General features: G+C 46.4%; 1 protein-coding gene and 1 long non-coding RNA gene across 7 annotated transcripts; both read right to left on the reverse strand.

The window, feature by feature from the left end:
* Nucleotides 1-31,986: 31,986 nt before the first annotated feature.
* On the reverse strand, nt 31,987-57,112 carry LOC120651305 (lysine--tRNA ligase, chloroplastic/mitochondrial-like). 6 transcript variants are annotated; one of them, XM_039928769.1, is made up of 15 exons: nt 56,804-56,841; nt 55,336-55,651; nt 54,999-55,211; nt 50,720-50,831; nt 50,099-50,207; nt 49,794-49,851; nt 49,121-49,189; nt 46,482-46,606; nt 45,902-45,953; nt 45,634-45,738; nt 39,754-39,960; nt 38,674-38,768; nt 33,450-33,540; nt 32,522-32,692; nt 31,987-32,414 (listed from the first exon to the last, which is right to left on the reverse strand). In XM_039928769.1, exons 2-15 carry the CDS (start codon nt 55,561-55,563, stop codon nt 32,322-32,324), a joined length of 1,728 nt encoding a protein of 575 aa, XP_039784703.1. In that variant the 5' UTR covers nt 55,564-55,651; nt 56,804-56,841; the 3' UTR covers nt 31,987-32,321. The 6 variants fall into 6 exon arrangements, 5 of the variants coding, with proteins under 5 accessions (XP_039784703.1, XP_039784702.1, XP_039784704.1 ...); XM_039928768.1 differs by having other exon boundaries at nt 45,861-45,953; nt 46,499-46,606; nt 56,804-56,838; XR_005666107.1 differs by lacking the exon at nt 31,987-32,414 and adding an exon at nt 34,528-34,703 and having other exon boundaries at nt 32,537-32,692; nt 45,861-45,953; nt 46,499-46,606; nt 56,804-56,851.
* A 9,144-nt stretch (nt 57,113-66,256) lies between these two features.
* Nucleotides 66,257-68,295, reverse strand: LOC120651306. Its single transcript, XR_005666108.1, has 2 exons — nt 67,931-68,295; nt 66,257-66,622 (listed from the first exon to the last, which is right to left on the reverse strand). It is a non-coding gene; the product is annotated as an uncharacterized LOC120651306 (long non-coding RNA).
* Between the last annotated feature and the right edge of the window lie 3,794 nt (nt 68,296-72,089).

A 72,089-nucleotide genomic window follows, 5' to 3' on the forward strand; every position in this document is an offset into this window, starting at 1 on the left:
AAATGGGCCACGGGGTTTGGGTAAGATTTGTGTTTTGGGTTTTTGGGCTGGGTCCTAGGGGTTTGGGTTTCCTTTTCCTAATTCCTTCTAATCTATTTCTACAACAAACAAACAAAGTTTGAATTCAAATACAAATTTAAATTCAAACCACACTCAAATAATTAAAACTATACACCAGCATGAATGCAACAACAAGATTTAGACCTAGATAAAGTTTTAAATACTTGAGGAACAAAAATTAGATTAAATGACATTCTAAACACAACAAACCTTGGAAAATTAAACAAAGCCAATTAAATTTATTATAAAATGCTGGAATTTAAATTAGGGTGTTACAGACCCTACCCCCTTAAAGAAATCTCGTCCCCGAGATTTAGCTGGGCTGGCTAGCAAAGAGATCTGGATAGGTGTTCCTCAGCTCATCTTCTCGCTCCCATGTAGCCTCAGCTTCACTGTGGTGTCTCCACTGAACCCTGCACATCTTGATGCGCTTGTTCCGAGTAACCCTCTCTGATATCTCTAGAATCTTCACCGGATGCTCAGTATAAGTCAGATCTTCCTGCACATCTACTCCATCCAGTGGTGCCTGCTCCTTGGGTACTCGCAGACATTTCTTCAGCTGAGATATATGGAAGACATCATGAACTCCGGAGACGTTGGTAGGCAACTCCAGGCGATAAGAAACTTCGCCTTTCCTCTCTAGCACCTTGAATGGGCCCACATACCGAGGTGCTAACTTTCCCTTGACATTAAACCTGCAAATTCCTCTCATCGGAGACACCTTCAGGTATACATGATCACCAACACTGAAAGTCAGGTCTCTCCATTTGCCATCTGCATAGCTCTTCTGCCTACTCTGTGCAATCCTCAGATTTTCCCGCACAGCTTGTACCATCTGCTCTGCATCTTCTATAATATCAGGGCCAAAGAGCTGCTTCTCTCCAATCTGATCCCAATAGAGAGGAGTCCAGCACTTCCTGCCATACAATGCCTCAAAGGGGGACTTCTTCAAACTGGCCTGGTAGCTGTTGTTGTAGGAGAACTCAGCATACGACAGGCACTTATCCCAACTAGTACCATACTGAATAGCACAAGCTCTCAGCATATCCTCCAACACTTGGTTGGTTCTCTCTGTCTGCCCATCTGTCTGAGGATGGTAGGCGGTGCTGAATCGCAGCTTCGTATCCAAAGAATCATGAAGCTGCTCCCAGAACCGTGAAGTGAACTGAGATCCTCTGTCAGATATAATCTTCTTGGGCACACCATGCAAGCAGACAATCCGAGAGATGTACAACTCAGCAAGTCTAGCACCGGAGTAAGCAGTGTTCACTGGAATGAAGTGAGCAACCTTCGTCAGACGATCCACTACTACCCATATAGAGTTGTACCCTTTCTGAGTACGAGGCAATCCAACAATGAAGTCCATAGTGATTTCCTCCCATTTCCACTCTGGAATCTTCAAGGGCTGTAACAGACCTACTGGCCTCTGATGCTCAGCCTTGACACGCTGACAGGTGTCACAAATAGCCATGTACTCTGCCACTGAACGCTTCATCCCATGCCACCAGAAACGTTCCTTCAGATCATAGTACTCTTCGTGCTGCCCGGATGAATAGAGTAAGCTGTATCATGGGCCTCACTCAGAATCAACTTCCGGAGATCATTTACATCAGGCACGCAGATCCGGTTCTTGTACCACAAGGTACCCTGATCATCCTCTCTGAAGTGTGGAGCCTTGCCCTTCTTGAGCAACTCACGGATCTCCTGCAGCTTCTCATCTTCCTTCTGATGCTGCTGGATCTCTGCCTCTAGAGTGGGTACTGCCTCGAATGTTGTACTCGAAGTATGATGCAAAAAACCCAAACTCAACTGCTCAAACTCCTCGCATAACTCCTGAGGCATCTGGAAAGCCACGGCCATGTTGACATAGCTTCTTCTGCTCAGAGCATCTGCCACAACATTGGCCTTACCCGGATGATAGTGAATCTCCAGGTCATAGTCCTTGACCAACTCTAACCATCTTCTCTGCCGCATGTTCAGCTCATTCTGCATGAAAATGTACTTGAGGCTCTTGTGATCAGTGTAGATATCACACTGCTGCCCATACAAGTAATGCCTCCAAATCTTCAGAGCATGCACAACTTCGGCTAACTCAAGATCATGAGTGGGATAGTGTAACACCCTAGTTTAATTTCCAGCATTTTTTAATAAATTTAATTGGCTTTATTTAATTTTCTAAGGTTTATTGTGTTAGACTTGCATTTAATCTAAAATTTTGTTCCTTAAGTAATTAAAATTTTATCATAGGTTTAAATTTTGGTGTTGCATTCATGCTGGTGCATAGTTTTAATTTTTTTTGAGTGTGGTTTGAATTCAAATTCAAACTTTGTTTGAATTAGAAATTGAAAAGAGAGAGTAAATAGAAATAGAAAAGAAGAAAACCCAACAAACCCCAAACCCAACAGCAGCCCAACCCAATAACCCTGACCCGGCCCAAGAACCCCATCAGCCCAGTCCGCCTCCCCCTCTCCCACCGCGCAGCCCAACCCGAGCTAGGCCCAGCTCCCTCTCTCCCCTTTCCGCGGCCCACTCCACCGCGCCCCCGCTCCACTCCGGCCTGCTTCGCGCCCGCAGCCCGCGTCGCCCTCTCTCTCTCTCCGCCCCGGGCCCATCTGTCGCGCTGCTCGCCGCGCGCCGCACGCGCTTCGCCAGCTGACCAGCGGGGCCCGCTTGTCGGCCCCGTCTTCTCCACCGCAACCGCGCCGGGCAACGGCCAACACCCATCTCCCCGAGATCCCCGGCCGCAATCTCGCCGGCTTTCCACTCTCGGGTGCGCACGCCAAGGCAACCAGCCGCCCTACAAATAGGAGCCCCATGCCCCCTCCTCCTCCCATTCCGCCGCCGTAAACCCTAGCAGCCGCCTCCACCAGCTCCGCCCCGCGCCGCTCCTCTGCGCCGCCGTGGCCACGCTGCCCCGTTGCGCCAGAGCCCCGGACAAGCAGCGCAAAAGCTCCGCCTCGACACCTAGAAACTCCCCGGAGTCTCCTTGCTCGACCTTGACCGGTGCCGCGCCGTAAGTTCGACCCGAAGCCATCCCTGCCGGTGAGTCCGCTCCCGAGCAATTGCTCGCCGCCGTTGGATCTTGAACCCCTCTGACCCCTTGTTTTTCTCCCCAGCGACGCCGCAAGTCGAATCCTGCAGCCCCAACGCCCGGAGGACTGCCGCTGCGCCCCTGTCCACGAACTCCGACCGACCGCCGCCGCGCAACCTCGTCGCCGGCCTCCCTGCGACGCCTCTCCGTCCAATTCCGTGCTCGGTGAGGACCTCCTCCGCCCGCTCTCCCTTTTTGACCTATTAGTGTAGCCCGTAGAGAACCCCCGGCGCCAGAACTTCAGCACGCCGACGAGCTCCGCCGAGCAGGACCGCCCCCACCGCTGCGCACGCCACCCCGATCACCCCCGAACCCGGAAAACTTCCCCAATGGACCACGCGTGATGCGTGGAGTTCCCCCGACCCAAAAACCCGTCGATTCGACCCTAGGATGGCCGATTTCGGCCATCTCCGGCGAGTTCTCCCCACGCACCGCCGCGGGAACCCACCGCCGGCGCGTTCCGCCGCCGCTGCCGCCCGCGAAGTAACCTAGCCGACCGATCCGAAATCGACGGCCGCTATTAGAACCCCAGCTGTTTAGATCTAAGCCTTTAGATCAAGATCCAAGCGGCCAGATTCAAAGATACCGGTTCGCTGTGGCAGTTTTGCATAAGAGCCCCTGTCTTTGATGGTTATCAACCCGCAGTCCACAGACGTGTAAAACTATTTACACAGAGGCCGTCGGTTTTTAAATATATAACCCACCGTCCAGGCCGTCGGTTTTGCACGCTAGCCCTTAGATTTAATGGTTAATTATGTTTAGGCCCTCGGTTTTTGTAGAAAAGCCCCTGGAACCTTAGATTTCTTGTAGTTTAGTCCCCGAACCTTGTTTTTAGCCTAGAAAATGCGTTTTAGCTCCGTTTTAGGCGTTCTTTATGTCCACGCGATTGTTGTAATGCGTAGAATAGTTTTAGACTAGTTTAGTGTGCTGTTTCTATGTATTGATGTACTATTTCTTAGCTTTTGTTAGTGTTTGCTTGTATGCTTATTGTTGTGCCTTGTTTTGGCCATGTGTTCGTGAGTAGACGTTGAGCTACCGGAGGAGCCCCAGTACCAGTACCCGGAGCAGCCATCTTCTGACCAGTTTGAGCAGCAGCAGGAGCAGTATGAGGAAGGCAAGTATAACATGAACAACCTATCACTTTTACTATGAAAGTGTATTTAAAAGTGATAGATTGTTCATGTTATACTTGCCTTCCTTGTACTGCTCCTGCTGCTGCTCAAACTGGTCAGAAGATGGCTGCTCCGGGTACTGGCACTGGGGCTCCTCAGATGGATCAACGTCTACTCACGAACACATGGCCAAAACAATGCACAATAATAAGCATACAAGCAAACACTAACAAAAGTTAAGAAACAGTACATCAATACATAAAAACAGCACACTAAACTAGTCTAAAACTATTCTACGCGTTACAACGATCGCGTGGATATAAAGAACTGTAACACCCTAGGTGTTTGCACAATCAAATTGCACTCATTGTATGCATCTTGTGCTTATTGTACTTGAAAAAGGATCTTTTTGTAATTATAAAAGGGTATATGTGTAATTATGATTTTTTGCAAGGTACTTTCTATAGTTATATTTGAATTGGGTGTGCAATTATAGCTTTTGTGGAGGGTGTTTTTGCAAAATGTGGTGTAATCATTACATGGCAGGGAACTTTTCAAATCAGCCCAAGATTGAAATGAAATTTCATTGAAAAAGTCAAGTTCCTTTAAATTCAAATTCCCTTCTATGTTTTCAAATTTAGCTCTCTATCCTTTGATCAAATAAATTTTTGCACAACATCAAAGATGTAGATCTTGAAAAACTGAACAACTTTCATGTTGGGCACTTTTTCATTTGAGCCTTAGTTTAAAAGTTATCGCTGTTTTACAGTGGGGTCCCTGGAATTTTTGGAAATAGCGCTTAGGTCCTTTCTTCCACCTCCAGCCTGCCTGCTTGCTCTGTTTCTCCCCGCCGCCGCTGTGCAGGTCGCCGGCGCAGTGGAGAGTCTGCAGGGCCACGTTCTGCGTCGTGCTGGCGCCCACGCATCGCGCTGCTCCCCCTCTACCGCCCTTGGCTGCGCGCTGGAGCCTCCCCTGCAGTGCCACGCTGCCCAGAGTCGCCGCATGGTCGCCACCTCGCCGTCGCTGTGGCCCGGCCAAGGCAGAGGCCGCCGCCCTCCCCTAGCGCGCGCACGGGCACTACTTAAACCCCAGAGTCCCATTCCGCATGCCCTTTTGCTCTCTCCTCGTTCCCACTCCACAGAACGCCGCCGCCGTCGCCCACAGAACCCCGGCGAGCTCACCCCGCCGCGGAGCTGCCTCACTGCCGCTCCTCCGCCCGCTCTAACCCCCTAGCAAGCACCGCCTCGCCCTCGCGCAACTCCCAGGCCACTTCCCCTCGCCCGAACCCCACCGGAGCCACCCCGCCGCCGTGCTCCGAGCTCCACCGGCCGCCGCTCGCCATGGACTGACCTCCTCCCGCCCTCATTTCGCGACCCAAGGGCATCCAGAGAACCGCCTCGACTTCCTCTCCGTTTTCCCCAACCTACCCCTCGCCGCCGGTGAGCCCCTCGCCGGGATTTGGCCGGTCAAACCCCGCCTCCCCTCTCTGACCCGGGCAAGGGCTTCGGTGCTTGAATTTGAAAAAGCCCAGGGGGCTGTATGCGATGTCAGTGACTCAGGGGAATAGTGCTTTAGGGGCTTGTTTGTAATAGTTTGCTGTGATCTTTGAAATTCTATATCAATTCATAGGAAATTCGTAAAATAGCAAATCTTGATGTTTTGGAATCCTCTTGAAGAGCTCTATGCAGTAGAACCATAATATGTTAGGCTTTAGTTGCAAGTTTTTGTTGAAAAATTTGATTTGTGTTACTAGTGCATATATATTAGTTGTTATTATCTTTTTCTTAGCTACTGTTTGAAAGCTTGTCTTGCTCTGAAAATTTTATGGTAGTTTGTTCTTATAGCACTTGTATTGCTATAAATATTTCTTGATCAGTTCTCTATTGTAGCTATTTATTTGATTTAATCCTTGTTTAGTAGACTTTATTTATGGTAAATACTTTCTTTTCTCAATAAATCATGAAAATATTTCTGCATGTCCTTCTTGAGTAGATTAGCTTGTCCAGGAAGTTTGAGCCTCAGTTCATGACTATAACAGGAGGTAAAAATGAATCTTGCTAATCTGTTGTTCTGTTTTGTTTATTTTCTCATAATTATTTCTGTGTAGATAAAATCATGAAAAATTCACAGTAGCTAGTTCATTTCTGTGTAGATCTCCTGTTAAATTTTGACCTTCTGCTTTGTTAAAGTTTGACCTGTATAATTCAAGTTTGTTCTATGTGCTGTCTGAATGATTGATTTGTTCTGATTAAATGGTTAGATGTTATGGCATGATTTTTACAGGGTAGATTACTTTTTCATTTTCTATTTAGTGTAATTTTGGCAGAATTTATTACTGGTTATGCTCTGAGTGTTTAATTTATTAACAAACCATGTTTTGTTTGTTATAGAAAACCACCCCCCACTTGTTTATGGAGTAGTCAACATCAGTTGTGCTGTTGATCATGATGCCTTGTGTAGTTAGATTTGTTAGTTAACTACTCTATAAACGATTGCCCATGTGTTATGCTTGTTTGCCAGTTGTTAGCCTACAACTTTACCATGACAGGAGTATGTTTATAATTATGTCACCTTTTGCATTTTATATAGATACGACTACGTTGACGGACGGGACGTACGAGTTGATCCCGGAGTCTGACGGAGGTGATCCAGAAGTCCAGGTGAACGCAGCTGAACTAACTGAAGCCCCGAACCAAAGTTCGGAAGAACCCCAGGCTGTGTTAGCTAGCGACTACCGAGAAGGCAAGCCCCAGACATAACCTATATTTTAAATTACTATCATTTACTATATTATTTACTTGTGCATTTACAGTTCTTAGAGTTTGAATGGAAACCCTAGATGCATGATCCTAGGAACCTATGTACTGAATACTAGACTTGAGTTCAACTACTTGCTAAGCTTATAGGACCGGTAAAAGTCGAGTGATTGCCTGTCACTCGCGAGTTTTATAGGAATTGATTGTTTACCTTTCTGTTATCAATATAAGGACGACAGACGGGGTTGTGTTCGACTTCATGACTTTATGTGAGACCCCGTCTGTGTTGATGAACTTGCTAAGGTCGCGGTGTGTTGTAGCGGTGGTTAAGTTTTTGAAAGTACTAGCCACATGCCGTAAATATGGTATGCGGCAAGCCTAGTAGAAGATTGGACCGGGGAGTGGATATACCTGACACTCTCTCTTAGGGATAGGTTTTATTGTTATGTTGCGCAACACTACGACTTCAAGGGACAAGGGTGGACCGGACACGGGTGGACCTTGGAGCCCTGTAGTCGGGGAGAGTGTTCCTATCCACAAGCCGGAAAGAAAGGTCAACGGTTGTTTGGGAACGACCCGACGGTGTTCCAGACGTGTGTGCTAGGTTTATCATTGCAAGGTTGAATTTCGATTCAGAATCGTCCGCCTCTCACGATGATATGAGACTGCTTGATCCCTTTGCCACACAGAGTAATAAGAGCAACAATATTATTTATCAATCTTGTTGTTTGCTTTGTTTTCTACCATGTTTGGATAGTAGTTGCTTACATAGAATGGTTAATCAACTAGAACATTGAAAGCTAAAACTTGAAAGTAAGGACCTACTCTTTATTGCTTTTCAGCAAAAAGGAAAACCAGAGCCTCACAAACCCTGCATAGTCTAGCTAGAGTGGGCTACTTAGACCCATTGACGGTTAAGTCTTGCTGAGTATTAGAATACTCAGCCTTGCTGTTGAAAACCTTTTCAGGTATGAGTTTTGAGGAGCAAATCGCTAGCTTGACCTACCCTTGCTCGTTGCCTCCTGGCTGGTCCGTAAAGTGGGACACGTCTTCGACCGGCAATGACTATGGCGAGTGATACCATGCTTGGGCTAGCCTGGTATCCTTTTGCGATGTGTTGTAGCCGTCGTGTTTTATCTTCCGCTGTCTAAACTCTGAACTTAAGTTATGGCTTGTATAACTGTTTACTAAGGTTGGTCTTCTAATAATACTTTAGAACTAGTTTGTAATAACTTTTATGCCTGTGATGTAAAACTTGTGGTTGTAATATCTCTGGACTCGCCTTCGTGCGGGGTATGCTTGTTCGATCCGAGAACCGGTGGTTGTATCGGGACGTTACCCGACAGACCAAGGATTGTTCCGTTTGAAGTGTGTTTGAGCCGGTGTTGCCTTTATGGTGATGGCCTGCGCACTTGAGCTGGGATAATTCAGGTGGTTCTGCCACAAGAACGCCTAAAACGGAGCTAAAACACAAAAACTACGCTTAAAACAAGGTCCAGGGGCTTATTTGTAAGAAAACTGGAGTTCCAGGGGGTTTTCTGCAAAAACTGAGGACTAAAACATAATTAAAGGATAAATCTAGGGTCTAACGCGTAAAAGAACGAGTGCTGGACGGCGGGTTCGAAATCTACAAAGCTCAGGGGCTAAAGTGTTAAAAACAGGACCTAGACGCAAATACTTTTGAATAAGCCTGGACTGCGGGTTGATTTGGCAAAAGATGAGGGTCTCTTTAGAAAAAGAGCCAGGCCAAAGGGGTACGCGCGGATTTGATCCGTTGGATCACGATCTGGCGGATTAGATTGGATCTGACCACGTTCTAATCTGGGCCGCTGTTTCTAGATCTGGCGGCCACGGGCGAAGGGGCGTGCGGGCGGCGGCGCGACTCGCCGGAGCAGAGCTCCCGCGGCGGCGCTCGGCCGGAGAACACTGCTAACGTGTTCCGGGGCCTGATTTGATTCGGATTTGGGTCCTAGAGCACGAGCGTGGCACGGGTAAGGCACAGGTGGGCCTGGACAGGCGGTGCGGGTCTCGGAGAGGGTTTCTCGGCGGTGAGGCGGCGAGGCGGCGACAGAGCTCACCGGAGCGCGGTGCCTGGGCACCTAGGGTGCGCCAGGGCCTGCGACATCTAGAGCAAAGAGGTCCGGGATGACTCGGAGTGCTTACCCAGGGCTTGGGTCGGCCGGAGCTGCAGTGGAGCGACGTCAGCGGCGAGGACCCGCGGCGAGTCACGGGCGGCGCTCGGGGAGGGTCTGCTGCAGGGCGTCTCCGGGCTCTTGTACGGCACGGCTCGATCCAAGGCGGTCCTGCGGAGGTCCCACGGGGATTAGGGAGACTCGGGGGTCGCCGGCGGTGAGAAATCGATCGGAGCCGAGCTCACCTTCGGCGGCGAGTCCGCGGCAATTCCGGAGCGTGAAGAGGCCGGGGTCGACGACTGTGGCCCGAGAAGGTGCCTGGGTGCGCGGCGAGGCTCCTGCAGAGGAGTGCAGGGGCCAGGGGACGGCGAGGCGGCTGTTCCTCGGTGGCGCAGGAAGCTCTGTACGGCGGCGCAATGCGGAGCGAGGGGGAGACGGCGCCCTAGGGTTCAGCAGCGGCTATGGAGGAAGGTAGGGTTCGGGGAGGCCGCAGGCGGCCTTTATAAGGTGGCGTGGGGAGCCTAGGCGTGCGTGCCCGGTAGGGAAGGCCAGCGAGCATCTCGGCGGGGATCGCGGCGTGCGGTTGCGAGGCCGGGGAAGGCGGGGACGACGGGCTGACGCGTGGGGCCGTGCTGGCAGCGGGAAGGGAGGGACGCGGGCGTTGGGCAGGCTGGCAGGTGGGCCTGAGCAGCGAGGAGCGACGCGTGCGCGCGGACTGGGCAGCGGGGAGAGCGGCTCGCTGGGCCAGGTTGGGAGCGGGGCGCGCTGGGGTGTGGGCGCTGGGCTGAGGGTGAGAGCGGGTTGGGCTGCTCGCGAGAGGACCCGGGGAGGGAAGGGAGCTGGGCCAGGAGGGGAGAGGGTGGGCCGGCCAACAGGCTTTGGGTTGGGTTTGGATTTCTTCCTTCGTATTTCTATTTTCTTTCCTATTTCTATCTCATCTCAAACTTAACCCAAATGAATCCAAATTTGAATTTGAATTCACTCAAGCACTCAAACAAATTAAACAATGCTCCAGCATGATGAAACAACCAAGTTTAAACCTATGATAAAATTTTAAATACTTGAGGAACAAACATTAGATTAAATGCCAACTAAACACAATAAATCTTAGAAAATTAAATAAAGCCAATTAAATTTATTATTAAATGCTGGAATTTAAATTAGGGTGTTACAGACCCTACACCCTTAAAGAAATCTCGTCCCCGAGATTTAGCTGGGCTGGCTAGCAAAGAGATCTGGATACGTCTTCCTCAGTTCATCTTCTCGCTCCCATGTAGCCTCAGCTTCACTGTGGTGACTCCAATAATGAAGTCCATAGTGATTTCCTCCCATTTCCACTCTGGAATCTTCAAAGGCTGTAACAGACCCGCTGGCCTCTGATGCTCAGCCTTGACACGCTGACAGGTGTCACAAATAGCCACGTACTCTGCCACTGAACGCTTCATCCCATACCACCAGAAACGTTCCTTCAGATCATAATACATCTTCGTGCTACCTGGATGAATAGAGTAAGCTGTATCATGGGCCTCACTCAGAATCAACTTCCGGAGATCATTCACATCTGGAACACAGATCCGGTTCTTGTACCACAAAGTACCCTGATCATCCTCTCTAAAATGAGGAGCCTTGCCCTTCTTGAGCAACTCACGGATCTCCTGCAGCTTCTCATCTTCCTTCTGATGCTGCCTGATCTCTGACTCTAGAGTCGGTACTACCTCAAATGCTGCACTTGAGGTATGATGCAAGAAGCCCAGACTCAACTGCTCGAACTCCTCGCATAACTCTGGAGGCATCTGAAAAAACCACGGCCATGTTGACATAACTTCTTTTGCTCAGAGCATCTGCTACAACATTGGCCTTGCCCGGATGATAGTGAATCTCCAGGTCATAATCCTTGACCAACTCTAACCATCTTCTCTGCCGCATGTTCAGCTCATTCCGCATGAAAATGTACTTGAGGCTCTTGTGATCAGTGTAGATATCACACCGCTGTCCATACAAGTAATGCCTCCAAATCTTCAGAGCATGCACAACTGCGGCTAACTCAAGATCATGAGTAGGATAGTTCAGCTCATGCCGGCGTAGCTGCCGTGAAGCATATGCTATCACTCTGCCTTCCTGCATCAGAACACACCCAAGGCCATCCTTCGAAGCATCACAATATACCGTGAACCTCTTAGTCTGGTCTGGCAGAGTCAGGACTGGCGCCGTAGTCAACCTTTTCTTTAGCTCATCAAAGGCCCTCTGACGCTCATCAGTCCAAACGAAAGCCACATTATTCTCCAGCAAAGAAGTCAAAGGCTTCGCGATCTTGGAGAAATTCTCAATGAACCTCCGATAATATCCAGCTAAGCCCAAGAATGACCTGACTTCCTTTACTGTCTGCGGTGTCTCCCACTCGAGCACATCCTTCACCTTGCTCGGATCAACAGCAATGCCTCCCTAAGAGATAACATGACCGAGGAATGGAACCTCGTCAATCCAGAACTCGCACTTGCTGAACTTGGCATACAACTGATGCTCCCTCAGTCTCTACAATACGAGTCTCAGATGCTCCTCATGCTCTTCTTCTGTCTTGGAGAAGATCAGAATATCATCAATGAAAATCACCACAAAGACATCCAGATAATCCATGAAGACCATGTTCATCAGATGCATGAAGAAAGCCGGGGCATTAGTCAAGCCGAAGGACATGACTGTATACTCATATAGCCTATACTTGCAGGTGAATGCCGTCTTCGGAATATCCTCAGGACGGATCCTCAGCTGAAAATAGCCCGAGCGAAGATGAATCTTCGAGAATATACGAGCACCTCGAAGCAGATCAAAGAGATCCTCGATACGGGGCAGTGGATGCTTGTTCTTGATGGTAACTGCATTCAGCTCCCGATAATCAACACACATTCTCTTCGAGCCATCCTTCTTATCTACCAGCAACAATAGAAAAGCCCAATGAGAGAAGCTGCGACGAATATAGCCCTTGGCTAGCAACTCATCAATAGTTTTCTTGACTTCTTCATGCTCTATAGGTGCCATACGGTAGGGCCGTTTTGCAATAGGAGCTGTGCCAGGCAAGAGATCAATACAAAACTCAATGGCGCGTTCAGGCGGCATACCTGACAGATCATCCAGAAAGACATACGGGAATTCAGACACCACGTGAATACCGTCCGTGGGTCTAGCCTCCATCTGATGAAGAAATCCCGAGGCCTCTGAAGCACTGACTGTCACCTCTTGGCCATCAGATGCTGTCAGGTGAACTGCCCTATGAGCACAATCAATTCTGACTCCCCACTTGGCAAGAGTATCTAGTCCCAGAATCACATCGATACCCTTGGTGTCTAGCACCCTCAGATCAGCACTGAATGTTGCCCCCCTTATGGCTACACTGACTCGGGGGCAAACAATATGGGATCTCAACTCCCCTCCCGGTGAAGACACTAGCAGACACTTCCTTAATGCAGTGGTAAAGAAATTATGCTCCTCAACATATGACTTGGTGATAAAAGAATGAGTAGCACCAGTATCGAAAAGCACTGTAGCTGGATGGGAGTTGACCATGAACGTACCAATAACCACGTTAGGAGCCTCGGCCACTAACTCGGCCGTCACGTGGTTCACTCTGCCCTGTGCTGTCGCCCTGGGCTGAGCTGGGCGCCCCTGCTGTCCCGCCTGCGCCTTCCGGGGGCAAGTGTTGGCGTAGTGCCCCGGCTGGCCGCAGTGATAGCACACGCGAGGAGGTGCTGGAGCCTGCTGTCCGGCAGGAGGAGCTGCCTGCCGTGGAGCCTGCGGTGCTGGCGGAGCTGGTGGAGCACGAGCCAGAGGTGCCGGTAACCTCAGGCCCTGACCTGCCTGCTGCTGTCGAGGCGGGTACTGCTACGGCCTCTGCTAGGTACTGCTGAGGAGGCCGGTACTGCTGAGGCGGCTGGAGGCGAGGACGAGTGTTGCTGCCGGAAGCAACGGGGACAATCTTCCTCTTCTTGTCCTCCATCTCCAAGTGCTTGCGCTCAGTGTTGAGCGCGCTGTCAACCAGATGGTTGAAGTCGTCGAAGCGGAAGGTTGAGCAGCGCGTACTGGAGGTAGTCCTCAAGGCCCTCCATGAAGTGCTCCTACTTCTTGCGGTCATCCGCAACATCGGCAGGGGCGTAGCGAGCAAGCTGCAGAAAGCGATCACGATACTCCGTGACCGTCATAGTCCCCTGAAGTGACAAAGACAGATAGATATCGAAAGATTAACTCAAGATTCATAAGGATAGAACAAGGGGCATTAGCTCAAACGAAACCGCTGAATGATTATATTTAAGATTACCTGCTTCAGTACAAGGAACTCCTTCTGCTTCATCTTCATAACTGCCCGCGGGGACGTTGTGGCTGCGGAACCGCTCCCGGAACTGGAGCCAAGTGAGAGCCTCGCGGTCCTGAACTGGGTGGGACTCCCACCAGTCCAAAGCTGCCCCTCGCAGCTGTCCTGCTGCGTACAAGACGCGCTCACGATCATCGCACTGGGCGATGTCCAACTGGCGCTCCACTGCACGGAATATATTCAGATGGATATGATAACTCTTTGCGGAAAAAGACTCAGTCAAGATAAGGTAGACAGGATAGAGTGGACTATTTTACCCCCAACGATCTAACTCATTTTATTAATTAGTTAACTTTAACATTAGAGTGGTATCAGAGCCGTATCGACTGTAGGAACGAAGCCTAGATAGAACTGGTCGAGTTTTAGGACTTTTTCTCTCCAATCCTTGTCTGTTGAAACTATTTTACTATTATACCCCTTGAATTCTATGCATTTTACTCTCTGTAACACCCGGTTTATAAAAGGACATAAACCGAGCAATCATATACGTGCCAGGATCAAGTCACACGTATATACAATAGAATGAACAGTATATCACAGCACATATCACGTAAAAAGATATAATAAAGCGAGTACGAATGTATTTATTACATAAATGACAAAAATGTCTGATACAGCGGAAGCGAAGTACAAATACGATAAAAACTCTCCGAAGCTGAGCAAGGCGCCACAGGGACGTCGACTGGGAGACGAACGCCTAGAAGTCCTCGTAGTCCTGGTAGCGCTGAGCGAACTCCCTCGTGTCGGCAGGAACTGAGCAGCAGTAGCGTATCCAAGAGGAAAAAGTAGAGAAGAGGCAAGGGTGAGTACACAACTTGTACTCAACAAGTATAACACAAACTATGAGACTCTAAGGTTGGCTGACTCAACTGCATTAGCTTTTAAGTCTTGGCAAAATTTTATTAAAACTATTTACTACAAGTTGATGAATTACCATTAACCCAGTTACATAGTAATTAGTTAAATTTAATCATGATACTACTGAGAACCAAACCGAAACCACCAAGGTAACCCCGAGAGGCACCTCCCTCGTCAGAAGGAGATAACCCAACTAATCAAAAGGAGGATCTGGGCCGCTCATAACCGTGAGCACGGCTAGTATACCAGTTTTACACTCTGCAGAGGTTGCACATCTTTACCCATAAGTCGTGAGCTACGCCAGTTGTTCATCACACTTCCTTAGGTGAGATGACTAGCAAACTCACTACGAGGCCGTTACAAAGGACACGTTGGTAAGGTGTAACCGCTAAGAATTCAGTCAATGCAACGATGGGGCCCACCTCGAGGGGGTACAAGACAACACAGACCAGCCTCGTAGCGTAGGGACCATTGAAGCTCGACTCCCCTCTTGCCCCGCAGGTAAGTTACTCCCGAACCAAAATGACCTAATTAGTAAGCCAAGACCGTCCCATTCCAGTCTTGTGGTAGCGCTGTTGTCCCAGGTTGTCGCCCTATGAACCGGTCCTTATGGAGAGTGGCCAACCCAGCAGTAAGCACCGTGCTGGCCCCCTAAACCATGTTTCTAACAAAAACCAATTTTAACGAGACGTGAGCCACTCAAACCACACAAAGGGCCACTCTCAGAATTAAGTTGCATATATCATTAATCAAATTAATTAAAAAGGACCATTATGTGTTATAGCGCGGCACCTAGCACAACTAACCAAAATGCAACCCAAAGGATATAAATAAAGGATATAAAGTGGCTAGGAAATCCTTATAGGCATACAATATTAAAATGCAGTATGAAATTGTATTTAAAAGTGATAGGTTGTTCATGTTATACTTTCCTTCCTCGTACTTCTCCTGCTGTTTCTCAAAATGGTCAGAAGACAGCTGCTCCGAGTACTGGTACAGGGGCTCCTCAGATGGATCAACGTCTACTCACGAACACATGGCCAAAACAATGCACAATAATAAGCATACAAGCAAACACTAACAAAAGCTAAGAAACAGTACATCAATACATAAAAATAGCAAAGTAAACTAGTCTAAAACTATTCTACACGTTACAATGATCGCGTGGATATAAAGAATGCCTAAAACGGAGCTAAAACTAAAAAACTACGCTTAAAACAAGGTCCAGGGGCTTATTTGTAAGAAAACTGGAGTTCTAGGGGGTTTTCTGCAAAAACCGAGGACTAAAACATAATTAAAGGATAAATCTAGGGTCTAACGCGTAAAAGAACGAGTGCTGGACGGCGGGTTCGAAATCTACAAAGCTCAGGGGCTAAAGTGTTAAAAACAGGACCTAGACGCAAATACTTTTGAATAAGCCTGGACTGCGGGTTGATTTGGCAAAAGATGAGGGTCTCTTTAGAAAAAGAGCCAGGCCGAAGGGGTATGCGCGGATCTGATCCGTTGGATCACGATCTGGTGGATTAGATTGGATCTGACCACGTTCTAATCTGGGCCGCTGTTTCTAGATCTGGCAGCCACGGGCGAAGGAGTGTGGCACGGGTAAGGCACAGGTGGGCCTGGACAGGCGGTGCGGGTCTCGGAGAGGGTTTCTCGGCGGCGAGGCGGCGAGGCGGCGACAGAGCTCGCCTGAGCGCAGTGCCTGGGCACCTAGGGTGCGCCAGGGCCTACGACATCTAGAGCAAAGAGGTCCGAGATGACTCGGAGTGCTTACCCAGGGCTTGGGTCGGCCGGAGCTGCAGTGGAGCGATGCCGGCGGCGAGGACCCGCGGTGAGTCACGGGCGGCGCTCGGGGAGGGTCTGCTGCAGGGCTTCTCTGGGCTCTTGGACGGCACGGCTCGATCCAAGGCGGTCCTGTGGAGGTCCCACGGGGATTAGGGAGACTCGGGGGTCGCCGGCGGTGAGAAATTGATCGGAGCCGAGCTCACCTTCGGCGGCGAGTCCGCGGAAATTCCGGAGCGTGAAGAGGCCTGGGTCGACGACTGTGGCCCGAGAAGGTGCCTGGGTGTGTGGCGAGGCTCCTGCAGAGGAGTGCAGGGGCCGGGGGACGGCGAGGCGACGGTTCCTCGGCGGCGCAGGAAGCTCTGTACGGCGGCGCAATGCGGAGCGAGGGGGAGTCGGCGCCCTAGGGTTTAGCGGCGGCTATGGAGCAAGGTAGGGTTCGGGGAGGCCACGGGCGGCATTTATAAGGCGGCGCTGCGAGCCTAGGCGTTCGTGCTCGGTAGGGAAAGCCGGCGAGCATCTCAGCGGGGATCGCGGCGTGCGGTTGCGAGGCCGGGGAAGGCGGGGACGACGGGCTGACGCGTGGGGCCGTGCTAGCAGCGGGAAGGGAGGGACGCGGGCGTTGGGCAGGCTGGCAGGTGGGCCTGAGCAGCGAGGAGCGACGCGCACGGGCAGACTAGGCGGCGGGGAGATCGGCTCGCTGGGCCAGGTTGGGAGCGGGGCGCGCTGGGGTGTGGGCACTGGGCTGAGGGTGAGAGCGGGTTGGGCTGCTCGCGAGCGGACCCGGGGAGGGAAGGGAGCTGGGCCAGGAGGGGAGAGGGTGGGCCGGCCAACAGGCTTTGGGTTGGGTTTGGATTTCTTCCTTCGTATTTCTATTTTCTTTCCTATTTCTAACTCAACTCAAACTTAACCCAAATGAATCCAAATTTGAATTTGAATTCACTCAAGCACTCAAACAAATTAAACAATGCTCCAGCATGATGAAACAACCAAGTTTAAACCTATGATAAAATTTTAAATACTTGAGGAACAAACATTAGATTAAATGCCAACTAAACACAATAAATCTTAGAAAATTAAATAAAGCCAATTAAATTTATTATTAAATGCTGGAATTTAAATTAGGGTGTTACAACTTCTCGATTCTGGGAGCAGCTCCATGATTCGCTGGATACGAAGCTGCATTTCAGTACGGCTTATCACCCCAGACAGATGGGCAGACAGAGAGAACCAACCAAGTGTTGGAGGATATGCTGAGAGCTTGTGCTATTCAGTACGGTACTAGTTGGGATAAGTGCCTGTCTTATGCTGAGTTCTCGTATAACAACAGCTATCAGGCCAGTCTGAAGAAGTCCCCCTTCGAGGCATTGTATGGCAGAAAGTGCAGGACTCCTCTCTATTGGGATCAGATTGGTCAGAAGCAGCTCTTTGGCCCTGAGATCATAGATGATGCAGAGCAGATGGTTTAGGCTGTGCGAGAGAATCTGAGGATTGCACAGAGCAGGCAGAAGAGCTATGCAGATGGCAAACGGAGAGACCTGACTTTCATTGTTGGTGATCATGTATACCTGAAGGTGTCTCCGATGAGAGGAATCCGCAGGTTTAATGTCAAGGGGAAGTTAGCACCTCGGTATGTTGGTCCATTCAAGGTGCTAGAGAGGAAAGGCGAAGTTGCTTATTGCCTAGAGTTGCCCACCAGCCTCTCAGGAGTTCACGATGTCTTCCATATATCTCAGCTGAAGAGGTATCTGCGAGTACCCGAGGAACAGGCACCACTGGATGGAGTAGATGTACAGGAAGATCTGACTTATACTGAGCATCCGGTGAAGATTCTGGAGACATCAGAGAGGGTTACTCGGAACAAGCGCATCAAGATGTGCAGAGTTCAGTGGAGTCACCACAGTGAAGCTGAGGCTACTTGGGAGCGAGAAGATGAGCTGAGGAAGACATATCCAGATCTCTTTGCTAGCCAGCCCAGCTAAATCTCGGGGACGAGATTTCTTTAAGGCGGTAGGGTCTGTAACACCCTAGTTTAATTTCTAGCATTTTTTAATAAATTTAATTGGCTTTATTTAATTTTCTAAGGTTTATTGTGTTAGACTTGCATTTAATCTAAAATTTTGTTCCTTAAGTAATTAAAATTTTATCATAGGTTTAAATTTTGGTGTTGCATTCATGCTGGTGCATAGTTTTAATTTTTTTTGAGTGTGGTTTGAATTCAAATTTGTATTTGAATTCAAACTTCGTTTGAATTAGAAATTGAAAAGAGAGAGTAAATAGAAATAGAAAAGAAGAAAACCCAACAAACCCCAAACCCAACAGCAGCCCAACCCAATAACCCTGACCCGGCCCAAGAACCCCATCAGCCCAGTCCGCCTCCCCCTCTCCCACCGCGCAGCCCAATCCGAGCTAGGCCCAGCTCCCACTCTCCCCTTTCCGCGGCCTACTCCACCGCGCCCCCACTCCACCCCGGCCTGCTTCGCGCCCGCAGTCCGCGTCGCCCTCTCTCTCTCTCTCTGCGCCCCGGGCCCATCTGTCGTCGCAGCTCGCCCCGCGCCGCACGCGCTTCGCCAGCTGACCAGCGGGGCCCGCTTGTCGGCCCCGTCTTCTCCACCGCAACTGCGCCGGGCAACGGCCAACACCTATCCCCCCGAGATCCCCGGCCGCAATCTCGCCGGCTTTCCACTCTCGGGCGCGCACGCCAAGGCAACCAGCCGCCCTACAAATAGGAGCCCCGTGCCCCCTCCTCCTCCCATTCCGCCGCCGTAAACCCTAGCAGCCGCCTCCACCAGCTCCGCCCCGCGCCGCTCCTCTGCGCCGCCGTAGCCACGCTGCCCCGTTGCGCCAGAGCCCTGTACAAGTAGCGCAAAAGCTCCGCCTCGATGCCTAGAAACTCCCCGGAGTCTCCTTGTTCGACCTTGTCCGGTGCAGCGCCGTAAGTTCGACCCGAAGCCATCCCCGCCGGTGAGTCCGCTCTCGAGCAATTGCTCGCCGCCGTGGGATCTTGGACCCCTCTGACCCCTTGTTCTTCTCCCCAGTGATGCCGCGAGTCGAATCCTGCAGCCCCGACGCCCGGAGGACCGCCGCAGCGCCCCTGTCCACAAACTACGACCGACCGCCGCCGCGCAACCTCGTCGTCGGCCTCCCTGCGGCGCCTCTCCGTCCAATTCCTTGCTCGGTGAGGACCTCCTCCGCCCGCTCTCCCTTTTTGACCTGTTAGTGTAGCCCGTAGAGCACCCCCGGCACCAGAACTATGTATTGATGTACTATTTCTTAGCTTTTGTTAGTGTTTGCTTGTATGCTTATTGTTGTGCCTTGTTTTGGCCATGTGTTCGTGAGTAGACGTTGAGCTACCGTAGCAGCCCCAGTACCAGTACCCGGAGCAGCCGTCTTCTGACCAGTTTGAGCAACAGCAGGAGCAGTACGAGGAAGGCAAGTATAACATGAACAACCTATCACTTTTAAATACACTTTCATACTACATTTTAATATTGTATGCCTATAAGGACTTTCCTAGGCACATTATATCCTTTATATATATCCTTTGGGTTGTATTTTGGTTAGTTTTGCTAGGTGCCGCGCTATAACACATAATGGTCCTTTTTAATTAATTTGATTAATGGTTTATGCAACTTAATTCTGGGAGTGGCCCTCTGTGCTTCGTGCTTGGGTGGCTCACGTCTCGTTAAAATATGTTTTGTTAGAAACTTGGTTTAGGGGGCCAGCACGGTGCTTACAGCCTGGTTGGCCACTCTCCATAAGGACCGGTTCATAGAGCGACAACCTGGGACAACAGCGCTACCACAAGACTGGAATGGGACGGTCTTGGCTTACTAATTAGATCTTTTTGGTTTGGAGTAACTTACCTGCGGGGCAAAGGGTGGTAAGCTTCAATGGTCCCTGCTCCTCCGGCTTGGTCTGTGCTTGGTTTGCGCACCTGTGCTTGTACCCCCGTGAGGTGGGCCCCATCATCGCCGATCCAACTCTTCGCGGTTACGCCTTACCAACGAGATTCTTTGTAACGGCCTCGTAGTGAGTTTGCTAGACATCTCACCTAAGGAAGTGTGATGAACAACTAGCGTAGCTCATGACTTGTGGGTAAAGATGTGCAACCTCTGCAGAGTGTAAAACTGGTATACTAGCCGTGCTCACGGTCATGAGCGGCCCAGATCCTCCTTTTGATTAGTGGGGTTATCTTCCTTTGACGAGGCAAGTTTCCTCGAGTGGTTTGGTTTGGTTTGGTTCTCAGTAGTAACATGATTAATTTTGATTAATTACTATGAAACTGGGTTTATGGTAATTCATCAACTCATAGTAAATAGCTTTAATAAAATTTTGCCAACACTTAAAAGCTAATGCAGTTGAGTCAGCCAACCTTAGAGCCTCATAGTTTGTGTTATACTTGTTGAGTACAAGTTGTGTACTCACTCTTGCCTCTTATCTACTTTTTTCTCTTGGTTACGCTACTGCTGCTCAGTTCCTGCCAACACGAGGGAGTTCGCTCAGCGTTACCAGGACTACGAGAACTTCTAGACGTTCATCTCCCAGTCGACGTCCCTGTGGCGCCCTGCTCAACTTCGGAGAGTTTTTATCGTATTTGTACTTCACTTCCGCTGTATCAGACATTTTTGTCATTAATGTAATAAATAACATTAGTACTCGCTTTATTATACCTTTTTACGTGATATGTGCTGTGATATACTGTACATTCTGTTGTATATACGTGTGACTTGATCCTGGCACGTATATGATTGCTCGGTTTATGTCCTTTTATAAACCGGGTGTTACAGATAGTTCAGCTCATGCCGACGTAACTGCCGTGAAGCATAACCAATCACTCTGCCCTCCTGCATCAGAACACAACCAAGACCATCCTTCGAAGCATCACAATACACCGTGAACCTCTTGCTCTGGTCTGGCAGAGTAAGGACTGGCGCCGTAGTAAGCCTCTTTTTCAACTCATCAAAGGCCATCTGACACTCATCTGTCCATATGAATGCCGCATTCTTCTCTAGCAAGGAAGTCAAAGGCTTCGTGATCTTGGAGAAATTCTCAATGAACCTCCGATAATATCCTGCTAAGCCCAAGAATGACCGGACTTCCTTCACCGTCTGCGGTGTCTCCCACTCGAGCACATCCTTCACCTTGCTCGGATCAACTGCAATACCTCCCTTGGAGATGATATGACCGAGGAATGGAACCTCATCAATCCAGAACTCGCACTTGCTAAACTTAGCATACAGCTAATGCTCTCTCAATCTCTGCAACACGAGCCTCAGATGCTCTTCATGCTCTTCCTCTGTCTTGGAGAAGATCAGAATATCATCAATGAAGATCACCACGAAGACATCCAGATAATCCATGAAAACCATGTTCATCAAGTGCATGAAGAAAGCCGGGGCATTAGTCAAGCCGAAGGACATGACCGTGTACTCATATAGCCCATACTTGCAAGTGAATGCCGTCTTCGGAATATCCCCAGGACGGATCCTCAGCTGAAAATAACCCGAACGCAGATCAATCTTCGAGAATATACGAGCACCTCGAAGCAAATCAAAGAGATCCTCAATACGGGGCAGTGGATGCTTGTTCTTGATAGTGACTGCATTCAGCTCCCGATAATCGACACACATTCTCTTCGAGCCATCCTTCTTATCTACTAGCAACAATGGAAAAGCCCAAGGAGAGAAGCTACGACGGATATAGCCCTTGGCTAGCAACTCATCAATAGTCTTCTTGACTTCCTCATGCTCTATAGGTACCATGCGGTAGGGCCGCTTTGCAATAGGAGCTGTGCCAGGCAAGAGATCAATAGAAAACTTGATGTCGCGTTCAGGCGGCATACCTGGCAAATCATCCGGAAAGACATCCGGGAATTCAGACACCACGCGAATACCATCCGTGGGTCTAGCCTCCATCTGATGAAGAAATCCCGAGGGCTCTGAAGCACTGACTGTCACCTCTTGGCCATCAGATGCCGATAAGTGAACTGTCCGCTGAGCACAATCAATACGGACTCCCCATCTGGTAAGTGTCTCCATGCCCAAAATCACATCTATCCCCGAGGAGTCAATAACTATCAAGCCAGTGCGGAACTCTACCCCCTGATGACAATACTAACTCTGGAGCATATAGAACATGTATGCATCTGCCCACCAGGTGTAGTAACTACCATAGATGACCTCATACAGGAAACGGGTATACCATGCTTCTCGGCAAATGACTTGGTAATGAAAGAATGAGTAGCACCGGTATCAAAAAGCACTGTAGCTGGATGAGAGTTGACCATGAACGTACCAATAACCACGTTAGGAGCCTCGGCTGTAACACCCGGTTTATAAAAGGACATAAACCGAGCAATCATATACGTGCTAGGATCAAGTCACATGTATATACAACAGAATGAACAGTATATCACCGCACATATCACGTAAAAGATATAATAAAGCGAATACGAATGTTATTTATTACAATAATGACAAAATGTCTGATACAGCGGAAGCGAAGTACAAATACGATAAAAACTCACCGAAGCTGAGCAGGGCGCCACAGGGACGTCGACTGGGAGACGAACGCCTAGAAGTCCTCGTAGTCCTGGTAGCGCTGAGCGAACTCCCTCGCGTCGGCCGGAATTGAGCAGCAGTAGCGTATCCAAGAGGAAAAAGTAGAGAAGAGGCAAGAGTGAGTACACAACTTGTACTCAACAAGTATAACACAACTATGAGGCCCTAAGGTTGGCTGACTCAACTGCATTAGCTTTTAAGTGTTGGCAAAATTTTATTAAAGCTATTTACTACGAGTTGATGAATTACCATTAACCCAGTTACATAGTAATTAATCAGAATTAATTAAGAAACTACTGAGAACCAAACCGAACCAAGCCACCCGGGGAAACCTGCCTCGTCAAAGGAAGATAACCCCACTAATCAAAAGGAGGATCTGGGCCGCTCATGACCGTGAGCACGGCTAGTATACCAGTTTTACACTCTGCAGAGGTTGCAGATCTTTACCCACAAGTCGTGAGCTACGCTAGTTGTTCATCACACTTCCTTAGGTGAGATGACTAGCAAACTCACTACGAGGCCTTTACAAAGAATCTCGTTGGTAGGGAGTAACTGCGAGGGTGGATCGGCGACTATGGAGCAGGTCTAGTGGGCGTCAAGACACGAAGCACAGACGAGGCCACTCAGCACGAGGGCCATAGAAGCTTACCGCCCCTGCCCCGCAGGTAAGTTACTCCAAACCAAAAAGACCTAATTATTACGCCAAGACCGTCCCATTCCAGTCTTGTGGTAGCGCTGTTGTCCCAGGTTGTCGCTCTATGAACCGGTCCTTATGGAGAGTGGCCAACCAAGCACTAAGCACCGTGCTGGCCCCCTAAACCATGTTTCTAACAAAACATATTTTAACGAGACGTGAGCCACCCAAGCACGAAGCACAGAGAGCCACTCCCAGAATTAAGTTGCATAAACCATTAATCAAATTAATTAAAAAGGACCAAGTGTGTTATAGCGCGGCACCTAGCACAACTAACCAAAATGCAACCCAAGGTAATTATAAAGGATATAAAGTGGCTAGGAAAGTCCTTATAGGCATACAGTATTAAAATGCAGTATGAAAATGTATTTAAAAGTGATAGGTTGTTCATGTTATACTTGCCTTCCTCATACTACTCGTGCTGCTTCTCAAACTGGTGGGAAGACGGCTGCTCCGGGTACTGGTACTGGGGCTCCTCAGATGGATCAACGTCTACTCACGAACACATGGCCAAAAATAATACACAACATAAACATACATGCAAACAATAGCATAAACTAAGAAACAGTACAACAATACATGAAAACAGCAAACAAAACTAGTCTAAAACTATTCTATGCATTACAACGATCGCGTGGACAAAAAGAACGCCTAAAACGGAGCTAAAACACAAAAACTAGAGCTAAAACAAGATCTAGGGGCTTATCTGCGAGAAAAACTAGGTTCCAGAGGGTTTTCTGCAAAAACCGAGGGTCTAAACATAATTAAACAACAACTCTGGGGTCTAACTCGCAAAAAAACAAGGACTGGATGGTGGGTTCGATTTCTAAGAAGTTCAGGGGGTTACATGCAATGTTCTGGGCAGATCTGCAATTAGTTTTGAACAAAGCTGGGCTGCGGGTTGATTTCCCTAAAACTTAAGGGCTCTTTAGCAAAACTACCAAGGCGAACCGGTACACACGGATATCAGCAGTCGGATCTGGATCTGGTGGTTTAGATTTGTTTGGATCCGAATCTAATCATGCTCGTCAATCTGAGATCGCACGGGTGGAATCCATCCGTGCGCGGGGGCGGCGGCGCCCGCCCACTGGCGACTCTGCTCCGCCGCGGCGGGGGCTGAAGCTCGCCGGAGCTCGCCACAAGTGGCATTATAGGGCTCAACTCGACCGGATTTCTGGTCTAGGGGAACGCGCATAACTTAGCTAACCCAACTACAGCCTCGGCGCAGGGCCGTGGCACGGCGGCGTGCGAGCGCAGCGGCGGGGCGGGTCAGTGCCAAGCCGGTGAGCAATCGCGCGCGGTGCAGGGAACAAATAAGGGGTAACTTGGCACGGGAGGGTTCGTTACCGCGATGCGAAGGTCCTGGGGTGCGTAGCGGCGTGAGAGCGGTGGTGCAGGGGCGGATCTGTGGCGGCACGGCGGAGCTCCGAGCCCGGCAGGGTGGAGTGTGGTGGACGGCCGTGCAGCGCCTCCCTGGTCGTCCGGCCCAGTGTGAACGACGCGCGTCTGCTCTGCAAGGCGAGAGGACAGGTCAGGGGGTCGGAATTGTACTGGCGTCATGGGATTTCGGCGAGAGGCTCACGTGGCGGAGCTCCAACGTCGGGCGGCGGTAGGGCTAGGGTTTGATGGAAACGGCGGCTGCGGGACAGAGGTGAGGTGCAGGGAGGGTCACGGCGCTAAATAAAGGAGGGATTCGGGATCTCGGCGTGCGGGCCGAGGGGAAAGACACGGGGATCTCGGCGAAGTTAGTGGCTTCTGCTAGCGCGCGGAGGAAGGAGGAAGGGGATGACCGGTGGGCCAGGTTAGTCAGTGAGCGACAGCGGGTGAGCAGACGTTGCATGAGCGAGTGCTGGGCCGCACGTGGAGAGCGGGGCGCGCGCGGGAGAGCGGGCCCAGGGAAAAAGTGGCCACGGCAAGAGTTGCTGGGTCGGGCTGCCGGCTGGTTTGGGCCTTCTGCGAGGGAGAAAGAGAGTGGGCCGCCGGGAGAGAAGAGGTGAGTTAGGCCCGGGAAAAGAAATGGGCCACGGGGTTTGGGTTAGATTTGAGTTTTGGGTTTTTGGGCTGGGTCCTAGGGGTTTGGGTTTCCTTTTCCTAATTCCTTCTAATCTATTTCTACAACAAACAAACAAAGTTTGAATTCAAATACAAATTTGAATTCAAACCACACTCAAATAATTAAAACTATGCACCAGCATGAATGCAACAATAAGATTTAGACCTAGATAAAGTTTTAAATACTTGAGGAATAAAAATTAGATTAAATGCCATTCTAAACACAACAAACCTTGGAAAATTAAACAAAGCCAGTTAAATTTATTATAAAATGCTGGAATTTAAATTAGGGTGTTACATTTATGGGCCAGCTTAACATGAGAATTCTGACAGGTTCATTGATGAACAGTTCCTTTTCTCAAGGTTGTGTTCTACCATTGGTTATTGGCTGTGTCTTCAACCTGATTAGGGGGTCCAGTGATAAGAATTCTACCAATTGTGACCAATCCCTTATTGATCTCTTTAACAATTTTATTAGGGAGCACCATTTATGCGAGATCAGGAGGTCAGGTGCTAAGTTTACCTGGATCAATAAGCACGCTCGACCAATTTTGGTTAATTTGGACAGATTTCTAGTGTCCACTGAGTGGGAGGATCGGTTCCCCTTATGTGCTGATTGGAGTTTGACTAGAATAGGTTCTGATCATTCACCTGTTATCTTGGATTCTGGGGAGCAAGGTGCTCCTAGACCAAGATATTTCTTCTTTGGAAATAAATGGCTCTTAGAACCAGATTTGCCTACTCTGGTAGCTCAAAAATAGCTGGAATCTAAGAGTAGAAGGCCAGTGAACTGCTATTCCCTAGATGCTTGGCATGGGAGCCTTTGTTTCACTAGACAATTCATGAAAGGCTGGAGTATTAAAAAACCTAGGGAAAAGAAACAAACTAGATCTGTTCTGTTGACTTAGTTGGAGGATATTGATAAAAAAGTTGAGACTGAGGATATTTCAGATGATCTTTGGATGAAAAGGTATGAGCTAGAAAATAAATTGGAGGAAATCTATCAGCAGGAGGAGCTTCACTGGAAGCAAAGAGGAGATCTAACTTGGTTGCTTGAAGGAGATTCCAACACCAAATTCTATCACCAGTTTGCAAATGGGAGGAGAAGGAAAAATACAATCATCTCTCTTGAAACTGATCAGGAGGAGATCAAAACTCAGGAAGAGATCATGATTCATGCAACAGACTTCTATAAAAAAAACAATTTGGATCCTCTATCCAGAATAGAATGCGCTTTGCTCCTGATTTTTTGCAGGAGAGAGGGTTTCTTTCTGAGGCACATAACACTGATCTAATCAAGCCCAAATGGTTTTGGTGTCCAGTTCTTTAAATCCCTTTGGCTGTTTGTCAAGGAGGATTAATTAAGGTTGTTTCAGGATTTGCACCAAGGATGTCTAGACACTAAAAGATTAAACTTTGGTGTTATTACCTTGGTGCCTAAAGTAGCGGAGGCCAATACCATCAAGCAGTATAGACCTATTTGTTTGCTAAATGGCGACTATAAACAATAAGGGCATTACCAATGTTTTAACAAACAGATTTACTCCAGTGGCTTCTAAGTTGATTAGAGGCAACTATTGGCGCAGAACTAGGGCCAACACACCAAAGCGTTAGAATGCGCAGTGAGCAATGGCACGACGTAGTGCCGATGCTCAGACCGGTCGGGTATACCGGTCAGACCGGTTGTTGCCGGGCAGACCGGCGACGAAACCAACGAACGTCGCCCGGGAACGACCCGTCGGGGCAGGCGCACGCATGGTTGTTCTAGGGTCAGTAGGCCACCTAGAACGCCCTCAATTGACGTAGAGACGAAGGAGGAACAACAAGTAATAGATTGGAAAAGCTAGGGCAAGAAAAAATAAAAAGATAAAAGTTGTATTATTTGATCGATTGGATACCCTCAATTGGCTGTGACCTTTTATATTTATAGGGTGGGGTGAACTTTTCCTGCAAGGAATCCTTTTTACATATAAATCCTATAAAATAATCTAATTACACTTGGACTCCTTGAAGACCGGTCAGACTGGTCAGGGGCACCGGTCAGACCGCTCGGACTATCTAGTGTCAATTTTGGTTGTCAACAGCAACCAAACTAGCTTTGTTAAAGGAAGAAATATTTTAGAGGGGTTTCTCATTCTGCATGAGGTTGTTCATGAACTAAAAACTAAAAGCAAGAGGGATCTCATTATCAAGATCGATTTTGAGAAAGCGTATGATAAAGTGAGATGGAGCTTCCTAGATCAAGTCATGACTGGCAAAGGGCTACATGACACTTGGTTTAGCTGGTGATGCAAACAGTCCAGTCGAGGGAAGTGTGTGTGAATGTTAATGGACATAGAGGTGGCTTTTTTAGAACTTACCAGGGACTGCGTCAGGGGGTCCCTTTGTCACCTCTTCTTTTTAACCTAGTTGCAGATGCCCTAAGTGCGCTTCTGGACAAGGAGGTCCATAAGAAGCACATTACTCGGGTGTTGGCTGACCTTAAACTAGGAGGAATCTTACACATCCAATATGTAGATGACACAGTAATTATGACAGATGGCTCAGAGTAGTCTATAGTGAATCTCAAGCTCATCCTTTATTGCTTTGAATGGCTTTCAGGGGCTCAAGATTAATTATCATAAGAGTGAGGTTTATGGATTTGGGATGGATCAATTGGAAAAAGAGACCTTAGCTAAGATGCTAAATTTGCCCTGGGGGCCTGGCCCATGACACTTAGGCATCCCAATAGCTGATTCTAGATTAGGATCTACAGCTTTTGATAGTATCAAGCAGAAGATGATGAGAAGACTGGACCCATGGCGGGGGAAACACTTGTCTTCGAGTGGGAAACTGGTGCTAACTAATTCCTGCTTATCTAGCATGCCATTATATACTATGGGCTTTTACCTCCTGCCCTAGGGTGTCCACCAAAGCATGGACTAATTGAGAGGGAATTTCTTTTGGCAAGGTGCAAAAGATGATTTCAAATACCATATGGCAAGCTGGGATATGTTAAGTAGACCTAAAGACCAAGGTGGTGTGGGGATTATAAACACCAGGATTTTGAATGAGTGTCTCCTAGCTAAATGGATTTGGAAGATTCAAAAAGACCTGATGAGGTTGTGGTTTTAGAAGCGAAGTACTTAAGGGGCAAATCTTTTTTTAACTCCACGATGCAGGTGTCTTCGCAGTTCTGGCAGGGGCTCCATAAGGTGAAACACCTCTTTAGGTGGGGTGCAATTCACAAGGTGGAAAACGGGCGACATACCCTTTTCTGGTTGGATACCTGGGTGGGTGATTCTCCACTTAAAATTTAGTTTCCTGTACTTTTCTCAATGTGTAGGTATCCTAATGCCCTGGTGGCAAACTGTTATGATGATAGGTGTTGACGGTCACTAACGACCCATTTCGACCGTCAACTCCTACACAAAATTGAACCATAATGTGGAATAAATGCTAGGATAGATTTATTCACAAACGAATTCCACAGATGTTCTAGAATGTGTGCAGGTGATTTTTAGCCAATTTTGCAACATAATGGTGTGGCATGATCCAAGGCACGATGTTCCAGCAAATCAGAGCGTGACACGTGTCATAACAAGGATTGAAGGGCCCACCAGAGCAAGAAACCGACATAACAAAGGCCATACCTCGTGCCAATGACAAGTTGGCCCAGAGCTCAACCGAACCGAAGAAGGCCAAGGTCAGTTGGGCCCACTGGGTGGCCGGCCGACCAGCCCATGGGCCGACCAGCCCATGGGCCCCACCGACTTAAACCTTCCATGTGGAGGCTCACCATTGGATGCTTGAGTCGGTTCTTGGAGGAAGAGCTGCAGAATGCACCCCTGCTGGTCGTGGCTCCCTCCTATAAATACAAGGGGGTGAAGGAATGGGACACAACACACCACACCCAACACAACTCACCTCTCTTCCTTTGAACCTAAACGAGTCGGTTCTTGGAGGTGTAGAAGATTAGGAGGAGAGTGAGGAGGAGTTGGGAGAAGTGCCGGGTTTGTCGGAACTCTTCTCCGCTTATACCTCGACGGATGCTTATTCGGTTGTAAGTGTTTGAGACTTTCTTATTTAGAATTAGAGTTTCGTTGCAAGTTACTATTTCTGCCTTATATAAGTTGAGTGTATGCTCAGAGTAGCATTTGATCCTAGCTTAAGACTCCGGATAGAAAAGGATAGTCTTGGCCAGGGTTAGGATTAGTAGGGAATAGAGAAGACGTGGTGTCTAGGCTAGACTATACCACTTAGTTGTCTGATAGTCCCATGGTTTGTTGTGGTAGCCGGCAAGTGGTGACAGCCCTGTCCGAGCCCTAGTAACCCTCCATGTCCGGATATTGGATAGAGCATTATCATCGGAGCCATCGGCTTGTATAAGCCGGTCGAAACCGGTAGCTCGAAGTATAACGGCGAAGTATCTCTTCCTCTAAACATAGATTCTAAATTTTAGTGAGCCCTCTCTATCCCAACTCTCCTACACCAGTATGTGTGTCCTTGGATAAGCCTGAACATGTAGATAATATACTCACGTTCCTCAGTGGATACGATACCCTGGAATACTCCTGGGTGAAAGCTACAGCGGTATTAGTGCGCTTGCGGATTTTATTCATGACGTTACAAAGTACCAACAATAGGGAGTGGAAGTTGGACTTTAGGAGAAGTCTAACCCAAAGTAAGGGTACGGACCTGACTAACCTGAGGACTATCCTGCAGCCTATGCACTTGTTGCCTATACATGATGATGTGGAATGGTCATTAGAAAAGTCCAGGGATTTCCCCACTAAAAGCTTATATAGGTTCATCACTCAAGGGGTGTGTGTGTGAAGAACTCTGACAGCTTGTGGAAAACGAAGTTGCCTTTAAAAATTAAGGTTTTTCTTTGGCAGCTGTCTCATAACAAGTTACAAAAGGCTGTAGCTTTGAAGAGAAGGTGGAAAGGTGACCTTCATTGCTGCTTATGCAATAGGCCCGAGACTACAAATCATATTTTCTGTTCGTGCTTTTCGGCCCGCCTCGTTTGCATTGGTTTGGGTCAAGCTTTCGGGTGGGGGACAATTCCAAAATCTTGGATGATCTGTAAGGGGTCGGACTTGCTAATCTCTTCAAAACAAATATGTGCCTTGGCTTTGTCATGTTTGCAGGTTTTGACCGGGCTTTATGGAAAGCCCGTAACAAAATGGCGATCGAAAAAACCTTCCCGAACAAGCCGATGGATACAATTTATGCTGGTCTTTCTTTTGTACAGAAAATGGCGCCGGCTACTAAAGCCAACTGATCAAGAGAAGATAGCAAAGAGGGTGGAGACGCTGAAGACTTGGCTTAATAATTACTCGCCTGTGCCTGAAACTCTCTAGGACATCGTTGAAATCTAGTTGCTGTTTGTTTCAGTTTCTAGTTTCTGGTTGTTTTTAGCTAAGCTTGGTGTAACTTTGTGTTTGTCTGTTGGAACTGGTATCCCCAGTTTATAGTACCGAACCTTTATTGCTTTCAATATAAGCAGAGTTTTATCCTTCAAAAAAAACTATCTTGTCTATTTCCATTTTTTTTAAAGGCATTGAAAGACATTTGTTGCATCCCCGCTACTACCCAATGAGAAACCTATACTTGTCATGTTGGAGTTATACTAAGTTATCCAATTATACATGATCTAATGAATATGAAATTTTTATTATAGTTCAAGCATACTATAATTAGCTCACCATAAAAATTTCACCGCAATTGGACTATAAAAGCTGCATTTATGAATTATTCTAATTACTTACAGAAAAGCATAGATCTAAAGCTCCATCAAAAAAATTGTACTAAAGCATATTACATTATATATTCACTGTGCAGATCTACTCATGTATTCACTGTGTAGATCTACTCGTAAAATCTAATAAAATTGAATTTTTACTATGAATTTTTAAAGATTCAACAAAAACAAATGCAAAAAGAACAAGACAGAACCGCACCACTATAGCAAAACCAAGCTACAAAACCACCTTGGAGGGTTAAATATCTTGTTTTGCAAAGGTGAGAGGGTCGGAAACCCAATTTTGTAGTTAGGGGGTGATGTGATCATTGATACATTGGGAGTTATAGACTTTTTCTTAAGTGTAAATTGTGCTTGAAGTAGCAGACAAGTAGAGGTTACACAATTGAAATCTTAAGTGCAAATTGTGCTTGAAGTAGCGGAATTACCAAAACTAATTTTGCATTAGTAATGTGACAGTATCTATCCTTACACCAATCTGCAGCATGGAGATTGAACCCACCGGAAATAACAGATCGCTGTTGAGAGATTGGCCAGGTATATTGCAGATAACATATCTCAAACTCCAAAACATAGAATCCAGCATCTATACAGACATGGTGTGTGTATAAGGGTTATAAAACATTAAAAAAATGATTGGAGGTCTGATTTGCTGCAAGCAAACTGCTCCTATAAATTTCTAGATCAAACATGGACTACATTGTACAGGCACATGAATCTAGAATCACACGACACTGCACTCAATCATTAGGAATCAGATATTAAGCAATACATTCATATCAAACAATTTATTAAATTATTATGAACAGGTGAGTCGGAGTTTCCTGCTATTTTGTATCGCATTCATTGCATCCCATGAAATATGTGGAATCCATTATTGATTCAAGTGTTGACAAATCTATCAGCTGTTTTTGCTATAAATATTGTCTGGACACTCACCATAGTCCATTGCGATTTATCGATTGATCAGTGGCCATATCTATCTATCAGCTAAAAGGTTAACAAAAGTAAAATCTGCATGAATGAAACAAGCGTGAAACGAAGGGTGCAGATGATTGCTTTGACAACCACATTTCTCCCAATAGTGTCTCTTCTTACGTCAAATGAAAGATCTATTGCTGAATCTTCAAGACAGGAAAGGCAATAACATCCCTTATGCTGGCAGAGTTCGTCAAAAGCATTACTAACCGGTCGATACCCAGGCCCTAAGGAGGTAAAGTTCCAAAAAAGTAATTTAATGAATAGTTCTAAGAACAATAGCAAATTAGCAATCACTATAATACACTATTCGCAAGCAATTGATCAGCCATACCATTCCTGATGCTGGTGGCATTCCATATTCTAATGAAGTTAAGAAGTCTTCATCTAAACAAACTTCATACGAACAATCATCCTCATCTCCTTGATCCTCAGTAGATTTGACCTTAGCCCTTGCAGCACGTTTAGCATTGTGTTGTTTTATTTGATTTTCAAAACGGCTCCTCTGCAATCAAAGATAAAGTGTTCCTTAGAAACTAAAATGGTTATAGTGATGATAACTTAAGATAGAATTCAAGACATGGATCTAAAAAGCATGTATGTAATCTCCAGCTATCTTAACAATCATTAGAAAATGTCCTATCGTTCAAGGACTGAACTGTAACTTTTTTCTCTTCCCATTTTCTTGGTAGGTGCTTTTGCAGGGAACTTTGATATCTATTTTAAGCTGTAAGGTGGTACATCACCCACAGACTGTTGGAAGTTGATAAGAAACCTTGATTTGGCCTTGCAGTCCAATTTACAAATCTTTAAAGTATGGGCCCACACTAATAAAATAACAAATTGTGTCTTCTCCTTAATACAAAGATACGCAGCTCTCCTGCGTATTCGAGAAAAAACAAACTGTGTCAATGCCCACAAACTGTTTGTTGCAGATTAGGCATTCTGAGTGTTCAGCTAGTTTTAGTTTAACCCAAGGTTTTGGGGTTCTTGCACATGGACCCAAGCTAGGTCAGAGGTCAGTGGGAAAGAGATTTTGATGAAAGATAATGTTCATACTACTAGAATAAGCAAAAAATAATGAAAAACAGGAGATTTTGCACATGGACCCAAACTAGGTCAGAGGCCAGAGGTCAACTGCAAAATAATAACAAATATTTGCATAATATGAAAACTTCTTTTCGATGTCCTTACCAAACTTCACAAAGAATGCTTCAAATGATGGCACTTAGGTATGTAGTTTAAAAGTGGTGCATACTTACCTGATCAATTGGGTCTGTGAGCTCAGAAAATGCATTGCCAATTTCACGACCACATATAAAAAGTTCAAATCGTTCAGTAAGGCCAGCATAACTACAGCAAGACAAAGAAACTATTTTAGTGAACACAAAAATTCATGATACATACTCAAACTCTCTATTCAGATCAGATAACTAAATAAACAACACAACTAATTTGAACCAAAATGTCACTAAGCATCCAGTAAATAACATTATATAATCTGGAACTGTGCACGTGTGAAAAAAAGTTTTTAAGTTAAACGAGCATATAACCTATTAACGCTGTGGCCTTTAGCACAGCAGATTGCAGCAGCAATCAACTGTTTCTAGAATGAGCGCAAACATGTGCCGATGTGATATGGGAATTGGATTTGGAAGACACTTCAAGACAGGTAGGCTGATTTGGCACAAGAGATAAACAAACTCACCCTCATGATGCAGGCTCTGAGCTATTTAGGTTTATACTTGCTTACTTTTCCTGATCAACCTCACGCTTAATTTATAGGGTCTGTACAATTAGAATCCCATAAGCTTAAAACTCATCTCCAAGTCTATCTGTAATAAACCAATCCTAACAATCTTCAAGCCGAAAAACGCAAAGAATATCTAAACAAACCAACTAACTCTATCACTATCTCAAATTGTCTCCTTCTGAAACAGCTCATACTCAAGCTGAAATTTAGGATAATGGTCAGTGAACTCCAGCAAAGGTTTCCAGGTAGCATCTGCACTGCAGCCGACCCAATGGACTGAGACTTCCCACACTCCACCACAAAGACAAGCATGAATAACTTGCAGACTCAGGCACAACTCTTCTGTCATGTGGCGCCCCAAGTATGAGTGATGTGGGAAGCAGCAGCAGAGTCCGTTCAGTTAGTATGGCGCCATCATACGCCAATTGGTTAGTTGCAGATCAAGAAGAGTAGTTTAGATATTTGGTTTAGTTGTTCAGCTTGTAGAGATAAACTTGTATGACGGGCAAGAGTATGACCTATAAATATAAAGACCTTGTAACCAGGAATGACAAGCAATAGATTGATTCGATTCTCCCAATTTCTACCTCTTGGTTGCGCCTCACCATCGCTGGTGTCCAAGCTGCGCCCCCGATGTCCGTCCATCTACGAATCACGATTACGCTTTATGTTGTCCTCCTCTAATCACCCACCTCCATCACATCTTTCATGATTGATCACCAGCAGCTAAACTGGTGCAACTGGAGGGGTGCCCACAAATTTCCTGAGAAACACCACATGAAAGACATTGCGAATTTAGGGCTTTAGCTGAATTCCAGCCTGTATGCCACAGAACCCATAGGAGCTTGAACATGAAATGGACCGTAGAACCGTGGTGCCAACTTGCCCACAAGTGGTGAAGACGCAGCCAGATCCAATCTCAGGCGTCAAACTAAACATCCCGATGAAAGACATCATATTGGACCCCCGGAGCATGAAGAAGACAATTCCATATCTCAGCCAAAAACGTGCCACGATACACCAGATGTTTATCCACTGCCGGCATCTTGGACAAATCTGGCTGGTATGACATCAGAGGAGGAGGCTCACACCCATAATCAACCTGGAAGGGTGTCGCTTGCAATGAATTTGATAGAAATCATATTGTAGCAATACTCTTCCGATGGCAACCAATGAAGAGCAATTGAGTCGATCCCCGGCAAGATAGCGCAAATGAACACCCAAAATCCTGTTGGCAACCTCAGATTGACTATGAGTCTGAGGATAAGGGCAGAGTCCTTTGGTGTTCCTTCCAGTTAATAATTGGGGCTTCACAATTACTAGCCAATATTTCTCTCATGCCTTTTCTCGTTCATGGTTCGATATTCTGGTGTCCTAAGCGTAATGCCGTACTAAGGCAAAGCATGGTGCTCCAGAGAGAGAAGATCTTCGTCCAAAAGGCACGGGTGCCTAATGAAGGTTGGATCACAATCACTGACATTTGAGCAAGGTACATAATGAAGAAGGACAATGTTGTCAAAGAACGGAGCAATCAAGATTGGGACAGCTATATATTGCGAGCACAACAAATCTGCCTGCCATCACCTGAAGAACTAACCCAGCCTTCGGCTCATGTGGAAAGAGAAAAGGGTATAGGGTTAAATTGAATGCAGCCCATTAGTAGATTTTCATCATTTTATGTGTGGTGAGGGATACATTTGCGGGCCATTTGTAAGTTTTTTCGTTTTTGTTTTTTTTTTCTTTGTACTTTTACCTTGTCATTATCATTATTTTTTCATTCTTTTCTGAATTTATTTTCCTGTTTGTCTCTTTTAATTTTTTATTTAATTTCCTCTTGTGGTTCTCCTTTTCTTTTATTTATTGTATTTTATTCTTCCTTTCTGTTCATTTGAATATTTCCTCTTTTATTCAACTAGTTTTTTCTATTTTTAATATTTTTTATTTGCATTCATTTGATTATTTTATATTTATTTTTCCTTTCTTTCTTGTAATAATTATGAATGATTTCACTTTCTTATATTTTCTATTTTTTGTTAATAATAAATTCCTTCTATTTTTATTTTATTTTCCTTTTTCTCTTTTTGGTGATACTATTTTTTTAATTATTTATGTTTTATTTTATTTTTAAATTTTTCCTTTTCATTCCTTTTTTTCTTTCATTTCATTTTTCTTTTCTTTTATATACTACCGGCTTCATTCTATTTTGGTTTTATATTCTTATATTCATTTGTTTGTTTTTATTTAGTTTTTATAAATATTTTGTATATTCTTATTTGCTGATTTTTATTATTTTCCTTTTGTTCGTCCATAAAAATAATTTGATCATGTGTAAGGATAATTTGTCTTGCGGACACATTTGTTCTCCATGCAAAAATAATATTTTATTTATTTTGTATATTAATTTGTTCGTGATATTAAATTATTTATGCGATTTGTAGAATAAATTGTTTCGTAATGTGAACTCTTTTGTACGTGATATTTAGTTTTCAAATGTTCGAAATGTGAAACATTTTTGTTTGTCTTGTTCAATCATTTTGTTCGCATAAAGCAATCTTTTGTTCCAGTCATTAAAGTATTTGTTTGTAGTACTCAAAATTAATTATCTTATATTAAAAAATAGTTTTTAAAAAAATATTCCAAAAATAGTTCGTGATCTCATCACAAGGAATATTATGGTGAAATTGAAATTTAATTTAGATACTCGGTTTTGGATTTATAACTATTTTAGGTAACGTCTCTTGCACGTGGAGCCACATTTCCCGTCGCTTTTACGGGATTGTGCATGCACTGCATCTGGTCATGATTACGGTACCGTGATAAAAAAAATTTACCCCGGAGTGCACTGCGCGCGCAAAGAGCTCATGCACCGGATGTTGGGCTGACGGCCCATCAAATATAGATGAGGAATCTTCAAGGTGATGGATGTTGGAATTATCACATTGGTGACATATAACCACACCCAATCAACATGGTAGTGAAATGTGCATATTGGAGAAGTGATCAACACCACTGACTTGCCTCCGCCTTTGGGAAAAAACCCATAACAAATCCATTGTGGCGTCCACCCAAACTGAACTTGGCACGCCCCAAGGTTGAAGGAGTCCCACAGGATCAAGATACAAACAGCACAACCATGAACCTTTGGCATTTGGCATGAAGGTTGTAGAATAAGGCATGCAGAGACTGCAATGTCTTTTGAAACGCCTCCATGTTATTATGCCATGTGTTGTGCAAGGATCTGAGAACCTTGACAGTGTTGCCTCGACAACCATCAGAAACTTGTCATGTTTCTCACTAAGAACCTTGAGGTCATCCTTGGCATGGCATCGCACATTGTCGGATGGAGCAGAGTGGTGATGAAAAGGACAGGTAGGCTCTAGTGACTAGGATTGATGATGTCTAATAGCACAGGATCAAAAGGATCTCCGATACCTAGGGTCGAGGGTCGTCACTTTATAAAATTGTGGTACGAAGGGGGTATACCTCTGTGGAACAATAAATTATTATGTGGAACGTGACCCTGATTCATCCGGGTCGATATTTTCGGGTCGATGCATCTTTAAAATGACAAAAATTATATATGTGCTACTAATGAAGAAATTAATCTGCACAAGCATATAAGAAATGTATAAAAAAAGTACATTTAGACCATAGTACACGAACTTGGCTCATTATCTAACAAAAACCACACCCTTAACCTTCTTATCCCAATTAAATCTGCTAGTAATGGGGCTGCGACTCCTCTCAAACCGGAACGCGATCCAATCTTGAATGGGACACTGGCCCTCTTTGACCCCGACCCTCGAATCGGAACGGCGTTCCCGGGTCGTGGGACGAGGCATCGACCCCGAATCCTGTGACTATGGTCGGGCACCTACTGTTGAGCTCTTTATTCGGGCTAAACAACCATTTAAAGGGCTAAAGGGTCATTATTAAATGGCTTAAACGGGTGACTAAATGGACACGATTCGCCACCGTGTAGCATTTACACGGTGTGTAAACGGGCTAAACGGCCGTATAGGTGAACAGTGTCGATACCAGATGATATGGGAGTCGGATTCGGAAGACAGGTAGGCTAATTCAGCACAAAAGAAACAAACTCGCCCTCACGATGGAGGCTCTGACATAATTAGGTTTATCTTCTTGCTTACTTTTCCCAAATTCCCTTTCAATATATAGGGTCAGCACAATTACAATCTCATAAGCTTACAGCTCATCTCCATCTCTCTCTTAACAAACCAAACCTAACAAGCAGAATAACTCTCCTAAGCAATATACAAAAAAACCAACTAAATCTATCTCTATCTAAAGCTGACTCCTTCCTGCACATATATTATCTCCCCACAAATGTGTCTACAACACAAATGAGTCTAATTGGGCATAATGCAAAGTTTACATAACTATTGTGTATTTGTGTACAATTTTTCAATTAATGAGGAGTTGCATATCTTTCAAAGCCCCTAAAAAGGGCTTAACCAAAAAAACACCCCTCCATATTGAAATAGTGAAATTTAAGTTCTGTTTTGACTTTTAATGCCCCAAAATGAAGCTGTCAGTTAATTTCTTTTATGTTATGTTACTAATTACCATAAACATTGGCACAAGGAAGCAAACAGTAAGATTAGTAAGAATTGTGTCACTAAAACTTATAAAATGTTGAAACATAAGCCATACAGTATTTGACCCTCAAAGTATGTGGGCACCATGTAAACTGGAACAAGGGGAGTATTTACCTCCGATGTGGTTTTGCCAATGGAGATATCTCAACTGGGTAGTCAAGGACAAAAGTCGGTTGTACAAGAGTAGATTCAACAAAAGTCTCAAAAACCTGGGCATGAGAAGTAGAATTGTTAAATGAGCCCTCTAGACAGCAATAATATATAAAGTACTAAGACACATTGAAATCTTGCAGTTTCGAGGACTGGGTGTTATGTTTGATTACAGTATGCTACTTAAACAATGACCAAGCATTCCTGCAATATTACAGTCTGAACTTCAAGGCACATAGCTAGATACAATTAACATGAAAGGTAAACCAAGAAAGCACAATTCTCACAGTAATCTTAGGTGTGCGTATTCATTAAACTACACAATCTGTAAACTTCATTGGTATACTATTTGTGCGTAAATTATTAGAAATATTCTAGACAAGGTTGCAACATGCCATCCAAATCCATGACTAAATTTGCAACAACATATTCACATTTATAAGAATGTAAGGAGATAATCCTTGAACACAGAAAGCAGCAACACACATTAACTAATAGCATGTTTGCTCAACAAACTACTGCCTCTGGTTCCCATAACCAGGAAGCGTGTCAGAAGGAACGACCCGTAAAATATGAGATTGAGAGCTATATGGGCTGCTGGATTCCATTAGAGGTCTTTGGAGTTTGGTATTGAAAGGTCTTGTGTGTTCTCTCCCTTCTTATTGTCTGTTCCTTTTCTTTGTCTTGACCTATTTTTACCAGCTTTGCTTATAGTAGGATCCTTCCTAATGTTTTCCATACAAATTAGAATCTAAATCTCACCTATATAAAAACTGGGCATATAGGTCCGCCAAACTCTAACCAATGCATCAAACATTCATGCTACCTGCAGTTCTCAGCTTCAGCCTTCTACTGATGGGTGATGGCAAGGCAACAGCTAACAGAATATTGTTACTGCCTTTTGCCGTCTTCTGTTTATGATAAATAAAAACTTCACCTTCTGTTTGTAGGAAAGCTATCTAATCCCACTTGTTAAATAACCAAAGGATGACTCACCACCTTTATTGAAAACTAAAAAAGGGTACAAAAAGACCCTCAATGTACCTCATTAAGAACATGTCCAACAGATGAACAGGATTGCAGTGAAGTACTTTTACTGCTTCCCATTTTGATCCCTGGCAGTCCTCTTGCAGCGATTTTAGCAGATTCAACATCATGGCCGAAGATGTTGAAGTCGATTCCAGTTGCTTCTTTGACAAGAGAATGCATGGTCTCCCTCCTCCATGGTCTTTCGAGAGAAATTTCAGTTCCCTGCGTTTGTTAAACAGAACTATGTTAACTAATAATGGATATAAAGGTAGAAATATAAAGCTGTGTATCTGTCACGGCTCTGATCAGGGAGCCATGCATAGCGTGGGGATTGGGGATTGCAAGTGTAAAAGACTATTAGGCATTATGACCCTTGATTCTAGCAGTACTTATAGCTGTGTTTATTGTGTATTATTGCTGATATAACCTTCCATGTATACTCAGCCATATTGGCTATACATATATATGAAATCCCCCCCCCCCAATTGAGCGAGAGGTGTCTTCCCCATTCCTACTCTTCTACATGGTATCACGAGACTAGGAATATCTGATCCTTACCTTCCTTTTCTGCTGCCTTCTTCCCTTCTGAATCGCCTGCACCTTTCTCACAGGCGCCCACAGCCTCCGTGCGGCGATTTCATCGCCGTGCACCTCCTTCCGATCCCACCACAGCCACCTCCGCTGTGCTGTGATCATGTCTTGCACCCTCCCCTCCACTGGCGATGGCACTGCTGTGGCAGCCACCGCCAACACTCTCGGCGCCAACAGCAGCGCCTTCATGGCCAATGGCCAACAGCCCTGCTGAGTCCCTTCATCGTCCATCCATACGCGACGGTGTCGGTGAAGGCGCATGTCCCGGTGACGTTGGAGCTCAAGAACTCCAACTACACCAAATGGGCCTCCTTCAAATCGATGTGTAGCAAGTTCGGCCTTAAGACGCACATCGACAGCTCTTTGCCACGGTGCGCCTTGCCTATCACAAGGCACGTTGGGTCGTCCGTGGCTTCTCCCAGCAGCACGGCATCGACTACGACGAGACCTTCAACCCGATTGTCAAACCGGCAATGATTGGAGTCGTCCTCAGCATCATCGATCTCGTTCTTGACCAATCCATCAGATGTACGTCAAGAACGTGTTCCTCCACGGCCATATCACGAAGACCGTCTAGTGCCAGCAACCGCCAGGCTTCGTCGACCCAGACCATGTTTGCTTGTTACGGCGATCCCTGTACGGTCTAAAGCAGGCACCACGTGCCTGATACTGCGCTTCGCCACGTACATTCGTCAGCTTGGCTTCGTCGCATCCAAGTCCGACACGTCCCTCTCTGTCTACAAAGACGGTGGCCGTGTCGCCTACCTGCTCCTCACTTCTTCCTCGACGGCCCTCCTATAGCACATCACCGCGCGCCTTCACTCCGAGTTCGCCATGACGGATCTTGGCAAGCTTCACTACTTTCTCGGCAAATCCGTCACACGCTCCTCCGACGGCCTCTTCCTGTCATGGTCGAGAGTCACTCTACAGTCTACAACGACACCAGTTGACACACAAGCCTAGATGTCAGCCTCCGATGGTGTTGCCGTGGCCAACCCCTCCGAGTATCGTAGCCTCGCCGGTGCCCTGCAGTAACTCACCCTCACCTGGCGTACTCCGTGCAGCAAGTGTGCCTCTTCATGCATGATCCTCGCGAATCACATCTTGCGTTGATCAAGCACATCCTGCGCCACGTGAAGGGCATTCTCTCCTCCAGACACCACATCAGCATCTCAGTCTCGTTCAATCCTTGACCGCGTACTCTGACGCGGACTTGGTTGGCCGTCCCGACTCACGGCACTCCACCTCCGACTTGTACGTCTTCCTCGACGACAACCTAGTCTCATGGTCCTCGAAGTGTCAGAACACGGTCTCTCGCACCAACGCTGAGGTGCGGTGGCACACGTAGTTGCCGAGTGTTGTTGGCTTCGCTAGCTTCTCTAGGAGCTCCATATCTCGCTTCCTTCGGCGACGGTTGTCTACTACAAAAATGTTAGTGTTGTCTATATGACGGCCAACCCTATCCATCACCGCCGCATGAAGCACATGGAGATAGACATTCACTTCGTCCGCGAAAAGGTAGCCTTGGGGCAAGAGTGCTCCATGTGCCAACCTCCCACCAGTTCGCGGACATCATGACGGAAGGACTTTCAGTACAGTTGTTCACGGACTTTAGGTCCAGTCTTTGCGTCTGGGATCCTTCCGCTTAGACTGCGGGCGGGTATTAGGCATTATATGACCCCTGATTCTAGCAATAGTTATTGTTAGCAAGGTGATTAGTGGGCTGGCCTTTGGGCCGTGGCGCCCAGCCCATGCGGCTAGGGCTGCCTTAGGGTTTACTTGTGATTGGTTTAGATTAGGCAAGGATCTCCGTCGATTAGGGTATCTTCTATAAACCCTAGACGCTTCTTGCCTATATATTGTACTGGGATCTTGTGCCTCGCCCTCCGCGGGCCAATGAAGTCACTGGAAAGTGGATCTTCAAGCACAAGTTCAACGCCGACGGGACCCTCGAGCGGTACAAGGCCCGCTGGGTCCTACGAGGGTTCACTCAGCGTCCTGGTGTGGATTTTGCAGACTTTCAGTCCGGTCGTGAAGCCGGCTACAGTCCGGACAATCCTCTCTCTGGCACTCTCATCGCTGGCCCATTCATCAGTTGGATGTGAAAAATGCTTTCTTACATGGCACCTTATCGGAGACAGTTTACTGTGCACAGTCGTCTGGTTTTGAGGACCCTACTCGCCCGAACTTTGTTTGCCGCCACAACAAGTCTCTATACAGGTTGAAGCAGACTCCTCGTGCATGGTACAGTCGGTTCGCCACCATCTTGCTCTAACTGGGATTCGTTGAGGCCAAGGCGGACACTTCGCTATTTGTCTTTCGGCGGGGTTCAGATATTGCCTATTTGCTGCTCTATGTGGATGACATCGTTCTGACAGCCTCCTCTCCGGCTCTTCTTCGACGGATTATTTTGGCTCTTCAGCAGGAATTCGCCATGAAGGATCTTGGTGAACTGTATCACTTTCTTGGAATGCAAGTTCAGCGTTGTGGTGATGGACTCCTCTCGCAGCGGCAATATATGCTGGATATTCTGGATCGTGCTGGGATGACAGATTGCAAGCCGTGCTCCACTCCGGTTGACACTAATCCCAAGGTTGCAGCTGCTGATGGTGCGCCCATGGCTGATGATACTGATTTTCGCAGCCTTACTGGTGCCTTACAGTACCTCACCTTCACCCGACCAGACATCGCTTATGCTGTTCAGCAGATCTGCCTTCATATGCATGATCCGTGTGAACCTCACCTGGTGGCGCTGAAGCGTATTCTTCGGTATGTTCGGGGCACTCTACACCTTGGTCTTCTGTTGCGCCCGTCTACTTCGACTGATCTTGCAGTATACACTGATGCTGATTGGGCTGGCTGTCCGGATACGCGCAAGTCCACATCAGGCTATGCTGTGTTCCTCGGGGACAATCTCATCTCCTGGTCCTCCAAGCATCAAAGCACCGTCTCAACATCCAGTGCAGAAGCCGAGTATCGCGCAGTGGCTAATGGTGTCGCTGAGGCCTCCTGGCTGCGTCAACTCCTGCAGGAGTTGCACGCCCCCCCTTCGCCAAGCCACACTAGTGTATTGTGATAACATCAGTGACGTCTACATGACCTCCAATCCAGTCCAGCATCAGCGCACCAAGCATGTTGAGATTGACCTACACTTCGTCCGGGAGCGGGTCTCCATTGGTGATCTTCGTGTTCTTCATATGCCGACCTCGTCGCAATATGCTGATATCTTCACTAAAGGGCTTCCCTCTTCAGTGTTCACGGAGTTCAGGTCCAGTCTGAACGTGCAGTGGCTGACGATCAGACTGCGGGGGCGTGTTAGCAATGTGATTAGTGGGCTGGCCTTTGGGCCGTGGCGCCCAGCCCATGCGGCTAGGGCTGCCTTAGGGTTTACTTATGATTGGTTTAGATTAGGCAAGGATCTCCGTCGATTAGGGTATCTTCTATAAACCCTAGACGCTCCTTGCCTATATATTGTACACCTCTGTACCTTGTTAATCAATCCACAGTTTTCTCGTACCATATTCGCTTTCAGTTATAGCTGTGTTTATTGATGTATTATTGCTGATATAGCCTTCCATGTATACTTAGCCATATTGGCTTTATATACGAAATCCACCCCCCCCCCCCAATTGGGTGAGAAGTGTCTTCCCCATTCCTACTCTTCTACATAGACAATGAACCGAACACTTGAGATTGGGCATGCCGACGGTGGCTGCGCAAATCTCAAGGCCAGAGGTTAGATGAGGATCTCTCCTGATAATTCTTCCTTGGTTGTCTTTAATTGGTACATCTCTCTTTGTATAGAGAGGCTTACTTGACCCTCAAGTAATATATCCAATTCTATCTCTAACCTTAACCCTAATGGAGGCGCAATAGGCCTAGTGTTGGCCCAGCCGACTGCCCATGATGTTGGTGCCTAATTTCCATAAATATATGCACTAAAAGGTCAGGAAATTGAAAATTCAATAGTAAATTGGTGAAATGGCACAATAAAAACAGTTTTGAGGCAATATAACTGTTATGGCCATGGCTTTGTGGTCCACATGGTTTTTATGGCGTCTCCTAGGCATCGCCTTGTCGTCCGGGCGATTTCTGAATCGGGGCGTCCAGCCCGCCACGATTTTCGGGCATATGGCGTCGCCTCGTGAAGGAAGGCGTCGCCATGGCATTGGACGGGCACCACACGAGTGGAAAGTCGCGCGCTCGCGGGAAAAACACGGGGAAAAGGCGCGCGGGAAGGGACAGAGGCGAGGCACGCGGGAAGGGACAGGGGCGAGGCGCGCGCATAGGAAATCGCGGGCGTATAGCCCGCGCGGGCACGCCGCAGGCCCCTACCACGCCAATTGAGAGAGAAGGGAAGAGAGGAGAGGAGGGAAGAGAATGGCACCGGCGGGACCTGAAATCCGGCGGGGAGGAGCTGCAATCCAGCAGCGCGGCTCCTCCACCAACCACTCCCGCTTCCACGACCACAGCCTCCAATCTGAGCTCCGCCCGCCAATTGGATTAAATTGTGGCTGCCTGGCAGGTTCCTCTACTCCACCTCCTCACGTGGCTCCGCCCCTCTACTTCCTCTGCTGGTACACCCTCCCGCAGCTGCATCACATGGACACAGGTTCCCTTTCCTCTGCTCTGCTGTAGTGCTTGATTGGTGTTCTGCTCTACTTCTGGTTCCTCTGCTCGATTGGCGCTCTGCTCTGCCTCTGCTCTGCTACAGTGCTGTTAATCTGATATATAAGTAGATAGCTTGTGTGAATGTGTGGTGTGTGCCTATCTGCCTGATGCATGCGCTTGTTGTTTAGTTAAAATGCCTAATCGCTTAGGTTTGTGCTGCTCGATTCTAAATGGGGATATGTGTATGGCGTCGCCTCGCCGCGCACCTTATTCGCCTAAGCGTCTAGAAGGGGGTGGGTCGCCGCGCCTCGCCATACCGCCGTAAAAATAATGGTGGTCCACCAGCAAGGCCCGTAGCGCATGAACGGTACCATGGATTAAGTTAGTTGGCTTGTTGTCTCTGCCAGGATTTGATAGAGTTGTTAGTTTGTTAGGGTTATCTGCTATCTAGTCGCATCATCAGTTATAATCAAACAAGAAGAACCCTAAAAGTAGTCAGAGCCTCCAGAGGGAGGGCGACGAACAGGTTCTTCGTGCTATCCCTAGTTCTACCATATCAATAGCAAATTGGGATATAAGCAACAAATTACAGCATGATTTTTCCGTGATAAAGCATGCATGTCCACACAAATCTAAACAAAAAAAAACATGTGATATAAGATGAGAAAAAATGTCAGGATAAAGACAGATTACCAAATAAGCAACTTTAAGCTTGCCATGAGTAGCCATAGCACATCGAACAACAATTTCTTCAGCCATATTCATCATGCTTTCATAGTCTGAATATGCTTCATACATCTAGTTTGCAAATACAAACCAACAAGTCAGGTCCAATTTAATGTAGCGCATTGCACATTTCATTAATCACATGCATATTTGGAGAGGGATGTGTGTGCGCGTGCGGGGGGTGGCGGTCCTACCTCAATGGTGGTAAATTCAGGATTATGACGAGTAGAGATACCTTCATTCCGGAAAATTCTTCCAATCTCGTACACCCTCTCAAGCCCTCCAACCTGCACACTTCGTCAATGGTACTCATAACATTGAAAACAAGAAAATGAAGGGTGCTGAGGCAAACTAAACTCAATGGAACCTTCGCCCAGTGCATGGTTTCATTGGCACCCATCAAATGCTTAAGAACAGGAAAAAAAGGTGTGATACACCAGTGCTATAGCATAAAACCTCAAAGTGATAAATTCCTCTAAGAAACATAATATGCCCCAAAATGTCCGATTTAGTATTTTAGAAAAAAATAATTGATATCAACCAGTAGAGACACATGTAGCTAATCTGGAAAAAATACAAATCTTATTGATTAATAGTTGTGTTAACATGCTAAATTATGACCAGACTGAAATTAACAGAATACCATGGTGTCTGTTATATATGACTCCCCTAAATTTATGAAGATACTACATACAGCATTTCCTAGTAATAGTCTCATCAATTTACAGGAAAGAAATTGTATCACATAAAACGATATTGTCATGGACTGCTTTGAGAATTAACTATGAAGTTACCCAAAACTAAAGAACAAAAACCTGAACTGTAACCTCACCAACATCCTTTTCAAATGCAGCTCTGTTGCAATCCTCAAGTAAAGATCTCTTTGAAGTGAGTTATGATAGGTTATGAAAGGTCTAGCCTCAGCACCACCTGCTGCTCCCTGTTTTTACCATTTTGATGTGTAATATTGTAAAAAAATACAGTAGTAACAATTCAAGCATAGAGATACAAAAGGACCTAACTCTTTTATAATCTTATTATGCAAGGTTGCATCACAGCTGCATAGGCGTGTTAGCACTGCTTGAGAAAGAAAGACATATATATGAAAGAGGAGGAACGGCAACGCTGGCAGCGTATCCATCCGAGGAGCAATGAGCCGACTCCAGCGACGCCACATCGATCTGAGGAGCGTCAGTAACACGTGGATCCAAGGAGGAGCGACGGCGGTTGCTCATTCTAAGTGGAATCATTGCCTGTTGGATTGCATGTTATTTGCACGTACTGGTTAGCAGGGGGGCAGTTAGCTTTCTTGGGCCAGCCATGTTGAGCATGTGTCGACAAGGTATCGAAGATTAAATCCATTTATTTTTAGCCTTTAATTCGGCGATTCTGCTTCGACACGTATTGGTGATCTATCAGAGACGTGTGGCTGTCGAACAGTGTCCGACACTGACATGCGACCAAAGGAATGTATTGGTGTATCATAGATAATCACTAGAAGCAAAATTATGGTCACATGGGTATGGAAAATTGGGCTGCAAAGGTTTGAATACCACTGCATTAACAAGATTTCTCTTAGCAAACTGTGTTGACAGAATGGTAATCAATCAACTAGCTGTCTAGCTTAACTGGTGAATGTATCTTAATCAGCTAGGATTGCTAAAAATGGGCTTTAAGTGGTGAATGTTTCTAGGATTTCCAAGAATGAACATTAAGTTGTAAAATGTAGTAATCTAACTATGGAGCAATGTATAAATAATTATTGGATCTGACACACATAGTTTTTCTTTTGCAGGGCCTTAACGCTATAATTTAAACAAGGCTTTATCTTTGAAGAGAAATATGGCTCAGCTACACATCTCTATACACGATTCATGCACCAAAAGATGCCCAACTGGGCCACATCGCGGGCCGTTTCCGACCGTCGGATCGGCCGGGCGAACGGCTTAAATCGTGTGAATCCCAGTCATTTTGCAAAAAAAAAAAACCTGAATCTCTAGCGAAATCAACCTGAAGTCCAGCCTCCTCTCAAGTTTTTTTACAAAAAAGCTCTCCCATTTAGCAAAATTAACCCGCAGTTCAACCTTCCCGGTAAGAGAAATTTGCAAAGAAAACCTTAAGTTTTCATAAAATCAACTCGCCGCCCTCTCAGCATTTTTTAGTAAAACCCTCGGATTCTCAATAAATCAAACTACAACCAGTTCCATTCATTACTTCTTCACAAGCAACATTATTATACATACAATTTGAACACTAAAATTTCATCAAAAATTCAGAAACTACAACTTTATTGTGGAGCAAATTTTAAAATTCAAACCATTTTCGCAATTAGTTTGCACAAATGCTTACATGCGATCTGTTCTACCCACAATTTGGACACCAAAGCGTCTTCAAATTAAAAAATGTTCAATACAAAAGTTGCTCAAAATTTCAAACTCCACAGTTTCATTATATAGTACAATTTCAAATTCAAAGGGCTTCTACATAAATGCTCAAAATTCAAAAAACTAAAGCTTCGCTACACAACAGAATTGTAAATTCAAAACGTTTTCGTAATTCATTCAGCATACGATCCTATTTTGCTAAAACTATAATATTGTACCATCGTTCTTCTATGGTTTGTCATGCTACCTCCACGACACATTTTAATATAAGCACTAGTTCTTTAAAAGAATACCATCACGTATATTAATTGCCACATGATTACGAGTTCAAATCTCCTCATTTCGCAAATACATTAAGCTTCCGGCTAATTGTACTCCATCCTGCCTAATTAATAATTTTACCCCTCCTTTCACCACAATAAATATAGCAAAAAAAGTCATAGACCCATTTCGATAACCAAAATAATATACTACTTAAATGAAAGCGTCACGACAATAGAAAGCCCAAAATATATACTAAATGTAACAATGGGCCGCACCTATGCGAAAATAACGAAGCGACGAATTTGTCTTATCAACGTTGCTTTTAAAAAAATACAATTACCTAGATACCATATTTATTATATGCACGAACTAAAATCTGTATCAGCAAACTACAAACATACGACACGAAATACACCGTGGGCTTTTCTAGTGGCCTCTATATATGCACTGCCCCCCCCCCCCCCCACACACACCATCTACCCACCCACAAGAATATATATCTAGTTGTGCTTGTTACTACCTAGTAGAGGGAATTTTTCTGTATATGTACCTATACACTCTGATTGGGGCTTGCAAAAGAGTAGAGTTGCATCTCTAAGAATTTCCATTGGAATAAACATAAAAAACAGCATCAGTTAACCTAGAGAATTTTAGTTTGTTACTACCTAGTAGAGGAAATTTTTCTGTATATGTACCTATACACTCTGATTGGGGCTTGCAAAAGAGTAGAGTTGCACCTCTAAGAATTTCCATTGGAATAAACATAAAAAACAGCATCAGTTAACCTAGAGAATTTTAGTATACACCTGTAGAACTGGAGTTTCAACTTCAATGAAACCAAACGACTCCATTGTCTTGCGGATTTCAGAAACCACCTGTCAAAGATGTAAATATCCAAGTTAATTGTAAAAGAAGTTGTCATGAATTACCTATTCTGGGAGGACCCAAGGATGTGTATTTATAATATGATAACATATACATTAGTTTCTTTCTTGATCTGATAACCTCATTTTAACATCTAAAGAAACATGTGGTTCTCGTGACACATAATATTTGTGTTGAAGTATAAGTGAATTGACCAACCAATTCAACCCAAAGGCTTAAGCTGATGGGAAGAGGTGGACAATTCACTTATACTTCAACACTGCCCCTTACGTGCAGGCTCCTTCAAACCTCAAATGTGGAAATTAGAAGTCGGCTGCAATTAGTTTATTTAATCACGTCCACCAGGATTCGAACTCGAGACCTCTAGCCCTGATACTATATTTAGTTGCATGCACCAACCAATTCAACCCAAAAGCTAACGGGAAGAGGTGTCCAATTCACTTATACTTCAACAATTTGGATGATATAGGTCCAAATTAAATAATAATACTTCTAGTTAATAACCCATCAGTCAACAGAGAACATTTTTGCTTTTACTTCACATCTTGTTCCCAAGTTTCTGAATGAAAATTCAGCACTCCATGTAGTCGATACCTTTGCTCTAGTTCGGAATATCTCAGCAACCTCAGGATTTGCGATCATGTCAACATACCTATCATGAATCAAAGATGGCACAGATGAACATTCCATTTCACATGAAAATCTTGCGATTTTCTACACCAAGGACCAAAGAAATAGAAATAAATATGCTAAGACAATAATTCTGAAGGGGGAGGGTGGCATTTTATGTCGATTAGTCAAGCTTGTACACTGATTGTATATATTAGAGTATTAAATGGCCACTGGTTACAAACAGAAGATCTAACTTGGAAGGTAGATGAGGCAAGGTGAAAGCCAACCTTTGACGATAGCGTTTGTCGACATCAGTTAACCCATGATACTTGTCTGGTAGTGGGAGTAAGGATTTTGTGAGGATCTCAAAATTTTTCATATAAAGAGATAGTTCCCCTACAGTGAAATCCAACATGTCAAGAATACAAACAATAGGTAAACAACAAAATTAGGATAAGCAGTAAATCAATACTATGATATCTAAGATTAAACACTGAAATCAAGCATCATAATCAGGAGTATAGCCCTGGACTCTAGAAGCCCAGGTTGATTATTGTGCAGTCTGTTATTTAGCTGTGTTTACTTATTCTGTCTGCTAAGTGAAGCAGGTAACCTTAGCTATAACTTCTTATAATTCAAATTTCATTTACAATCAGGTGGTAATACTAGGAACCCAATCCACACAAAACAAGTTCTCCACAAATTTAAAGTTTAAGCAGCATGATAGTGAAAAAAGGGAGTCTAATGAGCAAACTTGAGGTTTCGATGTTTGCTCGGCCAAATAAGAATAATACTAGCAACTCTGAGCAAATTATTGTAGCTTCGCGGAATTGATATCCTCTGCTTCAAAATTGGGATGAATAGTGACCAGCAAAGGCATGGAGAAATTAAATATTTAGTTACTGAACCTTTCTCTGTTTTCTTTATGGATCCACTTGCACCTATGATATCACCAATATCAATAAATGCCTTCAGTTGTTCAAATTGGTCCTCCGTAAGGTTGTCTTTCTCACAGTAAAGCTATCAATAACGAAAAGAAAGAAATGCTCAGAAACACGCAATCCGTGCCATACAAGTTATCATATTTCTCTAGCTACTAATAACAATAAATTCAATTAAAACTGCAGAGCATGATCTACCACATTTACATAGTGCACTTGAGAATGAAGTTACATGCTGGCATAATGAAGACTGTTAGATATATATTGTGGTCTCGTTAGGTTGGCCCTTCGGGCCATAGGGGTGCTGGCCGCACAAGCCTGTGTGCCGTGCGCCGGCCCCTCCAGGGATAGCTTCTAGGTCAAGTATCTAGATTAGGCAAGGATCTCCTTGATTGGTATTGTTTCCATAAACCCTAGGATATCCTTGCCTATATATCTTGTACATGTGCTTCGCACCAAAATCAATCAATTATCATGAGCCATACTTGCTTTCATGGTATCACGAGTCCGGGTTCCCACCCTGACTCATCTTCCGCTGCCCTAGCTATGGCTAGGACTCTTACTTCCCGATGCCACCAGGCTGCGACCACCCGCGTTGCTGCCCTAGCGCACGCCAAGGATCCGGAGCATCCGGAGCAGGAGGCAGTAGAGAATGCCTTGGAGCGCGATGCTGCCACCACACGAGCACAGGAGGCCCTAGCACGTGCCGCTGCCAAGCGCAAGGTGGCGGTTGCTGCCGTTCCTGATCCTGATGACGCCGATGACGACGACGCATCGCCGCACAACTAGGATCAGGTCGCCATCAACAACGTCATGCTTCTTCACGAAGTTGCGGCCCTCCTAAACCTCCATCTCATGCTGTCAACATCAACTCTGTCAGCTCCTCCCGACGGCACGAGCATATCCTCCTCAGCGTCGGCAAGTACTCCCTCTAGGACCACATTCTCCTCGACGCTTCTTCCCTAGCCACCCATGACTAGGTGCACATGGACTGCGTCATCCAGTCCTGGATCTCCGGATCAATCTCCAACGACCTCGCCGACGCGTCCTTGACCATGATTCCACCGCCCGCAAGGCCTTCCTTGCATAGAAACCCAGTTTGTCGGGAACTGCGAGACGCGTACCCCCTTCCTCGACGCCCGGTTCCAAAACTTCGTCAAAGGTGATCTTTCCATCACCGGTTACTACAGGTGCTTCAAACAAATGGCAGACTCCCTTAGCGAGCTAGGTGAGCCCATCACCGATCAAACCTTGGTGTTGAACGTCCTTTGCGGCCTCAACAAGTGGTACACCGCTCTCGGACTGCATCTTCGTCGCGGACGCCCGTTCCCCTCATTCCTCCTCATGGAGGAATTCACAGCAGCTCATCATCCCTCCGCCTCCTTCATTGCGCTCATCGCCACAGGCGGCACGACTTCCTCGTGTGCTTCGGCGCCCCCAACCCCACCCAACCCCCCCCCCTCCAACCTCTGAAGTCCCCCAACCTCTGAAGTCCAGCGGCGATGTGGTGGCTTCGAGGGCGGCTCTAACGAGTTCTCCCATCCTCGGCAAGAAGCGAGGGTGGCGGCTCCCTTGGGACTTGGTCGCCCCTCCTGAACCCGTGGACCGGGTCCATCCAGAAGTGCCCCGTAATGCTAAATTGCACGACCAGGCCTGCAGCCGCAGCAGGCCTGGCTGGCTAGCATGCGCACACCTAGGCGCAGCAAGCGCAGGCCTAGCAAGCTCAACTCCAGGCGCAGCATGCTACATAGCCTCAAGCGGTGTTGTGGGTTACTCCCGGCATCTATAGTCCGATTGCTAGCCTCCCTTTAGGACCATTAATTTCTAGCGTCTACTTTCAGCACCATGACGCTAAACCCTCAACAGAACAAATGGTGCTTAAGGTCCTTCCTCTCACATGACCTCCGACACCGGTACTTTATCCTCTGCATCACTCCCGCAATATCCTTCACCATCTTCAATTGTTGGTAACGATTCTCTACCTTCTGTTACCACCACTGGCTCAACACGGCTTCCTAGGCCCTTTTCTCTTAATAAAGTTCTCATTCTCCGAATCTTATTAAGAATCTTATTTCTGTTCACCAGTTTACCTCTGAAAACAATTCTTTTGTTGAATTTGATCCCGCTGGTTGTTATGTGAAGGATCTTCAGTCCGGAGAGTGATCGTCAGGTGCAATAGCTCCGAGCGACTCTACCCCATGCAGCTCCCTGCCACCACCTCTCTTGTCACCAACAACACCTCGTCTCTCTGGCACCATCACCTCGGTCGTCCCTGTCACGAAGCCCTCGCCAAGCTCGCTCCCGCCATTCTGTTCTGTAATAAAGACATTAGCACTTCTCTATGTCATGTGTGTCAGTTAGGCCACCATATACGTCTACCTTTTCATACTTTTACTTCGTGTGCATCTAGTCATTTTGATCTTATACATTGTGACATATGGACCTCTCCCATTGTCAGTGTTTTGGGTTATAAATACTATTTGGTCATTCTCAACAACTGCTCGCACTATTTGTGGACGTTTCGTTACAAATTAAGTCTGACAGTCTGACGTGTATTCCACTCTTGCTAATTTCTTTGCTTATGTGACCACTCAGTTCGGCACCACCATTAAGCCAGTCCAATGCGACAATGGCCATGAGTTCGATAACTCCAACGCCTACACGTTCTTCCTTACTCATCAGGTTCATCTCCGCATGTCCTGCCCCTACACTTTCTCCTTAATGGTCAAGACTCCAACTTTGGTCAGGCTAGACAGGATGTTGTTCTATCGGGTGGGAATGGCTCTTCCGAAATTGCCATTTCCAAAGTGCTTGCAGTGATGGCTCGGATCACTGTCCACTATTATTGGTTTTGCATGATAATAGACGGGGTAAAATGTGGTTTCATTTTGAGTTTTTCTGGACTAACATCGATGGTTTCCTGGATGTGGTGACAAATGCTTGATATTCTGTACCAGTGATTGGCCCTCAACAAGCTTAACAATGAAGTTTCTACATTTGCAATGCCTAGCATGGGCCTGAAATAAAGCAGTGCTGGCGTCACCTTCACAACGACACCATATGATGGAATGGTTCCTTAGTGGTCCGCTTGAGAGATGACAAAGCGAGGGAGTGGTTTTTCAGAGTATTACGCAGCTAAGTCTCCTCTGATAGCAAGCGACACTTTTGCGCGATTTCAAACTAGCGAAGAATCTCCCTACCCAAGCTGAGCTGCAATTTGACATTCCCAATACACTTCTAAGTTCTAACTCCAGCTTTCTAACTCTTTGGTGGTGGCTCTAAATTTTTTAGTAAGGGTGTCAAAAGGGCGATCAATCACTAGTATAGAATATCAAGCATTTGTCACCACATCTAGGAAACCATCGATGTTAGTCCAGAAAACTCAAAATGAAACCACATTTTTACCCAGTCTATTTTCATGCAAAACCAATAATAGTGGACAGTGATCCGACCCATCAGTGGAAGCACTTTGGAAATGGCAACTATGGAAGAGTCATTCTCACCTGATAGAACAGCATCCTGTTCAGCCTGACCAAAGTTGGGAGTCTTGACCATTTGACCAGGTAACTTGCAACCATGGAGAGGGATATCATCCAGAGCCAAATCATTAATTAATCTCCTAAACCTTCTCATCATAGCCCGGATAGGTTGCTACTGTTTTGTGTCCTTATAAATAAGGTTGAAATCACCCATCACAATCCAAGGTCCTTGACAAGCATCACATATACCTCTTAGTTCTTGCGGGAACAGCAGCTTCTCCTCATTGCTTTGAGGCCCATACACAAATGTGAGCCACCAATCTTGGGTGTTGGGATGGAATTGGATGGTGCTAAAAGAATCAACTCTATATGTGCTAGCAGGCCCAATGCAATGCTGCCAAGCAACAAGGATTACAACCAATGCGCCATCTGATGGTAGCGCTACATAATTATCGAAATTTGAACCAAGTGTGGATAGGACAGTTCCATGACAGACCTCTGTCATTTTTGTCTTCTGAATGCACACCACATCAACCTGGATGAACTCAGAAGAGTGTGCTATGCACAAATGGTTTATAAGTGCAACACTATCAAGTAGCATATCCACTTGATATGAAATTCTAAGGTGATAACCATGATAAGTTAGCAAAGTACAAGAGAATACTAGACAAGATCGCATTATATTAGTGTTGACTGCAAACATTAAGCTGACAGAAAATCAAGTTGGCTGAAGAACTGAGGCAAGTTGCAAGAAGCCAACAACCTACCTGAATAGTCCCAGTATCATCTCTCACAGTCATGAAAACAAGCTTTCCAAATGCCCTTCGGGCAACAATCCTGCCAGCAATGGAGACTGCTGCCTCCTCACAGATTTCACCATTTTCAAGATGGGTGTACTCTTCCTGAAGCTCCTTAGTCGTATGAGTCCTATCCCACTTGTACGCATATGGCTCATAACCCTTTCCTCTTAGCTCCTCAACCTAGCAACCAGACAGACGAACGACCCCAAGCATATCAGTAGCAGTACCGACAAAGAATTGGGGGAAACAGAACGCTCGCAACACAAAATGCAGAACTGAAGACGCACAACAAGGCAAACCTGACCTTTTTGAGGCGGATGGCGCGGATGGAGTCGCGGTCGGAGGTGGAGGTGGAGGCACTACGGCGACGGCGGTCCTGAGGTAGAGGCAGCTGCTTCTGGTTCGTCGTGGCAGCAGCTGAGCAGCAGCGGAGGCGGAGGCGGAGTGACCTCGCCGCGGAGGCGGCGGTGACAACGCGGGAGGCCGCGAAGCCAAGGAGATTGGAGGCCCTCCATGCCCGCAGAGCCTCCATTACTCCTGGCAGGATGGGTTGGCTGGAGTCTCCGGGACGGACGGACGGCCGAACAGAACTAATCTGGTTGCGCCGGCGGCTAAGGCCCAGAAAATTGCAAAAATGGGACTCAAAACAATGCGCTTTGCAAATTTGCCATTTCAAACATCGTCTTCGTAAAAAGGGACTCCAAACATTAAGCACTTGATTTGATTATAGTGTCAGTTGGATCCATGCCATTACAATTTCACGAAGTTGGATTTCATGTTGAAATCCATGCCATTGAGTGTCATGATTTTCAACGTGAAATTCAATTTCACGGAGTTGTTGTGGCATGAATCGAATTTTCCCTTGATTATAATGCCATTTGGGATATTTTTCCTCTTTTCTTTTTTCTTTTCAGATATTTGGGAGGGTGAAATGACTTTTATGCCCATCTGTATTTGCATGGGGTTTGGACTGCAGTTGATTGGACGGAGACGCATCGTCATCGTCTTGTTCTGTTCGCCATCGCTACCTAGGACTGCATCGTTCGACTGCTGCCCACCGCCCCACCACCGGCCGCCGCCAACCTCCGGCGTCGACGGTGCCACTGCTCGCCGTCCTGCCCTTGACTCACGCACACGCCATGGCCGCGCCTGCCCTGCCCATGGGTGCTGGCGCGCCGCCATGGCCGAGGGCAGCGGTGCTCAGGCCGCGCCTGCCATGCCCGAGAACGCCGGTGCTCTGGCTGCACCCTGGCCGCCAGGACTCCATGTTCATGCACGCGGCACCTACAGCAGCCTGCCGGCGTGCTCACCGTGTTCCTCGTTCCGGACGCCCAAGGGACGGGTCACGGCAATCTTCGCTGCACGGCGCGTGCGTCTGCGCCGAGCGGTGCCTGCCAGGCGTGGGCAGTAGCAGCTTGCCTGCTTGTCAGGGGCGGCAGCGGCCAGCGTACCTACCTGCCAAGGGCGACGGCGGGCAGCCCACAGCCTGCTAGGCAGGTCCAGCACCAGCAGCAAGCCTGCACCAGCGGTGGTGGCAGCGGTGGCGGCTGCCCTGTGAATGCTACGGCCGGTTGTAATCTATGCACGGGGCAAAAGGGACATATCACCCTCCCAGATACACGAAAAGGAAAAAGATAAGAGGAAAAATATCTGAAATAGCAGTATAACAATCGCTTAACGTTTAGAGTCTTGTTTTTATGAAGACGATGTTTGAAATGGTAAATTTGCGAAGTCCATTGTTTCAAGTTCCATTTTTAAAATTTTCTCGGCTCTGTTTGGAAACGTTTAACTCAGATTTTAAGCGAAAAAAGCTAAATAATCCCCCCCCCCCCAAACGCTTTGATTATCAATCTGCTTGTCTGGAACGCCACCGCAGAAAAATCCCTCGGTCTGCTCCCGCACGACCGTCTCCTTCCTCGCTGCCCCGACCGGATCTGGGCGCCAGCCCTCTCCTTCCGCCCTTCCCCGACCGGATCTGGGCGCCGGCCCTGTCCTCCCTGCCGCCGGCCACCGGCCACCGGCTGCCGGTGCTCTCCTCCTCGCTGCAGGGCCCGTCCGCCCCTGTCTGCCTCCTGCTGCGCCCGCCCGGCCGCCCCTGTCCGCCTCCTGCTCCGCCCACCCGGCTGCCGTCTACTCCTGGCTTGTCTCGTCCTCCCGGCTTGCTGCGCCTCCTCCTGCTGCGTCCGCCCGCCGTCTCGTCCTCCCTTGCCTGTAGCGCCCGCCTGCCTGCAGCGCCCCCTGTCCTGCTGCGCCTGCCGGCTTGCTGGTGGATGACAAGGGGTGGGCTGCGACCAAAAGGAGAAACCGATAGGGAGAGAAGGAAAGAGGAAACGGGAAAAAGGAAAGGAAGGAAAATAAGTAAAAAGAAAGGGAAAAAGACAAGGAACGGGAGAAAAAGGAACATGAAGGGAAAAAAAGGAAAAATTGAAGAACCATATTTCTATCTCAAACTTTAAAAATATTGTTATCATTGCCTTCACATCCTTGTAATGAACCAAAAGAAGTATTATTAGCCTCAGGGGCATATCAATCTTTTTACATTCAGATAGATAATCTACTGAAAATAATTAGCCGCGGTGGGATAGGGTTCTGCTGGCGGCTGCGTTCGGGAACGGGTGAGACTGTCTCCCACAACAATGAGAACTCAAGCAAGACACATATTCTTTTAGTTTGGAGAAATTTGGATCTGTATCATTAAAAAAGTACCAAAGTTAGATACATATAATAGTTATTTCACTAACGTGTGAGGCTCACATGAGTCAATGATATGAGGGTCACGATGGTATATATCTAACTTTGGGATCTTTTAATATATAGAGAAAAGTCTGGTTTACAATCTCCAACTATCGCAAAAGTCTGGTTTCAACCTTTAACTACGAAATCGAACAACATAGGACATCCAACTGTCAAAACCGGGCAAATTTGGCCCTGGGGTGATTTTGTATTTTCTCCAAAAATTAAATAAATCTAATTAGATTAAAAAATCAAAACTAATTCACTTTAAATCAAAAAAATATGAAACTAGTACCAAATTTTTCTAAAAATGTAATCTATCTATTATTGCTCCATTTTAATCTTAGTTATTAAAAATAATAGGCATAACTGTAAGCAACCAAATATTACAAACATAAAAAAATAGATATGAATAGCTCACGCGTCATGTGACAATAGATAGGTTACATTTTTAGAAAACTTTTGATACCCATTTCATAATTTTTTGACTTAAAATGATTTACTTATAAATTTTTTAGTATAAAATTGAATATTTTTAATTCTCATAAAATGGAAAATCACCTTCAAAACCACCAAGGGGCCAAATTTGCCCGATTTTGACAGTTGGATGGCCTATGTTGTCCTGTTTCGTAGTTAAAGATTAAAAATCGAACTTTTGCGATAGTTGAAGAGTGTAAACCAGACTTTTTCCTTTAATATATCTAACTTTGGTATTTTTAATGGTACAGATCCAAATTTCTCTGCTTAGAAAGGTTTTACCATGAAATATTATAACCAAGAAAAGATGAAAAAAATAAATATTAAAGCTTCAAATTTGACTTAGTAAATAAAAAAGAAAAAATTAGACATACAAAAATGAACTTCTTGCCATTTTGCAAATCAATTCAAATGGGAATTTCAAATTGAATAGGCATATTCATCATGGAGAAACTAATGATTGCCTAATGAACCTTTAGTATAAAAGTAATTGAAATCACTTAAAATTACAACACCTTTAAATGGCTTCCGGGAGATTTTAAATAAATTTCAAACCATTGCTCAAATGAACTTGAGCCTAAAATAAAAGTTGTAGATCTTGAAAAGTTGAACAAGTTTAGTATTCCAAAGTTTTTGATTTGACCTTCGGAACAAGGAGAAAATTTTGGTTTACATCAGAGCCCCTGCACTTTTCTCTATTTCTGGATATGCCCCCAACTCTATCTTCTCTCTCCCTCCACTCCTCTCTCCCTCGTGGGTGGCGTACGTCACTGGTAGCTCTCGGGGGGAGGGGGTGCACTAAGGGCGGGCGCGCGGCTGAATGCGGCCAAGTGGGCCTAGTGCCCCTGTTTGCCAAAACCAACAACTCCACCTTGGCATCTCCCGCGCGCGACTTGCGCCCCTACTCGCTCCTCCACCCGCCACGCCGCCAAACGCCATCACCAACGGCCGTCGCCGCATTCTAGCCCCACCAAGCCGAGTGGCCCTCCCCCAGGTGTCGCAAACCCACCCCAGAACCGTCTCCCCCTCGTTGCACGCCTATAAAAAGGGGCATTGCCCTCCCAGCGCCCAAAACCGTCGACGCCGCCCGCCATTGCTCCAGCGAGCTCGGCCTCGCCGTGGCGCCGCCCCTCCACTCCCGCATTGCCCAAACCAAGCTGCCCACTAGCTTTTCTCTTGTGCCAGTGAAGCTCCCTGCCCCGTCTATCCAAACCTGCCCTCGCCGGAGAGCCGCCGTAGCGGCACAGTTACGCCGCTGCCACCCCTCCACGCCGGCGAGCCGCCTCTGACCGCCTATGTCCTAAGCGAGACCATCCACAAGTGTGTCATGGCCCCCTCGTGCTCCTCCGCCCCCTAGCCCCCGTCGACGTGATGAGGTTCGCCGGAATCTGACTGGGAACCGCCGCCCCATCTCCAGGGACCCGATTGCAATGGATTGCAATTTTTCCAAGGTCTAGAATGTAAAATGTACATGAACTATTAGCTGTGAACTTTGAAATTCAATAATAAATCGTAGAAACATCCTAAAAATTCAAACTCAAATGTTATGGAATCCTTGGAATGAAATCTACAACTTTGCTTATATACACATACTCAGATTTTGCTTACATTTTAATCTAGGTTAAAGATTAAATTAAATATCGCATGAATGTATCTCATGTTCAAGATCAATGCTGGGTATGATTTTTGGGATATAGTGTCATTTTGGCATGTTTAGCTCTGTGAAAAAGTTTCAGAGCCATATCTCTCACCTAGACTATGATTTTGGATAGAACTTGTTCCAGGCTAGGTATAGATGGTTTATTTGTTCTTGATGTTTTACATGGAATATTTGGATTAAACTTTTCCGGTATGCTTTAGATGCTAAAATAATAGTGGTGTAAAAGTTTGAAACCCATCACAACTGCCTAGCTAGGGTTTTGGTTTAATTCATGTTTAATAGTACTAATTCATGATAAATAGTTCTAGTACTTGGAAAAATAGAAAACTTTTACCAGTGTCTGTTCTTGAGTAGCTAAATCTGCTACCAAAGTTTGAGAACCAAATAACTTATAAAACAGAAGTTAAAAAGAAGCTCTTAATGTCCTAGATCTAGAATGCACTTTGTTCCTGCTGCTCTACAATGGTTCTTAAGATGAAATTTGCACAAAATAATGGTACTACTGCATTGAGGCTACACAAAAAGTTTGATGCTTGTTACTTGTTGACGCTCGATAATGACTCATTTCAAGCGTCATCTTAAGCCTAAAATCATGAGAATAAAGTCTCATGCCTGCTTACACTATCTAGAAAGAGCCAATTCCATATTTCCTCTTAAAAATATTATTATATTGGAGTTCAGGCAGAAATGCAGGTAAAACATGCTTCAAGCTTCAAGATATAAACCCGACCCTCAAAGCAAGCTATTAGCTTCTGCATGAACACATGAAAAATGAGCGTCAACACTAGTGGTAGGAGTTATTGCTAACAAATTCCACAAAATATTAGTGCACATTTGTGTGAAGGGTGCTTATGCTTGGAAATGAGATGAGAATGTAGCCCATAAGCAAGGTGACACGTCATCGATCTGAGGCAACACCTTCTCGATGAATCAGGCATGTTCACGAGGATCCACGGGCCCACCAGAGCATCCAAACTGACTTAAGACGGGTCCTTACCAACATACAAGACATGGGGGCCCACCTAGCAGTGTCGAGATCAAATTTGAGGCGGTTTGGCAAGCTGTTCCGGTCGGCCGATCGTAGGTCGGTTCGACTCGGCATCAGCTTCCATGTGTCGGCTCTCCGTTTGATGGCAAATGCGGTTCCAGGAGGCATGGGCCCAATCTCGGGGCTGAAGAGGCCGTGACACCCCTATATATATATATATATATATATATATATATATATATATATATATATATATATATGAGAGGAGGCGGGTAAGAATCAAGACATTCATCAAGTGCTCCCTCAAGCCTCCTCTTGCATTTAGAGTTGTCTTAGCCTAGGGAGAGGGTAGAGGTACTCAGGAGGAGCAACGGTCTTCGGCGCTCTTCTTCATTTCTGTACCTCTACGAGGGTGAGGGAGTTGTTTCGCGAGAAGTGCTGAGGTGTCGGCACTATGTTCTCAGCTTGTACCTCTACGGATGCTGCTACATTCTTCGAGTTTTGTAAGTATTCGTGATTCCTATCTCTAATTTTATACTTGGTATATTATATGCTAGTAGTGTTTGTATTTGAGTCAGATCAGTTCTCTTACTCGCGGGTTCGTCGCTCAGTATTCATACATAGTATTGTAGTTTGTTACGGGATATCATACGTAGTTAGACTATAGTAGTAATAAGTAGTGTAGGCGTGGTGTCTAGATTAAGGGTTATCCTTCGTTTGCGTTATATCCTACGGTTTGTTAGAGGTAGGCCGTAGGTGGTGACAGCCCTATTGGTCCTTCGTAATCCTCCACGTTCGGATATAGCGTAGAGCTATTGGCCGGAGTCGGCTGGCAACTAGTTGTAAACCAGTGCCTGAAGCGAGTATTGTGCCCGAGAGATCGACCTTTAACTCACCTAGAGTGCTATCTTAGAAATCCTCTCTTCCCTTCAACCTATCTTGGTGTGTCCTTGGACCGACTAGAATAGAAGAGAGTGCACACACGTTCCCTGTGGATTTGATAACCCTTGGAATACTCTGAAGTTAAAGTTACAACGGTATCCGTGCGCTTGCGGATTTATTCGTGATCCTAAAATACCTAACATTACTGAACAAGAACAGGTTAGAATAATTTTACATGGTTTAATCAACTTAAACTAAAACAGATAGTTTCTGTATAATATATAAATGCTGATCTTTTTACCATTGGGTACGTTTGAGTAGGAGATGCTGCAGAAAAAGTTTGAGACTCAAAAACTCTCTGGAATTCTCTGTAAAATTAAGTCTTGTTAAATATAGATTTAGTTTGGATAAATTGTTGCTTCTGGAACTTGCAGCTGAAACATATCAAAAATTTACAATAAGCTTTTTGTCATATCTATAACTCTCAGTAAAATTTTGAGGACCAATATTTTCACGGTTAGTTCTGTATAAATAGATCTTGGTTCTAGCAGTAGCTATTTATTTTATTTTTCATGTTTTATCTGCTGCATCAAATGAGCTAAACTTTATACAGCAAGCACTTTACTCGGAGTAGTACCATGTGTAAAAGTTTCAACACCAGAAACTGTTTCTAACTCCAGTTATAAATGTCACAAAATTATTCTAGTGTTAGTTAAGAAAAATGACTTTTCTACATATGAATAAATATAAAACAACACACACTTGCTCAATGAAGTCAGTCAAGTTAATAAATACTCTATAAATGGTTGTGCAAAAAAATGTAACCAAGAAACTTCATAACAAAACTAGTGTTTTGTTGTATTACAATTTTATAGTGAGGTAAATAATGAAACTTTATCGTCACCACAATTTATGCATATGCATTCATATAGGAAGGAAATGCTAAAGCCCAAGTGAACGTTACTAAAATCTCTGAAGACCCGAACCAAAGTTCGAAAGAGCTCAAGGCTAGCTTTGCTCAGGAATGCAAGCCCCGGTGCATCAATCCCCTAATTTGAATTCTATGCAATTTATGTTCTTGTACATATATACTTGTGAATTTAAGTTTACAGGAATTGATTGGAACCCTAGCTGCATGATCCTAGGTACCCATGTTCTGAATAGTAGAGGTTAAGTCCGGATAGTCGCTCTGCTAATAGGACTTGTAGAAGTCGAGTGATTTACTGTCACTCGCAAGAAAAATAGGAGTTGAATGTCTACTACATACTGCAACTATAAGATCTACGAGCGGGGTCAGAGTACTATGTTTCTGGATGAGACCCCATCTGTCACTAGTGGAAATAGTAGTTTCCATGATGTTTTTCTGCATTACGTTTAGAACTTCATCATTGAATAGTCTACATCTGTGATAAAAATCCCAAGTTCGGCATAGGTCTTCGGCAGCATCCCTCAGACACTACGCAACCGTGACAAAAATAAAGTGCACATCACAGAATAACATATGTTTCGTCACAATTCATCGGTGCAGCACTTAGCCCCTGCGGAACATGACAAAAATAAAATGTGCGTCACATAACACCACGAAAACGGTGCGCCATCAGTTTCTCCTTGTGATGACCACAACCGGCTGTAGCATAGCTTATTTTTTTTATTGGACCGATCTCGCTTTTGTCTTCTCTCTATCCTTATTGGGTCAAGCCCAACTCATTTTTGCCTCCTCCAAGTTGGACCGAGCGCTTATTTTTTTATTGGGCCGATCTTGTTAATCAATACAAGTTGTCTTTTATAGATATTCAATGAATACTTTATTAATCATGAATATAAGGAAATATGATAATCTCTATGATTGCCTCTAGGGCATATTTCCAACAGTCTCCCACTTGCACTAGAGTCAATCTAGAATGTATCTAATACCCATTGCTCTTGTCTGCGCCTCATGCTTGGGTTGTGGAAGAGGTTTTGTCAACGGATCTGAAACATTCAAATCTGTGTGTATTTTGCATATCTTGATTTCACCCCGTTCGACGAACTCTCTTATAAGATGAAATCGCCGCATAACATGTTTGCTCTTTTGGTAATTCCGTGGCTCCTTTGCTTGCGCAATAGCCCCACTGTTGTCACAGTAAAGATCCAGTGGACTGGATGCATTTGGGAACACACCAAGCTCAATAAAGAACTTCCTTATCCAAACACCTTCCTTCGCAGCTTCCGAAACTGCGATGTACTCGGTTTCCGTTGTAGAATCGGTTACGGTCTCAGACCTGCTTGGAACTCTTGTAGATAACAGTACCACCATTTATTGTGAACACAAAACTTGATTGGGACTTTGAATCGTCTTTGTCGGTTTGGAAACTAGCATCGGTGTAACCTATTACAACGTCCTCACCTCCATAGACTAGAAACACATTCTTGGTTCTTCTCAAGTACTTAAGAATGTTTTTCGCAGCTGTCCAATGACTCTCACCTGGATCAGACTAGTACCTGCTCGTAATACTTAGAGCATAAGAAACATCTGGGCGGGTACTTATCATTGCATACATAATAGATCCAATTGTCGAGGCATATGGAACTTTGCTCATATGCTCCCGCTCATCAGCAGTCGTAGGACACTGAGTCTTGCTAAGATGTATGCCATGTGACATAGGCAAGAACTCTTTCTTTGCCTTTTCCATGTTGAACCGTTTCAACACTTTGTCAATATAAGTATCCTGGCTTAGACCTATAAGCCTTCTAGATCTATCTCTATAGATCTTTATGCCGAGAATGTATGCTGCTTCCCCTAAATCATTCATCGGAAAACTATTTTTCAGTGAAGTCTTTATGGACTCAAGCATAGAAATGTCATTTCCAATCAACAATATGTCATCCACATACAGGATTAGAAATGCAACAGAGCTCCCACTTTCCTTCTTGTAAACACAAGCCTCTTCTTCGTTTTTAATGAAGCCAAACCCTTTGACTACTTCATCAAAACGAATATTCCGACTCTGAGATGCTTGCTTCAATCCATAAATGGATTTACGAAGCTTGCATATCTTTCCAGCATTGCTTGGATCGACAAAACCATCGGGCTGCATCATATGCACGTCCTCGGTCAGATTTCCTATTAAGGAAATCTGTTTTGACATCCATATGCTAAATCTCGTAATCGAAATATACAGTAATAGCTAGAATAATCCGAACAGATTTAAGCATCACTACGGGCAAGAACGTCTCGTCATAGTCAACTCCTTAAACTTGTCGAAAACTTTTTGCAAGAAGTCAAGCTTTGTGGATGTGAACATTTCCATCCATATCTTTCTTCTTTTTATAGATCCACATGCACTCTATGGTTTTGACACCATCAGGTGGGTCAATCAAGTTCCAAACTTGATTTTCTCTCATGGATTCTATTTCGGATTCCATGGCTTCTTGCCATTTCAAGGAGTCAGGGTTATCGCTTCTGCATATGTCGCAGGCTCATCATTGTCCAACAATAATAATTTCCGCACTTGGGAGAGCCTTGCCGACCTTCGTGGTTGTGGCGGTGCATCCCTTGCCGTAGGTGACTCAACTTGTTCAGCTACATTAGCGTCACTTGTAGAGTCTGAACCTATTGGCTCATCTCGAACTTCTTCAAGTTGCATCGTTCTTCTACTTTTCTCTCCTTCGAGAAACTCTTTGTCTAGGAAAACTCCATTTCGAGCAACAAACACTTTGCCCTCAGATCGGTTGTAGAAGTAATACCCCAAAGTTTCCTTTGAGTATCCCACGAAAATGCACTTATCCAATTTGGGTGTAAGCTTATCAGACTGTAAGTATTTGACAAATACTTTACAACCCCAAATCTTTAGAAAAGATAAACTGGGAGTCTTCCCAGTCCATATCTCATATGCTGTCCTAGCTACGAATTTAGATGGTGCCCTGTTTAGTGTGAAAGTTGCTGTTTCTAGAGCGTAACCCCAAAACGATAATGGTAGGTCCGACTGGCTCATCATCGATCGAACTATGTCCAACAAAGTTCGATTACATCGCTCAGACACACCGTTTTCTCTGATGTGTTCCAGGCGGCGTAAGTTGTGGAACAATTTCACAACTCTTCAGATGATTGCTAAATTTGTAGCTCAGATATTCTCCTCCACGATCAGATCGTAGAGCTTTAATCTTCTTGCCACGCTGATTTTCAACTTCATTATGAAATTCTTTGAACTTTCACTACACAACACCTGATTTTCAACTTTATTATGAAATTCTTTGAACTTTCACTACACAACACCGAAACAGCGATGAGCAAACCGTCGGTATAAGCCGTTATACCGACGGACATATCCCGTCGGTAAAAGTTTTTACCAACAGACTCTGCTTATACCGACGGACAGTCCGACATATTAACATTTACCAACGGACAGTATGTAGAAACTTTTACCCACGGACAGTTTGACGTTAACTCCGTTTTTACCAACTGACCATCCAACGGGATCATTTAAATAAATTAAAAAAAATAAATGTGCAATTGTCTCAGATATTTAGTTGCAAGTTCAGTACATCAAGCATAGTGGGCCAACAAACCACATTCATTCACGACTAAATCCAATCAATCAGAATGATACAAGTTATCATGTTAGCCATTCAAACATTGGTCCTCGTTGAGTACAACTCCAAAATCACTTAACACTACTAACACTCTGTCCTTCCTATTGAAACATAGCTCATGAAAGCATATAAGCCATCAGAGTCTAGAAAAAAAACTTAGAACTCCTAACAAACTAACTTTCCACCAAGTTAACTTGTTGCCTCGTTATTATCTTGTTGCTTGCAACTTTGCTGGAGGCTTGAGCTTGACCTGGTGCTTCAAGAGGGAGCCACCTGATGCTGCAACCATCAAATGAAAAAAAAATCAGGAATCAAGCACTTAGAAATGAAAAGCAGAATCAGTTAGAAGACATACATATAGCAACTGACATTTTACTAGACACATAAAAGAGGAGAACCTTGTGAGTCATCACCAGATTATGCACTAAATCTGACTACTTTTCATATTTACTATGGTCATTATCTATGCAGCATAAGACCATAAATTACAGATAAGGCATCCTTTGTTCTGTCTACCTTGTGAATCATCACCAGATTATGCACTAAATCTGCTTACTTTTCATATTTACTACTGCCATTATCTATGCAACATAAGACCATAAATCACACAGATAAGATATCCTTTGTTCTCCTCTACCTGTGGAGAATCTTCTGGTCACAAGGCACAAGGTAGCGGTAAATTTTAAGGTTTAGAAGTCAGAATAAATTACAACACAAGGCTAGAGTGAAACTGATAGGCCATAACAGCTACAGCCAATGCCTCATAGATTATAGCTAATAGCAACGTAAAATGACTTCACTGCATATTGCCCAATGCCTTATATTCAACTAGCTAATAGCAAGTAAAATGACTTTACTGCACATTGCCCAACGCCTCAGATATGAAAACAAGCAACACTCAGGAGTAACATAAGAAAAATATAAGAAGCGGCATCATAGGCATAGACAGATGCTCATAGTAACACAAGCAATACAAGGCATGGACACATGCTCAGGAGTAACATCACGAGCATCATAGGCATGGATAAATAAAGCTCAGGAATAATATAAGCAGCATAACAGGCATGGACAGATGCTGAGAGTCTGAGACTAATTAAAACAAAGAAAAAGACCATTAGCAAGGGAATATAACATGCATGAACATCTATATATGCTCAGGTTAACAAGAACATACATGGATGGCCATTCCTAACATACTAGGCTTGCAGCATCTTTGCTTCCTTTCTTCTGTTGTGCAAGTGCTAGTGATAAAATTTGGCCAAAATGGATCAACTGAAGTCAAGGCATGTATGGCACACAACACATCAGGTAATCATCTAAGGAAAAGAATCCATAGCGGTCTGTAATTCTGGTAGACTAAAATGTGTTCTAGCTGAACAATGCACAATGATGAGCAAATATTATTTGCTCAAAGGTTCAGATAACCTTACCACCATCGATAACCTACACTAGCTTCTATCAAAGGTTCAGACCTCAAAGGTTTTGTCGATCCACGAATACTAGTTTCAGTAACATGCTATTATTCTACCAATCCACAAACAATTTCAGGGACTCGCTATTCTTTTGTCAATCCGTTAACTTATATACCTACTCAAGGTCGGGGAGGAGCTCAGGGAAGATTGCGCCGGCACCGAGGTTGGGGAGGAGGTGCGCTGGGCTGAGGTCGGGGAGGAGCAGCGAGGGCGCCGAGGTTGGGGAGGAGTAGCGTCGGCGTCGAGGTTGGGGACGAGCAGCACCAGCCCAAGGTCAGGGAGGAGGATGAGGCGGCCTGAGCTCAGGGAGGAGTGCGGTGCCCTAGGGGAGCCATGAGCCGATGACGGCGAATTGGCTGCAGCAGCGCCCGACGTGGGTGGGCGGAGGGCGGAGGCACCGCGAGATGCAGATGCGGGCAAGCCGCCGCCAGATGACTACGTGGGGAGGAGGAATGGAGGATAAGCTTTAGGGTTCATGGGTCTTGGTGGGCTGCACTGGGCTGCCTTTATCAAAATTAGATACTTTTACCTACGCACAGTTTGACGAGATATCAAGATTTGCTGACTGACCACTCATAGATAAATATAGATACTTTTACCTACGGACGGTTTCTCTGTGAAATAAGAATTATCGACGGACCATCTATTGTTATGTTTTACTCACGGACTGTCTATTGATAATATTGCACTTTTACCAACTGACTCCTGTCGTTATTTTGGTGTTGTGGTGTAGTGTTTTCAAAAATTTCAGACTTATGCTTCATCAAGTAGACATAATTGTCGGTACCATGTAGTAAGGATACCCACTTCTATTGCAACAAGACAGGACCCGTGTAGTCATTCGTAACTACGCGGTAAAGGGCGGAGCAACCGGGGCCCACAGGACAGGCTCTTACCTCACCGGGCCAACGGCCCCGGGCCCGCTCCCCGCTTTGGGACGGGTCCAGAGACGCCACGTGTCCTCGAGGAAGGGAAGCTCCGAGCCGGCCACTGAGATCCCGGACCTCCCGTAGGGGTCCGGGACCTCCTCACACCCGTCCGGACCTCCCACGCGCGCGTAGAGCTAACATACCACCGGCGGGGGTCCGGAGCCACCACGTGTTCCGTGGGCGCGAGTCTTCCGCTGGAAGGCTCGCTCACCCACCGCATTCAATGCGGATAGTTGAGACGTGCCCTGCCGCCGCGGCACGCGGGGCATCTTTTGTCAGTCCTCACTGTAGACCGTGTATTACCAAGGTACACAGTGCAGCCGCCTGCGCCGCTCCCGCGCAGAGCCCATCTGCCGCATTAATTGGACACGACGGCACGCCGCTTTTCCATCATGCCGCCTACGCTGCAAGCTACACGGCCCGTTCAGCTACGTGGCAGGCGACGCCGCTAGCTACGCCTGACGCCGTTCCGACAAGACAACGCCTGGTCGTGCTAACAGGGGATTCAAGGAGCAGGCAAGGAAATCTAGGAGAGAGATCGACTTCGCCTGCGACGCCATAATGAATGAGCAGTACGTTATTTTGTACTACATCGATGGGCCCATCTGTCGGGGACCCAACGGCCATGTAAGCGCCTCCCTTGAGATATAAAAGGGAGGCGCTCGCTGTGCACACACACACACACAGGGACACACACTGGACTCAGCTCCAAGCTCTTCCAGACACAAGCAATACAACTCACAGTGGATGTAGGGTATTACGCTCCGGCGGCCCGAACCACTCTAAACCGGCTGTGTTCATCGTGTTCTTGAGCGAGATCGAACTAGGCGCTAGCTAACCCCCGAGTACTCACCCTCTGGGCTTAGGCGGGTGCATTCCGCCACCCGGCTGTGGTTTGCCACACCACGACATTTGGCGCGCCAGGTAGGGGACGATAGCTGGTTTTCAGTTCATCTCTTGCTCGTCTCCATGGTTCGGGTGGACAACATGGAGATGACAGAGGGTGTGGCGTCCTCCACGCCACACGCATCTCGCGTCCCTACTCCAGGGGCAACTGTGCCCGTTGGGCAGCCACCGTCGGCGGTGGCGCACGCTGCTTGCCGGCAAGAGTCAGGGCGCCCGTCAAGGGTCCCCTCACAAGCTGCGAGCGGCGGAGCGCTGGCGGCGGCTAGGGAGTTGCTTCGCAACCCCCCGGCTGCTGCAGCCTTGCCAGACGCCCTGAGGCAGTGGCGAGATGACGTCGACCGTCTCCTGCATCTGGCTCAGGCCTCCCCCAGTTCAGCAAAGACTGGGCAACGACCTCCGCCTGGCAATGCGGTGGTACCCTACCACCGGCGTCAGGGCGGCGCGTCGGCATCCGTGCGCTCCCCCACAGTGAGGGGTGCACGAACAGAAGACCTGCGGGCGGAGCTCAACCGCAGGCGTGCGGGTGAGGATGCCCGCATCTCCGTGGAGAGGGCGCGAGAGCGCCGTCTCAATATTGAGGGCCGCAACCTCAACGCCGACTTGGACGTGGTGGCACCCAAGCCTCCAGTGAACGCCCGGATACAGTCGGGCGCCACGGTGACCGGGGTGGGCTGTGCTACGCTGGCGGAGCACCTCCGCGCGGTGGCATGGCCGTCCAAGTTCCGCCCGCACCTGCCGGAAAAGTACGACGGTACCATTAACCCGTCGGAATTCCTGCAGGTGTACGTTACCGCCATCACAACAGCTGGTGGTAACGACGCCGTCATAGGGAGCTACTTTCATGTAGCCTTGTCTGGGCCAGCCCGGACTTGGCTCATGAACCTCACTCCTGGGACGATCCAGTCTTGGGAGGAGCTCTGTGCGAGGTTCACTGCGAACTTCGCCAGTGCGTACCAGCAGCATGGTGTGGAAGCCCACCTCCACGCTGTGAGGCAGAAACCCGGAGAGACGCTCCGGGCATCTATCTCGCGCTTCACCAAGGTACGGGGTACCATTCCTCGTATCTCCGATGCATCTATTATCACTGCTTTCTGTCAGGGGGTACGTGACGAGAAGATGCTCGAGAAGCTGGCGACGCACGAGGTGGAAAGCGTTACCACACTTTTCTCCCTGGCAGACAAATGTGCCAGGGCCGCTGAGGGCCGCGCATGGCACTCAGCCCCCCAAGACGGAGATGCCAAAGCTGGTGGCTCCGGTGCTACCGCTCAGGGCGGTGGCAACAAGAAGAAGAACAAGAACCGGAGTCGCGGGGAGCCGCATCCTGGCGGTCCAGCCGTAGCAGCAGCGGCACCAGCTACTGCGGCAGCGTCTGGGGGCCAGAATGCTCATGGAAAACGCCCTCGCCCGCAAGGTGGCGGCGGAGGTTCATGCCCAGTGCATCCCACCGCTCACCATAGCGCCACTAGCTGCCGCGAGATCCAGAAGCTCGCGAAGTGGGTCAGTGGGCTGCGTGAGCAGTCCTCCAAGGATAGTTCACCCCCTCCTCGCCAGCGGCCTAGTAAGGAGAAGGCCTCCGACAGCGGGGCTGCGGCCAGGGAGAAGGAGCTGGGGTACCAATCCCCCGCTCGGGAACTGAAGGGCGTGTACCACGATGACAACTCCGACTCCGACAACGACGATCGCCGCAAGAAGCTGTACGTAATGTACTGCGGAAGCTGGGAGCTTGTCTCCCGGCGGGACGTGAAGACCCTTCGCCGAGAGGTCCTTTCGGTGAAGCCGGGGGTCCCGAAGGCGGCGCCGCACCAAAGGTGGATGAACACTACCATCTCTTTCGGGCCATCCGACTGCCCGGAGAATATGGCTGGGGCTGGTGTACTACCTCTAGTTACCACCCCTGTCATATCCAACATGAGGCTCTATCACGTGTTGATCGACGGTGGGGCTGGCCTCAACGTCATCAGCTATGCAGCGTTCAAGCAGCTGCAGATCCCGGAGTCCAAGCTGACTCCCTCTCGCCCATTCTCTGGAGTGGGCCCACATCCGGTGTTCCCTCTGGGGAGCATCACACTACCGGTTACGTTCGGGACTGAGGAGAACTTCTGCACAGAGAACGTTCAGTTCGATGTTGCGGAGGTGAACCTCCCGTTCAATGCCATCATTGGCCGGCCGGCTCTCTACCGCTTCATGGCCATTGCCCATTACGGGTATTTGGTCTTGAAGATGCCGTCCCCTGCCGGTGTCCTCACCGTGTGGGGTGACCGCACCACTGCCGTCGCTGCAGTTGAGAGACTGCATGCTCTGGCGGCAGATGCTGCACGTTCCGAGGTGGACCCATCCACCTCGCAACCCAGGGCACCAGCAAAGGCGCCTAAGGTTCAGCCGTCTGATCCGGACGATGTACCTGTGAAGACAGTACAGATCGGAGCGGACTCCTCCAGG

The sequence above is a fragment of the Panicum virgatum genome, chromosome 9K (genome assembly GCF_016808335.1).
Source record: "Panicum virgatum strain AP13 chromosome 9K, P.virgatum_v5, whole genome shotgun sequence".
Taxonomy (NCBI): domain Eukaryota; kingdom Viridiplantae; phylum Streptophyta; class Magnoliopsida; order Poales; family Poaceae; genus Panicum; species Panicum virgatum.

Coding starts and splice junctions, on each gene's coding strand:
- LOC120651305 (XM_039928768.1), bottom strand. CDS start 55,563: ATGGAGGCTCTGCGGGCATGGAGGGCCTCCAATCTCCTTGGCTTCGCG. Junction 50,208..50,719: donor CATAAAGAAAACAGAGAAAG/GTTCAGTAACTA, acceptor ATTTCACTGTAG/GGGAACTATCTCTTTATATG. Junction 32,693..33,449: donor TCACAGACCCAATTGATCAG/GTAAGTATGCAC, acceptor CTTTGATTGCAG/AGGAGCCGTTTTGAAAATCA.